This window comes from Glycine soja, chromosome 4, assembly GCF_004193775.1.
Source record: "Glycine soja cultivar W05 chromosome 4, ASM419377v2, whole genome shotgun sequence".
In the NCBI taxonomy this organism is placed as follows: Eukaryota; Viridiplantae; Streptophyta; class Magnoliopsida; order Fabales; family Fabaceae; genus Glycine; species Glycine soja.
The window spans coordinates 29,060,259-29,132,347 of record NC_041005.1 but is presented as its reverse complement, the minus strand read 5'-3'; the positions used below and the strand labels follow the sequence as shown (position 1 = coordinate 29,132,347).

The 72,089-nt window shown below is 37.5% G+C and overlaps 2 protein-coding genes across 2 annotated transcripts; one reads left to right on the top strand and one right to left on the bottom strand.

Moving 5' to 3' along the window:
• The first annotated feature begins 34,479 nt into the window (after positions 1 to 34,479).
• Positions 34,480 to 43,517, top strand: LOC114409579 (beta-glucuronosyltransferase GlcAT14B-like). The gene is made up of 4 exons (XM_028373082.1): positions 34,480 to 35,187; positions 35,964 to 36,039; positions 36,165 to 36,280; positions 42,595 to 43,517. Exons 1-4 carry the CDS (start codon positions 34,620 to 34,622, stop codon positions 43,107 to 43,109), a joined length of 1,275 nt encoding a protein of 424 aa, XP_028228883.1. The 5' UTR covers positions 34,480 to 34,619; the 3' UTR covers positions 43,110 to 43,517.
• LOC114409580 (pentatricopeptide repeat-containing protein At2g03880, mitochondrial-like) lies at positions 42,412 to 45,629 on the bottom strand. Its single transcript, XM_028373083.1, has 2 exons — positions 44,088 to 45,629; positions 42,412 to 43,164 (listed from the first exon to the last, which is right to left on the bottom strand). The coding sequence occupies exon 1, from the start codon at positions 44,820 to 44,822 to the stop codon at positions 44,091 to 44,093; it is 732 nt and encodes a 243-aa protein (XP_028228884.1). The 5' UTR covers positions 44,823 to 45,629; the 3' UTR covers positions 42,412 to 43,164; positions 44,088 to 44,090.
• Between the last annotated feature and the right edge of the window lie 26,460 nt (positions 45,630 to 72,089).

Here is a 72,089-nt window from a genome sequence, read left to right as displayed (position 1 = left end):
GGCGGGCCCGATGACAAGCAGAGACCAAGTTTGGTCATTCTGCACCCATGATACGCGGAGATACCTTATGGTTATTCGCACCCTTTTGTCATCCAGAGGCGGCGGGCCCGATGACAAGCAGAGACCAAGTTTGGTCATTCTGCACCCATGATACGCGGAGATACCTTATGGTTATTCGCACCCTTTTGTCATCCAGAGGCGGCGGGCCCGATGACAAGCAGAGACCAAGTTTGGTCATTCTGCACCCATGATACGCGGAGATACCTTATGGTTATTCGCACCCTTTTGTCATCCAGAGGCGGCGGGCCCGATGACAAGCAGAGACCAAGTTTGGTCATTCTGCACCCATGATACGCGGAGATACCTTATGGTTATTCGCACCCTTTTGTCATCCAGAGGCGGCGGGCCCGATGACAAGCAGAGACCAAGTTTGGTCATTCTGCACCCATGATACGCGGAGATACCTTATGGTTATTCGCACCCTTTTGTCATCCAGAGGCGGCGGGCCCGATGACAAGCAGAGACCAAGTTTGGTCATTCTGCACCCATGATACGCGGAGATACCTTACGGTTATCCGCACCTTTTTGTCATCCAGAGGCGGCGGGCCCGATGACAAGCAGAGACCAAGTTTGGTCATTCTGCACCCATGATACGCGGAGATACCTTATGGTTATTCGCACCCTTTTGTCATCCAGAGGCGGCGGGCCCGATGACAAGCAGAGACCAAGTTTGGTCATTCTGCACCCATGATACGCGGAGATACCCGAGTGGTTATCCGTATAAACATTCTTTTGCTATCTGTAAGACAGAACGCTTGATAGCATGCAGGGGCTGACACAGTCTTCTGCACCTTTTGTTCCTCCGGGAACAACAAAGTCATTTACATGCGGAAATTTCATGGTCGCCCGCGAGTCTCGTCAACCGAGAGGGGCGAAATTAGTGTCATACACTGATTTTCGGGGACCTTTGCTTGATGACATGCGACCATTCTTTGGTCCTTGTGAGATGCTTGGCATCCATCATTAGGCAATTTGTGAAATCCTAGGAACGACAAGTCACGGTCACCCGCGACTCTCGTCAACCGAGAGGAGCGAAATTAGTGTCATACACTGATTTTCGGGGATCTTTGCTTGATGACATGCGACCATTCTTTGGTCCTTGTGAGGTGCTTGGCACCCATCATTAGGCAATTTGTGAAATTTTGGGAACAACAAGTCATTTGCATGTGGAGATTTTATGGTCACCCGCGACTCTCGCCAAATCGAGAGGAACGAAATTAGTGTCTTATCTTTACTTTCCTTTTATCTCCAATAAAAGACAAGTAAAGAGGGGCAACTGTCATACCCTAATTTCGTCCGGGGACCTTTGCTCGATGACGTGCGACCATTCTTTGGTCCTCGTGAGGTGCTTGGCACCCATCATTAGGCAATTTGTGAAATTCCAGGACATGCCGAGAAAACCAAAAAATATTGATGCACAATCCGTAAGTTTCCGTGACACACCGGAAATCAAATGGAAGCATCGTTGCATAATTAAGTGAGGTTCCGTAACATTCCGTAAGTCAAAAAGGGGATGATTATGTAATCCGCAAGGTTCCGTAACATTACGGAAAGAAAACAAGTATCGTTACGAAATTCGTAAGTTTCCGTAACTTTACGAAAAAAGAATCACCAAAAAACAGCAGAGGGGGGTGTACTTAGTAAAAATGGGGGTGCAAATAGCACCCAGGCCCATTTGGGCCCTCCAGAAGATTCCTCCAGAAGGCGGTTGCTTCTGGAGGAAGCAACCCTGCTCGCCTGGGCGAGCTGAGCTCGCCTGGGCGAGCTGGGCGGCAACCACCTCCCCTATTTTGCTATAAATAGGGGAGGAAATGAAGAAGGAAGGGGTCCAGCCCCTTAGGCACTTCTCTCTCTTTCGAATTTGCTTGGAAAAATTATTTCCGTGAAGAAAATCTAAGCCGAGGCGCTTCCGAAACGTTTCCGTAACGTTTTCCGTGAGGAATCTCACAAAGGTTTGAACCGTTCTTCGACGTTCTTCATTCGTTCTTCATCGTTCTTCGATCTTCAACGGGTAAGTACCTCGAACCAAGCTTTTCGATTCATTCTATGTACCCGTAGTGGTCCACATTGTGTTTCGTGCATTTTTATTCTCGTTTTGTTTACTTTTTATACCCCTTGTTGACGTGCTTAAGCCATTTTACTTAAGTCGTTTCTCGCTTAACTTAAAAATAAAATAAATTTCCACCGAACGTTTGAATTGTATTATCCATTAACTTCGGTTAAAATAAATTCCGACCGTTCGGTCATGCCGTAACCACGTTGGAAATCAAAAAAGAGGTAAAAAATAATATAAATAATAAAAAAAACATCTTTTAGTAAAATAAAGCGGAAAATCGATCGGACGTTTTCTCTTTGGGATTTCTCATTCTTAATCGAATTGATTAATAACTAAAGTGAAACTAAGGCTAAAATCAACTCGCCTAGTCAAGCTCGTCCACAAAAATAGGCTTTTGAAGTTCGTCATTTCAATTTCCCACTAAGTAAAATGGATCATTTTTTAAGGTCCAACGCCTTAAAATGATCACCTCTTAAAGTAAAAAGAATCACTTGATAAAAAAGAACTACGTAGGTCTGATTTTCTCATCCCAAATTGAGGAATACGTAGGAGCAAAGGGAAACACCCTTGTCGACCACAAAAAAGGAAAAAATATAAAAAGGGTATAAAGGATATAAGAACATAAAAGGGAACATAAAAATCAAAGTCATGTTTGCACATTCGATTAAAGGCTGCCGTCCCTTGGGACGGGCGTGTGGGGTGCTAATACCTTCCCCGTGCGTAAATACAACTCCCGAACCTTTCACTAAAAAGTTCGTAGATCTCGTCTTTTCCGGTTTTTCCGACGTTTTCCTCAAATAAACGTTGGTGGCGACTCCGCGCGTATTCCTTTCGTGGAACACGCATCCCGCGAGTCACGCGTCGCCCTCCCGCCGAAGGGTAGGTTGCGACAATGTCAAAAACCCAATGAAGGAGGCATCAGAGGATGATGAGAGATACAATATTGGCAATGCAACATAAAGGTGATGTCAGACCTTCAGTCTTTGACAAAATTAGTGAAGGTCCCCCCCCCCTGGGTTCAAAAAAAAAATGTCAATCAAGGATCAGGAGAAGAGAGAAACGATAACGGACTCTTTCGAGTCTAGGTTTGAGGACTCATTCGAAGCCATATGTGGAGTCATTTCAATCTTACCCGTGGAATATGCAGAAGATTATTAGAATAGGAATATTTTGAGTGATTATGCAAGAGAGGATTTTTTATGATACTTCTCTAAGTTTCAATGTTGTTTGGGTTACACAATTTTCCTGTTTCACACCACATCGAAATATTACAGTCTTCAATCCACCCATTGATGATATGAGATGCCATATAAAGCCACTCCATCTGGCTGCTATGGTGGAAGACCAACTTATTAACAAGATCTTGATCGATGGAGAGGTTGTATTTAATATCCTGCCAAGGTCTATGCTGCACAAGTTTGGAAGGATTGTTAAGGATTTGATTCCTCACAATATAGTGGTATCGGACTTTTGCGGAAAACCTTCAGATTCTGAGGGAATGATTTGTTTGGATGTTTCAGTAGGTAGTAAGAGGAGGCCTATGATGTTTTTAGTAATTTCTTCACAAGCCAATTTTTCAATATGTTATTGGGAAAGGAAGGGATTCACGGAGTTGGAGTTGTTCCTTTGACAGTCCATCAAAAGCTATTCTTTTGGAACGAGTATGGAAAACTCGAGATGGTCTAAGCAGATCAATCATTGCAAGTGAAGCCAATCAAGCAATGGCGAGGACTACTCCGTTCAAAATCGAAGATTCTTCTATATGAATAAAAAAATCAGGTGACATAAAGGATAAGTTCTTTTGTTGGGATGAAAATAGAGGTTTTCTTTTGATTAACAAAGTCATTGAGAAAATGGCCAAAGTTGAAGAACCATGACTTTGACAGAAACATATGCGAGCTTCATGGCTTGCTTATCGACTTACATAGCCAAAAATAAAAAGCAAACAAACACTGTGGTCATTGAAAAAAATGGATACTACAATCGTCGAAAAAGAAAACACAACTACTATGGTCGTCGAAAAAGAATACATTGCTACTGCCATCATCGAAAATGAAAAAACGGCTAATGTGGCCGTCGGAAAAGAAAACAAAGCTACTATGGCCATGAAAATTAGAGAAGCAAATATTGTGGTCGTCAGAATCGAAACAATGACTACTGCGACCATAGAAAAGAACATGATGGGTACTAATGCCATCAAAGAAGAAAAGAGAATGATGGATACTGATGCCAGCAGAGTAAAAGAGAAATCAAATGATGTTTCTCAGCAAAAAGGTCAAAGTTTGAACTTGGATTATATTTATGATAATTCACCTTTAAGCTTTGAGACCAATGTCCTCAGTGTCATACCCTAATTTCGTCCGGGGACCTTTGCTCGATGACGTGTGACCATTCTTTGGTCCTCGTGAGGTGCTTGGCACCCATCATTAGGCAATTTGTGAAATTCCAGGACATGCCGAAAAAACCAAAAAAATATTGATGCACAATCCGTAAGTTTCCGTGACACACCGGAAATTAAATGGAAGCATCGTTGCATAATTAAGTGAGGTTCCGTAACATTCCGTAAGTCAAAAAGGGGATGATTATGTAATCCGCAAGGTTCCGTAACATTACGGAAAGAAAACAAGTATCGTTACGAAATTCGTAAGTTTCCGTAACTTTACGAAAAAAGAATCACCAAAAAACAGCAGAGGGGGGGTGTACTTAGTAAAAATGGGGGTGCAAATAGCACCCAGGCCCATTTGGGCCCTCCAGAAGATTCCTCCAGAAGGCGGTTGCTTCTGGAGGAAGCAACCCTGCTCGCCTGGGCGAGCTGAGCTCGCCTGGGCGAGCTGGGCGGCAACCACCTCCCCTATTTTGCTATAAATAGGGGAGGAAATGAAGAAGGAAGGGAGCCAGCCCCTTAGGCACTTTTCTCTCTTTCGAATTTGCTTGGAAAAATTGTTTCCGTGAAGAAAATCTAAGCCGAGGCGCTTCCGAAATGTTTCCGTAACGTTTTCCGTGAAGAATTTCGCAAAGGTTTCAACCGTTCTTCGACGTTCTTCATTTGTTCTTCATCGTTCTTCGATCTTCAACGGGTAAGTACCTCGAACCAAGCTTTTCGATTCATTCTATGTACCCGTAGTGGTCCACATTGTGTTTCGTGCATTTTTATTCTCGTTTTGTTTACTTTTTATACCCCCTGTTGACGTGCTTAAGCCGTTTTACTTAAGTCATTTCTCGCTTAACTTAAAAATAAAATAAATTTCCACCGAACGTTTGAATTGTATTATCCATTAACTTCGGTTAAAATAAATTCCGACCGTTCGGTCATGCCGTAACCACGTTGGAAATCAAAAAGAGGTAAAAAATAATATAATAATCAAAAAGACATCTTTTAGTAAAATAAAGCGGAAAATCAATCGGACGTTTTCTCTTTGGGATTTCTCATTCTTAATCGAATTGATTAATAACTAAAGTGAAATTAAGGCTAAAATCAACTCGCCTAGTCAAGCTCGTCCACAAAAATAGGCTTTTGAAGTTCGTCATTTCAATTTCTCACTAAGTAAAAATGGATCATTTTTAAGGTCCAACGCCTTAAAATGATCACCTCTTAAAGTAAAAAAAGAATCACTTGATAAGAAAGAACTACGTAGGTCTGAGTTCCTCATTGAGGATACGTAGGAGCAAAAGCCCCGCTTTTGTCGACCACCCCAAGAGATCGTTAATGGTCCAATGCCTTAAACGTTTCTCTCCTTTCAAAAACAAGAGATCGTTAATGGTCCAATGCCTTAACGTTTCTCTCCCTTCAAAAACAAGAGATCGTTAATGGTCCAACGCCTTAACGTTTCTCCCCTTTCAAAATCAAAAGACCGTTTAATGGTTCAACACCTTAAATGACCTTTTGTTCAATAAAAACATATTTTGCAAAAAAAGACAAAAAACAACTTAACCAAACACTTTGTTCCAAAAGAACTACGTAGGTCTGATTTCCTCATCGCAATTGAGGAATACGTAGGAGCAAAGGGAAACACCCTTGTCGACCACAAAAAGGAAAAAATATAAAAGGGGTATAAAGGATATAAGAACATAAAAGGGAACATAAAAATCAAAGTCATGTTTGCACATTCGATTAAAGGCTGCCGTCCCTTGGGACGGGCGTGTGGGGTGCTAATACCTTCCCCGTGCGTAAATACAACTCCCGAACCTTTCACTAAAAAGTTCGTAGATCGCGTCTTTTCCGGTTTTTCCGACGTTTTCCTCAAATAAACGTTGGTGGCGACTCCGCGCGTATTCCTTTCGTGGAACATGCATCCCGCGAGTCACGCGTCGCCCTCCCGCCGAAGGGTAGGTTGCGACAGTTGGCGACTCCACTGGGGACTGTTTTTTAGAGAGTTAGGCCATTTAAATCTTGTGCAATGTCTTACCGTGACTTACCCCTTTGTTGGTTTCCTTTCATTATGTTCTTGTGTATATAAACTCGTTGTTGCTTTTAGTGCGTTTTAAATGTATGCATGAAGTAAATATTTATTCATTTGATGCACCCAAACACCAACACTATTTGCACACACTGTGAGTGAAAAAGGGCCCTATACCCGGGTTCATGGGAGCATAAGGAGTGGAGGTGAATCTGTGATCATGCTAGGTCTCCGACTTGCTTGATTACAGTGAACCCTCATCTAGAGCTTTTCTCTTTGAAAACCTATTGTTGCTAGTAGTCCCTACTGCTACAATATGTTCTTCAAAGGGGATGATACCTCTAGAAACCATCAAGAGAGATATAACTACCTTGGGGATTATTGCTAAAAGCCTAGTTAGTTCTCTCCCTTATAGGTCCTTTAAATAGGGGCACGAAGCAAACACGCTGCGTGCCATTTTTCACACTGCCATGCATGAGTATCATATACCCTTTTGCTTATGTTCGGTAAATATTGTCATACTGTGCACATTCCCGCATTGTGTCTTTTGCATAGGCATTGCATATGGGTTCTGTCTTGATCCCTACTGTAAACAAACCAACGGAGGGTCCGTGTCGCCTTCTTAAAAACGTGCGTTGGGGCATTTCGCTACCCCTAGACGTCGTATCTAAGAAGGGGACAAATTCCCCGGACCCCCGCATTCCTAGATTGCATCTGTGTCATATGCATTCCATCATGCATTCATCCATCCCACCCATGAGATATCGGAGTTTTGATTTGCACCAGCTTTTGTCTCACTTTAGTAAGCATGGGAACAAATCAAACCGGCAAGAGGTTCTACCAAGTCAAGGTCAAAAGCCTAGATACCACCAGCATCAAGGAATTAGGGCGGTTGATGGAACCCCTCCAAATGCAAGCCTTCCGCAAGACTTACGGAAAGATCTTAGAGTTGACCATAGCAGAGGTGTCCATAGAAGCCATTGCATCACTTACCCAATACTACGACCAGCCTTTGAGGTGCTTCACATTCGCAGACTTCCAATTAGTACCAACCATTGAAGAATTTGAGGAAATTCTAGGATGTCCTCTCGGGGGAAGAAAACCATATCTTTCCTCCGGGTGTCTCCCCTCTTTGAGCAGAATTGCAACTGTGGTCAAGGATTCAGCAAGAGGTTTGGACCGCATAAAACAGACTCGGAATGGCATAGCGGGCCTACCACAGAAGTACCTAGAAGACAAGGCGAGGGGTATGGCCAATCAAGGAGACTGGGTCCCGTTTATGGATGTGTTAGCTTTGCTAATTTTTGGGGTCGTCCTCTTTCCAAACGTGGATGGTTTGGTAGACCTAGTAGCAATCGACGCTTTCCTTGCCTACCACCATAGCAAGGAAAGTCCGGTGGTAGCCATCTTGGCAGATCTATTTGATACATTTGACCGAAGATGCGAGAAGAGTAGCGCACGGATCATCTGTTGCTTACCCGCCCTCTGTGTTTGGTTGGTTTCACACTTGTTCCAACAAGACACAAGACATCCATGTCCGCTCCTGAGCCATCGCTCGTGTACTGAAAAGAGGAGAATGGATTGGGATCAGCTCTTGGCCGGGATAGGAGGTAGAACAATCAGTTGGTTCCCCCGATGGAAGGAAGGAAAAGAAGGAGTCCTTTTCTCATGTGGAAAGTACCCAAACATTCCGCTGGTAGGAACGAGGGGTTGTATTAATTACAATCCCACGCTCGCTATAAGGCAACTAGGGTACCCCATGAGGGGAGCACCGACGGAAGAAAGCATGTCTCCTTTCCTTGTAAGGGATCTCGGCGCACAGAATTCCAAGACTATACAAAGAATCCATAAGGCATGGGAAACCCCGTTAAGGAAAGATCAAGAGCTTAGAGGCATTCGTAATGGCATCATTGGTGGTTACCATGAATGGCTGAAAGTTCATATACGAGGTTTAGATTGGCTCGCCAAGTTAAAAGTCGTCAGCGAAGAGAGTTTTGAAGCACCGGAAGAGGACGAAGAAGTCCAAGCTCTCAAAAGCGAGTTAGGAAAGGCAAAACTTGCCAAGGAGAAGTTCAAGTTGGCCGCTACACACGTTCGGAAGGAGTGTGCCGGGTTACGGGAAGAGAATGCAATTACTGCAAGAGCCCTTGAACAAGAGACCAAGAGGGCTCGCAAGGAAGAGTATGGCCGGAACAAATTTCGCGGAGCTCTATGGGGTAGCAATAGTGAACTCAGGTTGCGAAGGGAAGAAAGAGACCAGTCGCGAGCACATAGCATGGTTCTGAAAGAGGAGTTAATTGCTTGTTCAAGGTCCAAAAGAAGCTTGTCTCAGCATTTATGCGAGACGGAGACCAACATGCTAGCTATCATCGCCAAGTACCAAGAAGAGTTAGGTCTAGCCATGGCCCACGAGCATAGAATCGCGGATGAGTATGCTCAAGTATATGCGGAAAAAGAGGCTAGAGGAAGGGTGATCGACTCTTTACACCAAGAGGCAACCATGTGGATGGATCGGTTTGCTCTTACCTTGAACAGGAGTCAAGAACTTCCCCGATTGTTAGCCAAGGCCAAGGCGATGGCAGACACCTACTCCGCCCCCGAAGAGATTCATGGGCTTCTCGGCTATTGTCAGCATATGATAGACTTAATGGCCCACATAATTAGAAATCGTTAGGAAACTTGTATGGTCTCTCAGACCTTGACTAGATACGACTTCCTTTTTGAAATAAAATGAGTTGGTCCCATGTTTCTACTCCAAAAAGCTTGTGCAAATCAAGTCACTCCCGCATTTTATCTCTAGCATGCATTGTATGTTGGTCTCGTCCTTTGTCACGGGAAGCCGGAAGGTCCATATCACCTTCTTAATTGTACACAGGGGGCACTGCGCCCCCAAATGCGCAAGTAAGAAGAGATAATTTTCCGGGCTCTCGTGTCCGTAAAATGCATTCATATCATGCATCGCATAAGCATCTCTTCATAACATCATAATGGACATATCCTGCATTTGTCCGTTATCATATTCCGGCCTCACATTTTTCATGAGTCATGGCATCATCATGCATATGCGTTCAACAAACTTTTTGATCTGCAAAATTGCATACCATTTGTTTTCATGTTTGCTCATCCTTGCGTTTTCCTCTACAAAACAAAAACAAAGAAGGGGGAAGCGTGAAACTTCACACTACATTCTTAGTTTCATGTGTTAGGAGCCAACCATGTTGGGATCATAAACCCGTTTCACTTAAAAACAAAATAATGGAACATGGTACCTAATGCATGGTTAACTAGGAAATGGTGTTTCTTCGGGCATCTCAATTTCATAATTACATTTTCCGTGCATAAGCTTAAAGTATGCCCGAGTCATTCATCCCTATGAAGTGTTGTTGAAGTATTGGCGATCAAAATTGCCATTCCCTGGGTTATGGGGTTGAACCAAGCTCATGCTTTTTCGAAAAAGGTTCATCAAGTCAAGTTGAAATATGGAAGTAACCGTCTTGCAAAATTGGGGCAAAAGATGAATCGAGTCACATCACTGCTTCGTCTACTGCCAAACATATTTAGGATTATTGATGTCCTTGTTACTTCCAGTTTCACCTTGACAAAGATGTCATGGACCATGTTGAAAATCTAAATTGATTCAACCCCATATCTTGCGTAAAAATTCGCAATACTTCAACTGTACATCATTCGCATGCATCCATGCTTTTCATTGGTTGCATTGCTCATTGCATTCTTTCCTTGAAAAATAAAATAAAATAAAATAAAATGAGTTATCAAAAAAAAAAAAAAAAAAACATGCTTTACGGCGTCCTCACCGAACTTGTGCTAGAGCTAGAGTAATGGGTGAAGTAGAGGAGATACAAGAGAAGATGAAGGTCGACATGGAGGCCATTAAAGAGAAAATGGCCACAATGATGGAGGCCATGATGAGCGTGAAGAAGATAATGGAAGCCAATGCGGTTGCAATTGCCGCTACCAGCGTTGTTGCTAAGGTGAACCTGATGTCCCCATCCGGCATCAACCAAATGAATCATCCAACCTCAAATATGGTAGGCAAAGATTTGGGAAGTACGGATGACCCCATGATGTGCAAATTCAAAACGAGCACGCCTTCCCATCATATGGCTTGCCTCCCAACTATACACCACCCAATGTGGCATACACTCTCAATGAAAATCTCAATAAAAGCCAACAACCTCAATCTGATCATGCACATGTCTCTCGACCCATGGAGGAGACACATGAAATTCCCCACCACGATCTAGCCAACTTCGAGCCTTGCCTCGGATATGCTGCTGAAGGACAAGCAGTTGGTGGTATACCCCTGCAAAACACTTTGGAGGGCCCTCAATATCTTCCACAACCACAACCCTCACGTTCCACAGCGGTTAAAAACCCTCATGACTATGGCAGGAATGGGAAAGTTGGATCATCTAGAGGAAAGGCTCAGGGCCATTGAAGGAGGTGAAGATTATGCCTTTGCTAACCTACAAGAGTTGTTCCTAGTACCCAATATCATCACCCCTCCCAAGTTCAAGGTGTTGGACTTTGACAAGTACAAGGGGACTACTTGTCCCAAGAACCATCTAAAGATGTATTGTCAGAAGATGGGGGAATACGCAAAAGATGAGGAATTGTTGATACATTCCTTCCATGAAAGTCTTACTGGGGTAGCTGTTACCTGGTACACTAACTTGGAACCTTCCCGAGTCCATTCTTGGAAGGACCTAATGGTTGCCTTTGTTAGGCAGTATTAGTACAATTTCGATATGGTTCTGGATAGGATGCAACTACAGAACATTTGCAAAAAGAGGGACGGATCTTTCAAAGAACATGCCCAAAGATGGAGAGACTTGGCAACTCAAGTAGCACCCCCAAAAACAGAGAAAGAGATTATCACAATGATAGTAGACACGTGACCGGTGTTCTACTATGAAAGAAATGGTGGGCTGCGCACCCTCAAAGCTTTGCAGATTTGGTCTTCGCCAGTGAAAGGATCAATGTGGGTCCGAAAAGAGGCAAATTTGATCATCCTACTAGGACGACTGAGAAAACTGGGGCAAATAAAGAGGGTGAGGATAAGGGAGAAACCCATGTTGTGACTGCCATTCCTGTACGACCAAGTTTCCCACCAACCCAACAATATCTTTACTCAGCCAATAACAAACCTTCTCCTTACCCACCACCCAGGTATCCACAAAGGCCATCCCTAAATCTACCACAAAGTCTGTCTACCGCACTTCCAATGACGAACACCACCTTTAGCACAAACCAAAAACACCAACCAAGAAGTGAATTTTGCAGCGAGAAAGCCTGTAGAATTCACCCCAATTCCAGTGTCCTATGCTGACTTGCTCCCATATCTACTTGATAATTCAATGGTAGCCATAACCCTAGCCAAGGTTCATCAACCTCCATTTCTCCGGGAATACGACTCAAACGCAACGTGTGCTTGTCACGGAGAAGCCCCAGGGCGTTCCATTGAGCATGGTAGGGCTCTAAAGCGTAAGGTGCAATGTCTAATTGATGCGGGCTGGCTGAAATTTGAGGAGAATTGCGTGTAAATCCTGACATTGACAAGGGATGCCACACATGGGGCAATTTTGAAAGCTGTTGTTAGGTGTCCCTAATGACTCATCAGGGTTTCCAAGTTTATGCCATTATTGTAAACCACAGCTACAATGTTAAATGAAATGGATAAAGTTGATATCTTTGTCCCTCATCCTCTCACAAACGCATGTTTGCTTATTCAACTTTCACCGGAATGTGGGTGTAAGTCATTGGTCTGTTTGCTCAAGCAACCTGCGCTCCTGAGTGTTGACTTCCAAGACCGTTCAATCAGAGATTACTCATCTTGCACGTTGGTGGGGGTGCCGTAAAACAACGAGCAAAGTTCAAAACAAACAAGTTTCAAAATAAAATAAAATAAAAGTGTTCAAAAAGAAAAAAAAACATTTGATTGACTGTGCTTTCAAGACGTTCATGTGACCTCATTTTATCATCCTGGAAAGTTTGTCTTTTTAGAGAGAAGTGAGTTATCAAGAATAGGATGTTGGACAAATGGCCTCAGTTACCTTAAGAAAAAGGGGGGTTGAATTAAGATGCAAAGACTATTCCCCAATTGAACTATCAATCTCTCTTTTCGGATTAACAATGCACATAGGGACAACCCTTCCCTTGTGTTCAAGAATCCCCTACAACAAGAGACCCACGGTCTCTTAATCCCTTTTCAGAAATAAGAAGAAGAGAAGAAGAGGTCTCTCATAAAAGAGGTAGATTGTACAATGAAGATCAATCAAAATTCCTTATTGAATAAGCAAGTGGTTGACCAAGGAATCTTTTCGAGAGGATAAGACATTTCAGTTCAGAAAAACTCTTGATCTTTCGAGAGGATAAAACTGTTTGGGCAATGAAAACTCTCTTTAAAACATTTGAATGGCCATTCATAAAACATTTGAATAGATATGTCTCTTGGAAATTATTTTCTGAAAATCCCCTCTAGTAATCAAATTACAAGACTTATGTAATCGATTACAGGTTTTAAAAATTTGAATTAAAACATTTTCAAACTGCTGGTAATCGATTACCAGAGAGCAAATCTCAAATGATAGAATTCTTTGGTCAAACCTTTTGTTTTTTCAATTTGGAAACTTCTTCCAAAAGATTCTAGAAATCAACTTGATCATATATCTTGACTTTCTTGGATTCTTGTCTTGAATAAAACTTAGAAGCACTTGATCCTTTAGCATCATCAAGACATCAAAACATCTTGCTTCTACATAGGAGTCATTTGACTTAATCCATCAGCTGAAAAATCCTTCAACTATTTCTCGTCCTTGGAAAATTCTTTTTGCAAGAATCAATTGCGTCTTTCATTCTTCCTCACTACGAGGTTGTGAAAACAAGACAACAATTGGTACCTCTAAGCCCTACACTGGGGCAATGAAAGGCACCATGCATAAACCTCAAGCGAACCTAAGGGCAGATTAGAAGTTCTCACCCAGTAGGTTCCCAGCTACAAGGTCATCACGAAAGGTAACGATTGGTACTTCAAAGCCTTACACTGGGGCAATAAGGGGCACCGTGCATGAGCCTCAAGTGAACATAGGGGCCGATCAAAAGTTCTCACCCATCGACGTTTTTAAAAAAGGGAGGACAAACCCTAGGATTTCAATGGATTGATTAAACATCAAACAACTCCATTGCCGTCACTCCAAAATGGTCAAGTGACTAAATCAAACAGAACACACACTCTGAGGGAGTTCCCGGAGAGATTTGCAAAAAGATGGGATGAGGTTGCATGAATTATCACCTCTTTCAAAAGGACAGTCAATCTGTGTTTTCCAAAAAAATCAAATCAAAATCAAAATCACAAAATAGGGAAAGAATGCCATGAACATTGTACAACTTTCCATTACATTGCATTGTTTCATATAAAGTCCGCATTTACCCAAATTTCACAACAAAGGTTGCATGCATCTGCATCCCTCAAAATCATGTAAACTACATAGATTCCCTACATCTAAATGTCCAAATCTTTTGAATTTGGGATGACCGGCTCTCTCGATGAGTCGATCTCTTGCTTTCTCCTAAGGATGGACCCTCGGGTACTAGTACCCTGGTCTTCAGAGGACTACACGTCCTCGCCAACCGAGGGCTGCACACCCTCACCTTAAGAGGACTGTGTGTCCTCACTTTCAGAGGACTGCATGTCCTCACCTTCAGAGGGCTACACGCCCTCGCCGTCAGAGGACTGCATGTCCTCACCTTCAGAGGGTTACACGCCCTCGCCATCAGAGGACTGCATGTCCTCACCTACGTAGGGCTACACGCCCTCACCTTTAGAGGACTACCCGTCCTCGCCAACAGAGGGCTGCACGCCCTCACCTTGAGAGGACTACACGTCCTCGCCAACGTAGGGCTACACGCCCTCACCTTTAGAGGACTACACGTCCTCGCCTTCAGAGGACTCCATGTCCTCACCATCAGAGGGCTGCACGCCCTCACCTCCAGAGGACTACACGTCCTCGCCTTGAAAGGACTACATGTTCCCCAATTTTCAAAGGGGGGCATACCCTCACCGTTGAGAGGACTGCACGCCCTCACCTTTAGAGGACTACACGTCCTCGCCTTGAGAGGGCTACACGCCCTCACCTTGGGTACTAGTTACCCTCACCGTTGAGAGGACTACACGTCCTCGCCTTGAGAGGACTACACGTCCTCACCATCAGAGGGCTGCACGCCCTCACCTTTAGAGGACTACATGTCCTCGCCTTGAGAGGGCTACACGCCCTCACCTTGGGTACTAGTTACCCTCACCGTTGAGAGGACTACACGTCCTCGCCTTGAGAGGACTACACGTCCTCGCCTTGAGAGGGCTACACGCCCTCACCTTGGGTACTAGTTACCCTCACCGTTGAGAGGACTACACGTCCTCGCCTTGAGAGGACTACATGTCCTCACCTTCAGAGGGTTACATGTCCTCGCCATCAGAGGACTTCATGTCCTCGCCATCAGAGGGCTGCACGCCCTCACCTCCAGAGGACTACCTGTCCTCGCCTTGAGAGGGCTACACGCCCTCACCTTGGGTACTAGTTACCCTCACCGTTGAGAGGACTACACGTCCTCACCATCAGAGGGCTGCACGCCCTCACCTCTAGAGGACTACATGTCCTCGCCTTGAGAGGGCTACACGCCCTCACCTTGGGTACTAGTTACCCTTACCGTCAGAGGACTACACGTCCTCGCCTTGAGAGGACTACACGTCCTCACCATCAGAGGGCTGCACGCCCTCACCTCCAGAGGACTACATGTCCTCGCCTTGAGAGGGCTACACGCCCTCACCTTGGGTACTAGTTACCCTCACCGTTGAGAGGACTACACGTCCTCGCCTTGAGAGGACTACACGTCCTCACCATCAGAGGGCTGCACGCCCTCACCATCAGAGGACTACATGTCCTCGCCTTGAGAGGGCTACACGTCCTCACCTTGGGTACTAGTTACCCTCACCATCAGAGGGCTGCACGCCCTCACCATCAGAGGACTACACGTCCTCGCCTTGAGAGGGCTACACGCCCTCACCTTGGGTACTAGTTACCCTCACCGTTGAGAGGACTACACGTCCTCGCCTTGAGAGGACTACACGTCCTCACCATCAGAGGGCTGCACGCCCTCACCTCCAGAGGACTATAAGTCCTCACCTTGAGAGGGCTACACGCCCTCACCTTGGGTACTAGTTACCTTCACCTTCAGAGGACTACACGTCCTCGCCTTCAAAGGGTCATGTGCCTTCACCTTTGTAGGGCTACACGCCCTTACCTTCAGAGGACTACACGTCCTCACCTTTAGAGGACTACACGTCCTCGCCATCAAAGGACTACATGTTCCCCATTTTCAAAGGGGGGCATGCCCTCACCTTTAGAGGATTGCACGTCCTTGCCATCATAGGACTACACTCCCTCGCCTTCGAAAGGCGACACGTCCTGAACTCCAGAGGGCTACACGCCCTCGCCTTTAGAAGACTACGCGTCCTCACTTTCAGTGGGCTCCATATCCACACCTTAAGATAATTTAAGGTCCTCTGTCCTTAAATGCTTAACCGAGACTTGCACTCCCGGTTAAGGGACTAGTAGTTTCCTTTTAACGGTTCCTGGGCCACCCCCTGGTATTGGTGGAGGGCCAACTGTGCGAGCGCAACCAGAGAGGGAGGCTATCACACAACTACTATGCATACCGGGGCAAGATTTCACCCGTGCCGCTGCAAAGAGACGAGTGTGGATCATGCGCACCAACATGACCACTCTTACACAGATATAGATGACATTGCTACTTAGCAACATTCTGCCCAGCGACCGCAACGCCAATCTCCCCTGCAAAAGTATCAGTTGGTCTGTGTCGTCCCGACATGGGTAAGTATGCATATAGTTCAACTGATTTCTGATACCATCTATTGTTTGCAGGGATCGCACCCACAAGACACCCAGTGGACCCGGAAAAGTCCAACAGGGCCCTGGGGTTTCCAGCTCTGGTTACGGGCCTCTATCAGTCCTACAGGGTGCCCGTACCCCCCCGGCGAGGTTATGTCATCATAGGTAAGTATGCACATCGCTCAACTGATTTCTGATTTCATCAATTGTTTGCAGGGATCGCACCTGCAAGACACCCAGTGGACCCGAAGAAGTCCAACAGGGTCTTGGAGTTGTCAAGCTCTAATTACGGGTCTCTGTCAGTTCTACAGAGTGCCTGTAACCTCCAGCAAGGGCATCAGGCCCCCTACTAATCGAGCTTTCATCAAGAAATACTGCGCCCCAGACAGGCGCAGGGCGAAACACCACAGCAGCATTGGGATGGTCGGCAGCGGGAAACAGACGCACCGCCATCACCTTTAGAGTTCACCTCTGCTCATCCACAAAAAGGTTTGAGTGTTGCCTACGGCACATGGCCGACCAATAGGCAACCAAGTCCAATGCCAAAGGTAAGGAAAGTACTAGGTCAGTGACCGACAAGTCATAAGGCGTCCAGCTAAAGACGTTAAAGAAGCGCTACTAGGAGGCAACCTAGTACCTTTTGAATCTATGCTTGTTATTTGATCACTTTTTATAGTAGGACGCACCTAGTTGCTCATGATCCTGGGGATTTAAATAAAACAAGCGCAAGCTCGGAAGGTAGTCATACCTCACAAAATATATATATGTATGTTTAGGTAGTGAAAATACCTTAGATATGCATGTATGTGACAAAAAAAATACTTCACAAAATATATATATGTATGTTTAGGTAGAAAGATACCTTAGATATGCATGTATGTAAACAAAAATACACTTCAGAAAATATATATATGTATGTTTAGCTGGCAAGATACCTTGGATATGCATGTATATAGCAAAAATACCTCACAAAAATATACACATGTTTAGGTAGCAAAATACCTCATGAAAAAAAAAAAGAAAAAAAAACACAAACAAGAAAAAGAAATAAACAAATGATAATGATAAAAAAAAGAAGGAAAAAAGAAAATAAGTTGTCTAGCTGAAAAACCAACATGCTTTTGAAAAGAGATGACTTCCAACTTTTCTTTGAAAAAAATTCACTGATCATAACTAGTTTTTGGAAAAAATGTGTACACCGGAAGGGTGAATGCTGTAAAGATTTTCCCAGACGCCCAAAATGGACTCGGATGAATGCACAAATTGATAAAAGAACATATTTTGGAAACGTTGGGTTGACTAAAATAGAGGAAATGAATCCTGAGCCCTAGCATCACATGACCATAAAAATTTGACACTTGAGTGTCCGCATAGGTGCATGCATGACCAGTTTTGCATAAAGTTTCCAAATCATCATTTTTGCATTTTGTGTCATGGAAATAATGTAAGGCATCCCTTTTTATCCTTGAACCAAACCAAACCCCGACATGTATCATGTCTAGCCATTCTACAAACCTTGAGCCAAAATCCTGACTCACCATGAACCTTGACCTAGGGTGAGAATGTCAATCCTTACCCTCGGGAGCAAAAAAGAAAAGAAGGAAAATTCCCCAATCAAAGAGTGGGAGAAAGCAAAAAAAGAAAAGAAGGAAAATTTCCAATCAAAGAGAAAGTCAAAAAGGAAAGAAAGGAAATTCCCAACCAAAGAATAGGAGAAAGTAAAAAAGGAAGGAAAGAAAGTTCTTGATCAAAGAACTAGAAGAAATGTGCAAAAAGGTCTTTTGACCAGACAATATCTGAACAATACAGAATTGTCACCAAATGAACGAAAAAAGAAGGAAAGAGAACCACAACCTAAAATAGTCTTCTCCCTTTGATTACCAACCAGAATCCCGTGCGCTAGCGACTTTTTTTCTCGCCCCGCACTAAACAAAAAAACAGAAAAAGAAAAAGCCAGAAAAATCAAAAGCCAAAAACACACAAAAGCCGAAAGAAGAAACCACCAAAAGAACCCATTCCCAAGGGAAGCCTTATTGATCCATGATCACGCGTGTAATTTTTGATTTGATAGGAAATAATTTGCAAAGTCAAGTCATGACATATCTATGGTTCGGAATTAGGATGAAACACTTACCTGTGCGAGATTGATACACTTTGAGTGGATTTCGTCTATTTTTGTCGAACCCAGTGTTTCCTCTAAATGATCATTTAGAAACGAAATGCTAACATCCAAAATCTCATTTATGGTTATGGGAGATTTCATCAGCAGACTCTCCTTCCCCGGTAGACGCATTGTTTTTCACTCAAAAAAAGCATATGCTGCTCTAAATCAGTTGGAATATTTGTCTCCTTGCTAAAGCATGTTTGCATTTTAGTGGAGAAAACACCGATACTTTTTCAAATCTCACAAGTTATCCAGAACTACGTAGGTCTGAGTTCCTCATTGGAGGATACGTAGGAGCAAGAGCCTCGCTTTTGTCGACCACACCGCCTTTTGTTGCCATAACTCAAGAGCTGGTAGCCCGCGGAGACACCTTACGGTTATCCGCACCTCGTCATTCAGTGACCCCAAGTGTGATTCACGAGCAGAGACCAATATGGTCATCTGCGCCCTTTCCGGAGATGTCAGCATTTTCCGATGGAGACTTTTTAAGTCTCACAAGTTATCCAGAACTACGTAGGTCTGAGTTCCTCATTGGAGGATACGTAGGAGCAAGAGCTTTGCTTTTGTCGGCCGCCCCATAATCTTTGTCATACTGACCCTGAGGTCATGTGACGCGCACCCTTTTGTCATCCAGAGGCGGCGGGCCCGATGACAAGCAGAGACCAAGTTTGGTCATTCTGCACCCATGATACGCGGAGATACCTTACGGTTATCCGCACCTTTTTGTCATCCAGAGGCGGCGGGCCCGATGACAAGCAGAGACCAAGTTTGGTCATTCTGCACCCATGATACGCGGAGATACCTTATGGTTATTCGCACCCTTTTGTCATCCAGAGGCGGCGGGCCCGATGACAAGCAGAGACCAAGTTTGGTCATTCTGCACCCATGATACGCGGAGATACCTTATGGTTATTCGCACCCTTTTGTCATCCAGAGGCGGCGGGCCCGATGACAAGCAGAGACCAAGTTTGGTCATTCTGCACCCATGATACGCGGAGATACCTTATGGTTATTCGCACCCTTTTGTCATCCAGAGGCGGCGGGCCCGATGACAAGCAGAGACCAAGTTTGGTCATTCTGCACCCATGATACACGGAGATACCTTATGGTTATTCGCACCCTTTTGTCATCCAGAGGCGGCGGGCCCGATGACAAGCAGAGACCAAGTTTGGTCATTCTGCACCCATGATACGCGGAGATACCTTATGGTTATTCGCACCCTTTTGTCATCCAGAGGCGGCGGGCCCGATGACAAGCAGAGACCAAGTTTGGTCATTCTGCACCCATGATACGCGGAGATACCTTATGGTTATTCGCACCCTTTTGTCATCCAGAGGCGGCGGGCCCGATGACAAGCAGAGACCAAGTTTGGTCATTCTGCACCCATGATACGCGGAGATACCTTATGGTTATTCGCACCCTTTTGTCATCCAGAGGCGGCGGGCCCGATGACAAGCAGAGACCAAGTTTGGTCATTCTGCACCCTTGTATCATCCAGAGGCGGCGGGCCCGATGATACGTGGAGATACCTTACGGTTATTCGCACCCTTTTGTCATCCAGAGGCGGCGGGCCCGATGACAAGCAGAGACCAAGTTTGGTCATTCTGCACCCTTGTATCATCCAGAGGCGGCGGGCCCGATGATACGCGGAGATACCCGAGTGGTTATCCGTATAAACATTCTTTTGCTATCTGTAAGACAGAACGCTTGATAGCATGCAGAGGCTGACATAGTTTTCTGCACCTTTTGTTCCTCCGGGAACAACAAGTCATTTACATGTGGAGATTTCATGGTCACCTGCGACTCTCGTCAAACCGAGAGGAGCGAAATTAGTGTCATACACTGATTTTCGGGGACCTTTGCTTGATGACATGGACCATTCTTTGGTCCTTGTGAGGTGCTTGGCATCCATCATTAGGCAATTTGTGAAATTCTAGGAGCGACAAGTCATGGTCACCCGCGACTCTCGTCAACCGAGAGGAACGAAATTAGTGTCATACACTGATTTTTGGGACCTTTGCTTGATGACAAGCGACCATTCTTTGGTCCTTGTGAGGTGCTTGGCACCCATCATTAGGCAATTTGTGAAATTTTGGGAACAACAAGTCATTTGCATGTGGAGATTTTATGGTCACCCGCGACTCTCGCCAAATCGAGAGGAACGAAATTAGTGTCTTATCTTTACTTTCCTTTTATCTCCAATAAAAGACAAGTAAAGAGGGGCAACTGTCATACCCTAATTTCGTCCGGGGACCTTTGCTCGATGACGTGTGACCATTCTTTGGTCCTCGTGAGGTGCTTGGCACCCATCATTAGGCAATTTGTGAAATTCCAGGACATGCCGAAAAAACCAAAAAAATATTGATGCACAATCCGTAAGTTTCCGTGACACACCGGAAATTAAATGGAAGCATCGTTGCATAATTAAGTGAGGTTCCGTAACATTCCGTAAGTCAAAAAGGGGATGATTATGTAATCCGCAAGGTTCCGTAACATTACGGAAAGAAAACAAGTATCGTTACGAAATTCGTAAGTTTCCGTAACTTTACGAAAAAAGAATCACCAAAAAACAGCAGAGGGGGGTGTACTTAGTAAAAATGGGGGTGCAAATAGCACCCAGGCCCATTTGGGCCCTCCAGAAGATTCCTCCAGAAGGCGGTTGCTTCTGGAGGAAGCAACCCTGCTCGCCTGGGCGAGCTGGGCGGCAACCACCTCCCCTATTTTGCTATAAATAGGGGAGGAAATGAAGAAGGAAGGGAGCCAGCCCCTTAGGCACTTTTCTCTCTTTCGAATTTGCTTGGAAAAATTGTTTCCGTGAAGAAAATCTAAGCCGAGGCGCTTCCGAAACGTTTCCGTAACGTTTTCCGTGAAGAATTTCGCAAAGGTTTCAACCGTTCTTCGACGTTCTTCATTCGTTCTTCATCGTTCTTCGATCTTCAACGGGTAAGTACCTCGAACCAAGCTTTTCGATTCATTCTATGTACCTGTAGTGGTCCACATTGTGTTTCGTGCATTTTTATTCTCGTTTTGTTTACTTTTTATACCCCCTGTTGACGTGCTTAAGCCGTTTTACTTAAGTCATTTCTCGCTTAACTTAAAAATAAAATAAATTTCCACCGAACGTTTGAATTGTATTATCCATTAACTTTGGTTAAAATAAATTCCGACCGTTCGGTCATGCCGTAACCACGTTGGAAATCAAAAAGAGGTAAAAAATAATATAATAATCAAAAAGACATCTTTTAGTAAAATAAAGCGGAAAATCAATCGGACGTTTTCTCTTTGGGATTTCTCATTCTTAATCGAATTGATTAATAACTAAAGTGAAATTAAGGCTAAAATCAACTCGCCTAGTCAAGCTCGTCCACAAAAATAGGCTTTTGAAGTTCGTCATTTCAATTTCTCACTAAGTAAAAATGGATCATTTTTAAGGTCCAACGCCTTAAAATGATCACCTCTTAAAGTAAAAAAAGAATCACTTGATAAGAAAGAACTACGTAGGTCTGAGTTCCTCATTGAGGATACGTAGGAGCAAAAGCCCCGCTTTTGTCGACCACCCCAAGAGATCGTTAATGGTCCAATGCCTTAAACGTTTCTCTCCTTTCAAAAACAAGAGATCGTTAATGGTCCAATGCCTTAACGTTTCTCTCCCTTCAAAAACAAGAGATCGTTAATGGTCCAACGCCTTAACGTTTCTCCCCTTTCAAAATCAAAAGACCGTTTAATGGTTCAACACCTTAAATGACCTTTTGTTCAATAAAAACATATTTTGCAAAAAAAGACAAAAAACAACTTAACCAAACACTTTGTTCCAAAAGAACTACGTAGGTCTGATTTCCTCATCGCAATTGAGGAATACGTAGGAGCAAAGGGAAACACCCTTGTCGACCACAAAAAGGAAAAAATATAAAAGGGGTATAAAGGATATAAGAACATAAAAGGGAACATAAAAATCAAAGTCATGTTTGCACATTCGATTAAAGGCTGCCGTCCCTTGGGACGGGCGTGTGGGGTGCTAATACCTTCCCCGTGCGTAAATACAACTCCCGAACCTTTCACTAAAAAGTTCGTAGATCGCGTCTTTTCCGGTTTTTCCGACGTTTTCCTCAAATAAACGTTGGTGGCGACTCCGCGCGTATTCCTTTCGTGGAACATGCATCCCGCGAGTCACGCGTCGCCCTCCCGCCGAAGGGTAGGTTGCGACACTCAGGATTAAAAAAGATGGAGTTTCAAGATCCTTTATAAGAGATTAACCTAAGGACTGAAGGAAATCAAAAGCCTACTTATGTAAGTAAGTTGTTATATGTTGGGCTTTGAGAAAAAATAATTTCTCTATTACATGAGTTTAAGGACTGTTTTGCATGGAAATATGAAGATATGCTTGGACTTAGTAGAGAATTGGTGGAACACAAATTGTCTATCTGTGAAGGTAAAAAATTAGTGAAGCAAGCACCAAGAAGATTTGCTCTTAATGTCTCAAAGGCTATCAAAGCAGAGATCAAAAGGCTACTGAAGGCCAAGTTTATTCGAACTACAAGGTATGTTGATTAGATCTCTAACATGAAGTTGGAGATCAAAAATTTGGGACCATGGTTTTCAGAGAGCAATATTGTGGTGGGGAAAATTGGTGAAGAATGTTAGCTTTATAAATTAGTTGAAAAAAAACATGATCGAGGAATGCAATGGAAGATCATGGCATCACAAATTAGGAAGGTCTTGGTTGAAGAACAAAACTATACTAATTGCTACTCTTTTAACCATGATTAATAGTTATATACGTTATTCTTTTTCTCAAGAAAAGTGAAGGAAAAGAAAAGAAAAGGAAGAAAAATTCTCTTAAATGATACAAAATTGCTAGGACAATGATCGAGGCCGTACCCGAATCAAATAAACATGAAAATGCAGTAACTAGGAAGTGATCCTAGGTCGTTTCCCAACGAGCAGTGACAAACCAAATGTTCATAATATACTTGCAGTAACAGTAACGATTGGGGGGGTTTGGTTGTTTGGTAATTAAAGAGCAGAACAAGTAAACTGGAATACGAAACTACTAATATTAAAAGCGGGTTGTTTCCTCTTATTCAGAAGCCATTCTCTTATCCTGGGTTATGGAGAATTCGTCCCTAACAGTCAACCACTTAATCCAACCCTATTTCAATTTACTAAGCGAAAATCAACTTAGGGTTTTTAATACGTGATTAGGCACCACATACACCAGTTAGCCCTTCGTCCATTAAGCATGAACGCAAGTTAGGCTCAGAGGCAATTAATCGAACACGAAGCGTGCACTGATTAATGTTCACGAAATTGGGATAACTGGTGAAGGGAAAACTGGCAGGAAACCACATTACAAGCGAAACCTCAAAGAGAGTTGGGCTTCGTCCTCAAAAGGAAACAACACCAGAAAATCTAGCCTTCCATGGATTCAAACAGAAAACGCAAATGAAACATTAAACAGAAACGTAAATGAAAATAGAAGAAGAAGCAAGAACGAAACTGTAATTAGAAGCAGAAAACGTAAAATTGCATTACGTGAACAGTAGCATCAAGCAGAAAAACGAAAACCCTAAAACAAAAGCTCTGAATAATGAATAGCATAACAGAATGCCCTGCACGAATCCCAAGGCATCTATTTAAAAAGAGTCACTCAAAGTCACTGGGCCCTATTACAATACTCCGGCCCAAAACGAAATAAACACTGAACAACATAAAATAAAATTGCGAAATTTCCTAATTAGAAATTAACTAAGGTAAGCGCTGCTTTATTTGCCCTCTTCAAGTCCACAACCAAAATCCGGATTAAGCCCAATGTTTCATTAATTCTTGAAATTAGATTAAAAACATCAAATTAGCTAAATGAGCCCAAATAATAAAACTGCCTAATTAATTGACAATTAAGACCAATCAATAATTAAAATGGTGCAAAAAGGGTTTAGAAAATAGAAGAAAATGATGGCACATCAGACAACATAATAATTTTGTATATATACATAAAGTATATTTTATATATCATAGATTGATAATGAGCTTTTAGCATTTATTGGTATTTTTTATTCCCTATAGATTTTAAAGAAACATATTACTATATTTTTTTTCGTTGTGCATGAATACCACAATTAGATAAGGAGAATACAATCCTGATGTTTTCTATTTCTATTTTGTGGACTTAAATCTTTATTCCATTGGACAAGTATCAGGCTAGAAGGCGCTAATCTAAACAATACTTAGAGCTACATTGACGAGAATCATGAAACTGGCCAAATACAGGCTAAAGGTCCAAGTGGAGAAGGATGAAGGCCCTGAGGCAGAGACACTATCAAGACTATTAATTGTTGCTGAAGGCCCAAACTAATTTGAAGGCCCAAGTTAAATATGTTTTTTAGTTATAATTTTTATTTATTGTAATTTTGGCTCAAACTGTTTAGAAGGCGCATGCCTATTTTTATCTTTTGTTCAAATACACTATAAGTATTGGTTTTTGTTTTCAATAAAGAAACTTTTGGCATTTGATAAAATTTGGTGAGAGTTTCTCTTTGGGTTCCTTGTTGAACCAATTATCAAACTTATCAAGGTAATCCTTGTGGCGTCTACCCTGACTTATCTTCCTTCATTGGAAGTGGCATCTACCCTGACTTATCTTCCCTCTTTGGAAGTGGCGTCATCCAGAACTCCATAGCCTGTATCAAACGTTCCGCTCCTAGTCAGGTTCACATCATCTGGTACCAGAGCTTCGGCTCTTGATACAGGTTCTATCCTATCCTATTCTTTTTCTTTGTAATTTGTCTAGGTTCGTGTTTTGTCCTTGTTATGTTATTTGCGTTCTTGTTTGCATCTTGTTTTGTTCTTGTTTACATCTTGTTTCGTACTTGTTTGCGTCTTGTTGCTTTTTGGTTTTTGTTCTTGTTCTGTTATTTGTTTTCTTGTTTACGTCTTGTTGCGTTCTTGTTTGTGTCTTTGCTTCATTCTTGTTCTTGTTCTTGTCACGTTTTTGTTCTTGTTCTTGTTCTTGTTTCTTTCAGACTTTGTATACAAAAAAAAACTCTGTTTCAAGTTTAAAAAAAAGTTGCAGAAATTTTGAAAAAAAAAAGAGAAGAAAATGAGAAAAAAAGAAAAAGAAAGAAAGTGGGTGTTTGATCTTTGAACACGAAATTGAGGCATTTAGAGGCTTTTTTTGGCAGAAAATCGTATACCAAATCCCCTTATCTGGATTCTCCTCTGAATTCTGAGCATTTTGATATATAGTGGGCCTCAAATGGACAACCATAGCAAAAGTTATGAGCATTTGAAGTTTACTGGTCATATCTGTTATCCTATTTGTTATCTTATTTGTTATCATATCTGTTATCCAAATTAAATCTAATTTGTTATCCAAATCCAATCTAATCTGTTATCCAAATCAAATCTAATATATTATCCAAATCAAATCCAATCTACTATCCAAATCAAGTCCAAGTTGTTATCCCAAATCAAATCTATTACTTAGTCTGTGATAATTATATTGTCTTTCCTTTTATTTTATATTATCTTGTGTGTCTAATTTGGTCCATCTAGGAACTTAAGAGGGAACACGAGTGGTAAAAGGTAAGAGGGAATACATTACACAAAAGTCTATATTGAGAGCATCAAACACGAGTGAACTACCATCAAAGAGAGAAACACGTGAGTAGAGTGTGGTGAGGTCCTGAATCTTTTTTTTAATTACTGCAAAATTCTTTGTTCCTTAATCATGGCAGGAGATGGTAACAATGGTGGTGTATATTATCAACTGGACGGATCTCAGCGCTTATTATAGGACGCAATGACTACACAAATGCAACGTTTGTTGAACCGTAACAATGAAGAGCTCTACAGGCGAATAGCCAAATCTTCCTTGTTTATTCTTAAACCTCTATCCCCTAGAGAAGTGTGTGATGACCAAATCAGAATGAGAGAAAAGAGAGAACAAGAGAAAGAAAATAGTGAGGCACCACAGAGGAATAGGAAAAAGAAGAGTGATACACCCGAGGGAAAGAGTGATACACATAAGAGAGAGAGTGATACACATGAGAGAAAATTTAATTATTTTGCAGAGGCGAGTGAAGTGAGGAAAGTGTTACCTGCTCATGAACCACTCTGTCTACAGTATTGCAAAGACAGTAAAATTTCTACTGGTAATTCTAATGAGTTTACTATTTCTATTTCTCCTAGTGTTCAACCCTTATTGCAGGAATTTAAAAATGTCTTTCCTAAGGAGATTCCTCATGGACTGCCACCTTCAAGAGGCATAGAACATCAAGTTAATCTCCTTCCCGGAGCTTCATTGCCTAACAGGCCAACTTACAACAGCAAGCCCCAAGAGACTCAGCATAAGGATGCACAGGCCAAAGTTGAGTATGTGAAAAAATTGTATGACCAAGTGAAGGTGCAAATTGCAAAGAAGAATGAAAGCTATGCCAAGCAAGCCCACAAGAAAAGGAAGGAAGTGGTACTTGAACCCGGTGATGATCCTGGACATTTGAGGACAAATGTTTTCCAAGAAAGAGGGAATGACGAGAATCATGAAACTGACCAAATACATGCTAAAGGCCCAAGTGGAGAAGGACGAAGGCCCAAATGGAGAAGGACAAAGCTCCCGAGTGGAGAAGGATGAAGGCCCAGAGCCAGAGACACTATCAAGACTATTAATTGTTGCTGAAGGCCCAAACTAATTTGAAGGCCCAAGTTAAATATGTTTTTTAGTTATAATTTTTATTTATTGTAATTTTGGCCCAAACTATTTAGAAGGCCCATGTCTATTTTTATCTTTTGTTCAGATACACTATAAGTATTGGTTTTTGTTTTCAATAAAGAAACTTTTGGCATTTGATAAAATTTGGTGAGAGTTTCTCTCTGGGTTCCTTGTTGAACCAATTATCAGACTTATCAAGGTAATCCTTGTGGCGTCTACCCTGACTTATCTTCCTTCACCAGAAGTGGCATCTACCATGACTTATCTTCCCTCTTTGGAAGTGGCGTCATCCAGAACTCCATAGCCTGTATCAAACATTCCGCTCCTAATCAGGTTCACATCATACATTGATAAACTCTCTCCAAATTCATGTTAAAGAAGTTTTAGCGTGCTTATTGACCTGCATCAAGATTATGTGGAAAAACTTTTAATAGATAGCAAGTTGATGCAGGTACCATATCTTGCCATTATTACATTGTAGACTTATTGTTAACTTTTTCCTGTAGTCCCTGTTAGAGATAGAGGGAGCAACATGGATAACATGAAGGCTAAAGCTTGAAGCTTGGGGAAAAGCTTGAAGATGTTTTGTCTTTTATATGCCTAACTCGCTTGAGTGGCATTTATATTGGTTGTTATCTTGTATGTTGCATCTTAGTACATATCATATATGTTATGCATCTTTCATCATCATAGTAAGTGTGAAGAAAAGTTTCAAAGTTAGAAAGCTTTCTTCAAGAGGCAAAACCCTCTGTTTTAATCGATTACAGGATTGTCGTAATCGATTACAACAAATTGTTTGAAGCTTGGAGAGTTGAGTCTCGTATCAGTTTAATCGATTATAGTAGTCTCGTAATCGATTACACTGTTGTTTGAGACAATGACTGATTTATTCAAGAGTCTTTATTTTAATCGATTACCAAGTGGTTTAATTAATTAATTCTCTTTTGTTTAGTAGTTCAAAAGTGAACAAGAACACTTTAATTGATTACTTTGAGTATCTTATTGATTAAAATGTTCTTGAGTTATTTTCAGATGTTGGGAAGAACACTTTAATCGATTAAAAAGATAATCTAATTGATTACTTTGTAGATTTAATCGATTACAAGCGGTTATAACTATTTTCTCTATAAATAACCAGCTTGAGTTCCCTTCAAAATACATCAAGTGAATACTCAATATCTCGAAAATAACAAACAAGACTCTAAATAAGTTAAAGACCTCGAGCTATTACTAGTAAAAATAGAAGAGAAGAAAAGAGCTTTGTATAGTAACTCACAATTTCAAAATCATTTGATTGTGAAGTCTTTTTCTTAGAACTGAGTTGTGTCTCTTGAGTTCAAGAAGAACACCTCCTCAGTCAAGCAAGGTTTTATGGAAAAGATTGATAAGGTTGTATCTCTCTTTACTCTCGATTTTCGTGTATGATTTTACACATCTTTTTGTTTGTCCATGAATCGCTTAAAGCATGCTAGAATAAGTGTTCCTAGTTTGGGCTAAGAGTAGGGTTCTCTTAGGCTTATATTCACAAAGGACCCTAGTGTTGGGTGCCTAAGTCTCTTTCTTCGGGGTGAGAATTATAGATTAGCTGTGATTGTTTGTAAGGATTCTTGATGCATAGTAGAAATCTAATTCTGGTTTTGGATTAGATAACTGGATTAGCTTCTCTAGTAATAGAGAGTGAACCGGTATAAAAAGATTGTGTATTTCTTCTCTTGATCTGATCTTTTTCTCTCATTCAAGTATTAATCAAATTTTTTTAAAAAAGGTTCAAGATTTATCTTTGTAAAAGAAAGGATGTTAATGAAGGATCTTGTATAAGGATGGACTGATTAAGTATTGATTGAGTTTGGTTCATAAAGTTTTGTGATACGATCCATAAAGAAGTTTTTTTTGTAACTCTAGTTTTAAAAGTATGTTTTGTTTTGAAAATCAATTCACTCCCCTCTTGGTTTATTGAGTTCCATCATCTTTTTTCAGTCTCATATTTTTTCCTGATGGAAACTTCTTGATGCAATCCTCCCTAGGAAGGGACCAGTCACTAGAGCCATGAGCAAAAGGCTCCAAGAGGATTGGGCTAGAGCTGCTGAAGAAGGTCCTAGGGTTCACATGAACCTCAGGGTAGATTTCTGAGCTCATGGGCCAAGTTTGGGTCCAATTCTCTTTGTACATATTAGATTAGGATGTCATTATAATTGGTCCTTGTATTTAGGGCTCCATATTGTAGGTAGGGTATCCTAGAAATATAGGATTTTTCAGCCCTTGTATTTTAGGGCACCTAGACTAGTTTTTGTATTAGGGGTAGTTTTGTAATTTCACATGCACTAAGTGAATATTTGATGTGTGTGGTTGGAAATAAATTTAATTGAATTGGTAGAAGCCCAATCCAATTAAATTTTAGAGGGGGAGGTGAGCATTTGCTTACTACACCCCATTGCCACATCATATAGTCACACTTTGTGCATGTCCTTCATGCCTCATGACACCTAAGCACACTTAGTGGAGAATCTTGGAATTGATCTTGGATTAGTGGGCTGAACCATAACTAAAATTCACTAATCATAATTAGTGAAATTTTGGCTCCAAAGTTTGGCTCCACAAATTCAATTTCAAATTCAAGTGAAATTTGAATTGAAATTCAAATTTCCCTCCAATTTTGTGTGACACTTAGGCTATAAATAGAGGTAATGTGTGTGCATTTTTTTAAACTCTGATCATTTGAATATTAACCTCAGATTTCAAAGCTCTTTTGGAGCATAAAATTTCGTGCTCTTCTCTCCCTCTCCCTTCATTCATCTCCTTCTTCCTCCAAGCTCTTATCCATGACCTCCTATGGTGGTGAGCTTTTTCTAGACTCATCTTCTCCTTGAAGTGGCGTCTCCTCTCTCTCTTCCTTCTCCATTCCGTTGTCATTCATCTTCCAAGAAGCAAAGGAATCCATTGATGAAGAAGATCCTAGGCCTACAAGCTCCAATGGAGCTTACGTCACTTCTATACTTAAGTGTCAATTTTGGTAAGGGCCATAGTATGTTATTGTGCAATAGAATAAGTAATTAACAAAACAATGATTCTGGTAAGATGCTTAAAATGCTCCTAAAACAGTACCTAAGTTGTAAGGAAGTGTGCTTTGTTGAAGCAAAGTCATGTATCACATGTCAATTTTTCATTATTGTAAGCACACTTATAGCTCCATCTATTTCTCTTGTATGCCTTTTTTCTGCTAAATACGTCATTTAGTGTCCTTTTCTTCATGACCATAGTTGGTGATATACTAACCCTTAAGTTAAAAATAATTGATAGGCAATTGCAAAGTAATGAATATTAATATGGCCATCTTATATCATTTTTTTTTGTGATTGTCTTCTTTATTAACAATACTCTTTTCTAATTTTCTTGCTTGACTAATGATAAAATATTCTTTGAAAAATTTGTACTCATTCAAGCATAAAGCAATGGACTTTAAAAAGTCAAGGCAAAAGTTGCAGCTTTGCATGTTAGCTCTCAAGCAAGCCATGGAAGGGAGCAACAACATCATACCATACATTGGATATCAGCGGTAGTAGATCAATTATAAATCAAATATGATGCCTTGGTGGTGGGAGGAGTTGGGTTATAATGCGGGATGCAACAGGTGAGGTTATTGTTGTTGCTACAAATTTATGCCTTCCTCTTAGTTCTAAAAAATATTCCATACAACTGTGAAAAACCTACTATTTGTCTAGTTGCTTTTCACTTTTTAAATCTTCTTGGTTCATATATCTTTTGTTATAGGAAATGTTTATTTTCTTGTCTAGAAGAAGTCTGATATACAATTATTGGTTGATACCTTCTATATTTCTATCAATGGATTGTCCTGCATAAGTCATAAATGTGATCATACTTGCAACTTCTATTAAGGGTGTAGTCCATCAAGTGATTGTTGTAATAAGCTCCAAATGGTCAAATGATGTACCAACATTGAATATAACCACAATAGGGGTTACGAAGGGGTTTCATTTTCTCCAACTTTAAAGATCAAGTCATAGATGTTTGTTTTCTCAATCTCTTTTTTTTACAGGTTGAGGCTTTAACACAATTATTAGCATTCTTCTTCATATTTATAGATTTTTTAATGAACCAAAAAAAATTACACAAAAGAGAGACTAGAAAATGGAGATTTTGCTCATCTTATATGTTAAGGTGGGAAATGAATGAAGGTATAAATGCTTTGGGGTTATCTCTAGGGGATTGGACTTTTAAAATAGTCAATAGCTACTTTTGCTTAACATACATTTAGAATGGAATTTGAAAAGTGGAATTGTACATGTAAAGAAAATAGTTAGGAACCTTATTCTACTCTTTTTTCTTACTTTCATCTTAGTTTAATTTGTGTTTTTTTGTCAAATTTCAAAATTTGTTTTGATTGAAAGATGGTTTGAATATGTTTGTTGTTCTATAATGTGCTTTCTTTGTGCTTTGATTTGACTCATGCTTTTTTTGTTATATATGAACAGGAAGATGGTGTTGTCGAAGAGAAAAAGGACCACAAAACATATAAAGGAATGAAGTTGCAATGACTTTCCTAAACAATTTTGCTTTAAGCAATAAGCACAAAAATATATAAATAGAGTAACTATTGGGCATAGTTTCAAATTGAAATGAAGGTTCAACTTAATCCAATCCAAGTTTCAATAAAAAAAAAAAAAGTTGGCTAACTACATTGTCGGTGCAAAAGAGAGGTACTTTTGATTAAACATAAAAGGATATAGTCATTTGATATAGTCAAATGACATAATTATTTCTTGATTGATAAAACGCTTACAAAAGCCAAAGCCGATATGGGTTTTAGATGAAGATATCTCAAGTAAATATAATGTCTAGAAAATTGACATTCAAAGATCCTTTGCCTTGCAACTTTGGAAACAATCAACCTATACATTGGCCTTGACTATCAATAAATACATGATACGGTGAATTTAACTTTAATACCTAAATAAAAAACCAAAAGATAAAAATGAGCTAGTCATGAAAGCAAAGCCATATATCCTTAGATATGGAAAGCCATAATTAAATAGAAACATAATTTTAACATGCATTTGAATCATTTTAATAGGCTATCATTTGAATCAGTATCTCCCAAACAAAAGATAAAAATTAATGAATCATGTTTCTAATTTTAGGTTCTTAGCTATCAATAAAAATGCTACAGTATGTCCTTAGATATGGAAAAAGTAATTTGCAATATATTTTTGAATCTTTTTTATTGGATATATTATAATCATGTTTCTAATTTTAGGTTCTTGGCTATCAAGTAATTATGCTATATTTTAAAAAAAATTATTGAATATGTAAAAAATGAATTTACAAACCTTTGTATTGCACAAGTCCAAATCTAGTTAGAGGAAGAAGATAAAACTATAAAAGAAAATTGTTTACACAAGGATATCTTTCTACCAATAGTGTCATGTCAACAACTATAATTTCTTTGAAACATAGAAATCATTGAAGTAGGTATTATCTTTTAGTTCCTAACAAAGTATTCTTCATAGGCATGACCGAAAATGAAAACCTGAAAATAAATCAATTGAATAACAGTGAAAAGGTATAAAGAGATTAATCAACTAAAATGAAAAAAAAATAAGAAGACTCAATGACATAACATGATGGAGAAAGAAATTGTAATAAGGGCTATTATTCACTAAATAAATTATTTATACTACTAATAAGACATTTTTTTAAAAAAAAAAGAGAAAGTTTGAATATTCTAATCGTAAATATCACTCCTTATAAAAAAAAATCATAGATTATTGATTATTATATTGCATAAAATCAACATAGATATAAGATTTAATGATTTATTTGATTGATTAAAAAATCAGAATAAAAGTTTCCATTATTGAAGAATTGGAATTGCAAGGTCTAAATCATTGTGTATTTATTTATTATTTATAATCATTTATTATAAAAAATGTTAAAAAATAATTATAAATATAAAACAGTAATAAACTAAAATATTTGTTGAAGTTGTTTAAAATAATAATATAATATTGTACATATTATAGAGTGGATAGTAACTGCACCAAAAAAAATTAGTGAACTACACCAAGAAAAAAAAATAGTATGGATTAAAAGAATGGGGTGTAGAATCACGTAAAAAAACATAATATAATATTGCGTAATTATAAAATGGGTTAAAAGAGTCATGTTTTTAATAAAAAAAAATAATTATCATAATTATAAATCAAAATCCATTTAAGATTTCATGATTTAATTGACAAATTGAAACGAAATCTACTATTTTTTATAATATAATTGAATAGTATCCTAACAAAATGAAAAGCAAATATAATTTATTTACACAATAAAATAATATTTGTTTAATTCAATAATATCATTTAATAATTTTTTAGAAAATAAATATAAATTAGCATGTGACATCATCTCCTAGAATCAAATCTTTTATATATATATATATATATATATATATATATATATATATATATATATATATATATATATATATATAAAAAAACAGTGGATGATATATGATATTTATATGTTTTAGATTATATGACATTTATGATTTTAAAATACGAAGTAGAAAATGTAGTTTGTTGAATTTCTTAGAAAATATAAGGTAACACTCTTTATTTGTATTACTTTAACTAAGTATTAAATAAGAATAGTATTAAAAATATATTTAACGTAATCTTGATTTTATAAAATAACATCAATTTTAAAACATTTTTTTCTTTAAAATATCATATGATCTTAAACTGTGGAACAATAAAGTAGATAGATTGTATATTCAATATTCCATTTCAAGACTGCAACGCACTTGATCAGAAGCAGGGGTTGAGAAGGTCTCCTCATAGGTGAATCAAATCGTTTTGTATGATGTAGCCATTTTTTTCTCATCATTAATAAAATCAGCATCTTACCATAAAAAATGATAAAAGATTAAAAGGTCATTTAATTTAATTCTTTAAAAATGACTAAATTAGTTTTTAGTTTATACTTTATTTTTAAAAGATTAATGTCATTTATTACTACTATAAAATTTTCAACAGTTAAAATGAGATTTTATTCTTTATAATAATTACTTTTTAAAAAGAGGGAAAACTTTTTTATTTATTATTATCGGCCACTCACTGACTCGCATCATAATCATAGTGACAGCAACACCCACTAAGAATTTAAGTGGCATGTTTCTCCAATCTTGATTCGCCCACACACACCCCACTGCGAGTTTCACGCCAACATAGATAGATCCTTGCGCCGTTACACCACGCTTTCTTTTCCCTCTTCTCACTCCCACACTACCACCAACACGATGGAACCCAACAAGCACCACCAACAACACCAGAACAAGACCAAGAAAAAATGGTTCCTCCCACTCATCCTCTCTCTCCTCATCTCCACCTTCCTCATCCTCCTCTCCGTCTTCGTTTCCTCTAACTCACCCTCCCAGCGGCACCGCCGCGCCCCAGTTCCAAAAGAAGTGCCACATTTCGTTGAGTCCAAGCTGAAGGTAAGTCCCACATCGGCCAACCTGGTTCCGAGAATCGCGTATTTAATCTCTGGCTCAATGGGAGACGGTGAAAGCCTGAAAAGGACGCTGAAGGCTCTGTACCATCCGTGGAACCACTACGCGGTGCACTTGGACCTCGAGGCCTCTTCCAAGGAGAGGTTGGACCTCGCCGATTTCGTGAAGAACGAGCCTCTGTTTGAGAAATTCGGGAACGTTAGAACGGTGGTTAAGGCCAACTTGGTTACTTACAGAGGACCCACTATGGTCACTAATACCCTTCACGCCGCTGCTATTTTGTTGAACCAAGCTGGGGACTGGGATTGGTTCATTAATTTGAGTGCTTCTGATTATCCTTTGGTAACCCAAGATGGTAGGTGCCTCTCACTGACTCATCCCTCTTCGTGTCAAGTTTGTGTTTTGATGAGTCAGGGGATTTGGGTGCGTGGGTTAGTGGTTAATGATGTTTCCTTAACTTGCTTATTTTGGTCCTTAATGAGGTTGTTAATCATTACTACTTTATCTATCTTCTTTTTGCTAATTTTGCTCACTGCTAAATATAGTTTTTTTTAAGAAAGAAATATAAAATTAGTTTAATTTGTTCCCAATCCGTGTTTTACTAGTTTAATTAGTTTACTTGCTTGGTTGTCAAATAGTAGTTATTTTTGTCGGCAGACTCTCTGTCTCTCCCTCCCTCTCTGTGTAACGAAATAGGGGTTTTGGAGGGAACGGCTGAAAAAAGTTTAATAGAGATATGAACTAATCAGAAATCATTCGGCTTTCGGTTTTTAAAGTAGCTTTCATCATTGTCAATAAATTTATGATGTATAATCATCTGTGATTGAATAGATATATTTTTTTGTAAATAAATGGCAGTGTACTTTTTTTATACTGTGAATTTATTTTATTTGAATTCTTTTTTTCTTCCCTGATCGGAAGCATAACCATTTTATATTGTGCATTGCAGAATGCTAAATAATATTCGTCAAGAAATGTAAACTATGGAAGAATTTGATGGTTTGCTAATTATTGAAATTTCAAAATAGAGAGAGAGAAAAAAAAAAAAAAAAAACAAGAGAACCACGAACTATGTTGCCTAGTTTTCATTGTCGTTGACTAACTTTTTGCTACATTTCTTTTGCACAACAGATCTGCTGCATACGCTTTCGTCTATTCCCAGACACCTGAACTTCATTGAACACACCAGTGATATTGGTTGGAAGGTGTAAGTTGCCAACTCTTTTCTCCATTCTGTGCATTGCATGATTTTATGCATTTTAATGATATACGATTGTGTAAAGATATCAATGTACCCCTTCTTTACAAGCGATTCTTTACTCATTTGAATAGGTATCATAGAGCCAAGCCAGTTATAATTGATCCTGGCCTATATAGCGTGAATAAATCTGATGTATTTTGGGTATCACAGAAAAGAAATGTACCCACTGCTTATAAACTTTTTACAGGTGAGAAACACTATTTTACTTTCCTCCTACCTGTTCAAATTTTTAGCTCTTTCAAATTCAATAATGTTTAAGTACTATACAAGAATTCTAGCCCTTGAATAGATTAAAGACAATTTCAAAAACTCAGGAGTAAAGGAAATTTCTTGAACAAAGTCCAACACTGATAATGAAAAGTATGAAAGAGAAGACATTGACACTGATAGAATTGTAAATTCAGTAGTATATGTTGTTACAATAGTTTATGGCAAACCGAAAAAATTACTGGCTAAGTCACAGATAATGTCACTTTCTTTAAGACGTTTCGTGGCACTGCCAAAAATTGTGCAAGCAGACTATCAACCACGACGTCCCCAGGATAAAACAGCCCAGATCACTGTATAAGATTCCCACTGCACTGAGGGAACCTTTTCTAGAATTACACCCTCTTGTATGACTTGAAAAGTCACTCTAAAAGGCAACCGAGAAATGTGACTTAAAAAGTCACTCTTAAAACCAACCGAAAAATATGACTTACAAAGTCACTCTTAAAGGCAACCGAAAAATATGACTTACAAAGTCACTCTTAAAGGCAACCAAAATTTTAGAGCGACAGAAAGAAAGAGGGAGAAGTTTGCCGAAAATGCATCGACTGAAATATGAGAAGGAGAAAGAAAAGTTAAGGAAATGCTTCTCAACTGGGGCAAGGAAAAAAGAAGAAATGAGCTCTCTATATATATGGAGTGAAACACTATTCAAGTGTTTATCCTGAGCGATGTGGGACTTGAAGCTTTTTTTTCCTTTCTTTTTTTTCAAACTTTCATTTGTTCTAACAATCCCCCACTTGAAATTTGAAAAGAATATTTTCGAGGATTTCATAAAATTGTGCATAAACAAAGGTGTTATACAACTTGAACCTTTGCATAGTGAGTAAGATTCAGATTTTACTAGAGTGACTCGAAGTCTTGAACTCTATCTCCGACATCAAACCACACACAACCTTTTCATAGGTGTATTCTATAAAGCCCGTGCGTTAAAGGCCATGCATGTCTATCCCAGTATAGTGAACGCTCTAGAAATTTTTGCCCAAAATTTCATATGAAGCGGCCCCCACTTCAACATTCACATAGGTGAGTCGATCAAGAGTACTCCTGTAGCCTAGGTACTCCACTCAATGTAGAGCATAGATCTCATTAAGAATTATGAATTTTTTTCATAACTCATCCTCTTGTTACTTCAGGAATCATGCTGCTTTCACTTATAACAACATGTTCATCTCATATCATTTCATAACTTGTTATTACCCATTGAACCTAGTTCTTGGGATCTCCAGTCATATAGGTCGGGTTACCATCATGAATGATCATTGCAGTAAGGGCAATAGTCCCATTCTTTTAGAAGTGTTATGAACTTTCTCTCTAGCTAATCCTTTCGTCAAAGGATCTGCTAAATTATCATCAGTGCGTACGTGATCCACTCTAACAGCTCCTGTTGAGAGTAATTCTCTAACAGTGTTGTGCTTACGACGTATCTGTCGTTTCTTACCATTGTAATAACGGTTCTCAATTTTTGCAATAGCCGCGGTACTATCACAATGGATCAACACAGCTGGTATCGGTCTTTCCCATAAAGGAATCTCTGCAAGTAAGCTTCTTAGCCAACTTGTTTCCTCACTAGCAATTGCTAGTGCTATCATCTCAGATTCCATAGTGCACTGAGCTAAGATAGTTTGTTTCTTTGACTTCCAAGAAACAGCCCCAACAGCTATGCTATATATATAGCCGCTGGTTGCTTTGGAATCATCTGAGAGAGTGTTCCAATCTGCATCGCTGTATCCTTCAAGTACAGCGGGAAACCTTTTATAATGTAATCCAAGATTTATGGTTCTTTTAAGGTACCTCATTACCCTTTCAATAGCGTGCCAGTGCTCCATACTAGGTCTACTAGTAAACCTGCATAATAATCCCACAACATAGGCTATGTCGGGTCTAGTACAATCAGTGGCATACCTAAGGCTGCCAATGATACTTGCGTACTCAGTTTTTCGTATACCTTCACCAGTGTTCCTAAACAGTTTTACACTTGGATCATATGGTGTACTAGCAGGTTTACAGTCAAAGTAGTCATATTTCTTTAAGATCTTCTCAATGTAGTGAGATTGATCCAGAGAAATTCCCTCTTTTGACCTAATAATCTTAATACCAAGGATTATACTTGCTTCTCCAAGGTCTTTCATATCAAAGTTGTTACACAACAATGATTTCACATTGTTCACTACATGAATATTTGAACCTAATATGAGAAGGTCATCGACATATACACATATGATAGTGCAAATATTATTTACAGATTTGTAGTAAATGCATTTGTCACTTTCATTCACCTTAAACCCATTCGAGAATATTAAGTTATCAACTTTTCATGCCACTGCTTAGGTGCTTGTTTTAGGCCATACTAAGATTTATCTAACTTGCAGACTTTATCTTCTTGTCCATGAATCACAAACCCTTCAGGTTGTTCCATATAGATTTCCTCTTCCAATTCACCATTAGAAAAAGCAGTTTTAACATCCATTTGGTGTACCATTAGACTGTGAATAGCAGCAAGAGATATTAGCACCCAAATAGATGTTATTCTAGTGACTGGTGAAAAGGTGTCGAAGAAATCCACATTCTCTCTTTGCCTAAAACCCTTGGCTACAAGGCGAGCCTTGTATTTATCCACAGTACCATCAGGTTTTAGTTTCTTTTTCAAGATCCATTTACAACCAATTGGTTTGCAACCAGGATGCAAGTCTACTAAATGCCATGTCTTGTTAGATTCTAAAGAATCCATCTCATCATTAATGGCTTCTTGCCACAAGTCAGCATCCAAAGAAGACAAAGCTTCTTGGAGGTTTGATGGATCCTCCTCTAATGTATAAGCCATATAATCGGACCCATAATCTTTAGCAATTCTTGCTCTCTTACCTCTTCGAGGCTCTATATCTGGTTTTGGTTGTGCAAGATTTTCTACTAATAGTAGGAAGATAATTGGATGAAGTACCCCCACTATTCCTTAATTTAAAAGGAAATTTATTTTCATAAAAATCAGCATCATTTGACTCTATGATCACTTTTGCGTTTAGGTCATAAAACCTATACGCTTTGCTATTAATAGCATAACCAATGAACACACATTCATAGGCTCTACTTGCAAGTTTAACCCTCTTAGGATCTGGGATCCTTACATAGGCCAGACATCCCCAAGTTCTCAAATAAGACAAATTTGGTTGTCTTTTCTTTAATATCTCATAGGGAGATGTCTTGCTTTTTGATTTGAGGATTCTATTTAGCACATAACAAACAGTTAACAAAATTTCGCCCCACAAAAAAGATGTTGCACTAGAACTCAACATAGTAGCTACAACTAATTCTGTAAAAGTTTTGTTCTTTCTTTCAGCTTTACCGTTCATTTCAGGTGAATATGGAGCAGTCGTTTCATGTATGATTCCATGCAAATTATAAAACTCATTAAACAAACTGGAATCATACTCTGTGCCTCTATCACTTCGAAGTTTCTTAATTTTCTTATTGAATTGATTTTCAATTTCTGTTACAAATAACTTAAACATGTCAAGCGCTTCACTTTTATTTTTCATAAGATATACATATGTATAATCAGAGCAGTCATCAATAAAAGTGATAAAATATCGTTTTCCATTTCTGGTCAACGTTCCATCAAATTCACATATATCATAATGTATTAAATCCAATGGCTAAGATTCTTTAACTACTGATTTATGTGATTTCTTAGTTATTTTAGATTGACTGCAAAAAACACATTTTTCAAAGTGATTTGAAGATAGCTTTTGAATAAAACCTAAGTTACTCATATTAGATATGCAACGACTATTTATATGACAAAGTCTAGAATGCCAGATATTAAAATCACACAGCATGTAAGCAGAAGGAGAAACTTTATTAATATCAAGATTCAATTTGAACATGCCATCAGTGGTGTACTCTTTCCCTACAAATACCTCATTCTTGGTCAAAGTAAATAAATCAGCACCTATGGTCTGAGTAAACCCAGCCTTGTTTAAAAGAAAACCAGAAACCAGATTCTTTCTCATCTATGGAGTATGCATCACATCTTTGAGAATCAAAGTCTTTCCAGAGGTAAACTTCAGTTCAACATCTCCAGTTCTAGCAACAGTAGTGGTGTGGGAATCACCCAGCAACATTTTCTTATTTTCAACATTCGTGTATGTTTTAAACATAGCACGATCATAGCAGACATGGCGGGAGGCGCCAGTGTCTATCCACCATCCATTTGATCCTCCAATCATATTGATTTCTGTTATCACAGCTATGTATGGCTCTTGAGTCATGTTAGCTTGGGGAGCACCTGTCATTGAAGGATTTCTGCATTTACGTGCCATATGTCCCGGTTTGCCACAATTGTAGCAGAGGAATGGCTCACCGGGATTATTCTTGGCAGGTGGATGTTGTCTAGCATGTTGGACCCTTGGGGGGTTCTTGTTGCGGTTGGAGGTATTGCTCACATTGCGGTTCTGATTCTTAAAGTTTTTGCCAATGGGCTTCAGAACTGCACCTGTGTTCTTCCTTTTAGTGTTGTTGTGAGACACAACCAACACTTCATCTTTCTGATCTTGTCTGCGTGCCTCTTCCTCAATGCGCAGACGTGTGATCAGAGACTCCAAAGAGAATTCTTTGGTCTTGTGTCTGAGAAGGTTTTTGAAATCCTTCCAGCCAGGAGGCAATTTGTCTATGATAACAACAACCTGAAATTGCTCATCCAATGTCATACCCTCTGATATGATATCATGAGCAATTTTTTGTATCTTATGGGATTGAGACTCTACTGATTTATCATCAGTCATTTGATACTTGAGGTAGCGGCTAACAACATTCTTTTTAGTCCCAGCTTCCTCAGTATCATACTTCTTTTCCAAAGCCAGCCAAACTAATTTGGCAGACTTATATGGGCTATAATAATCATAAAGATCATCAGTTAACCCATTCAGAATGAAATTCTTGCATAGATAATCATTTTCATTCTAGAGAACTAATTCCATAGTCATTTTATCCTTCACTTCCTTCTCAACATTCTCAAGTACCACCGGAATATCAGTGTTCAAAACATAGGCAACTTTTCTCATAGTTAAATAAAACATCATCTTTTGTTGCCAACGTTTGAAATGATACCCTTCAAACCTAAAAGGTTTGTTGAGGTCATTCCTGTTCGAGCCAGTAATATCTACGATAGCCATAGTAGAACCGAAAACGTCTTAAAATTGTTGTTACAATAGTTTATGGCAAACCGAAAAAATTACTGGCTAAGTCACGAACAATGTCGCTTTCTTTAAGACGTTTCGTGGCACTGCCAAAAATTGTGCAAGCAGACTATCAACCACGACGTCCCCAGGATAAAACAGCCCAGATCACTATATAAGATTCTCACTGCACTGAGGGAACCTTTTCTAGAATTACACCCTCTTGTATGACTTGAAAATTCACTCTAAAAGGCAACCGAGAAATGTGACTTAAAAAATCACTCTTAAAACCAACCGAAAAATATGACTTACAAAGTCACTCTTAAAGGCAACCGAAAAATATGACTTACAAAGTCACTCTTAAAGGCAACCAAAATTTTAGAGCGACGGAAAGAAAGAGGGAGAAGTTTGCCGGAAATGCATCGGCTGAAATATGGGAGGGAGAAAGAAAAGTTAATGAAATGTTTCTCAACTGGGGCAAGGAAAAAAGAAGAAATGAGCTCTCTATATATAGGGAGTGAAATACTATTCAAGTGTTTATCCTGAACGATGTGGAACTTGAAGCTTTTTTTTTTTTTTTTTTTTCTTTTCTTTTTTTTCAAACTTTCATTTGTTCTAACAGTATATAATATGTTTCCATTGCTGGTTGGTAATCTTACTACAGCCTTTGGCAAGCTTCCCTTATTAACTGTGTATTCAATCCTCATAAATTCCTTTTATTCACATTTCTTAATTAGGTTAATTGCATATGTTCAAACTCGTGTAATTTCTCAGTTTCACTTCACTTAACTTTATATATATATATATATATATATATATATATATATATATATATATATATATATATATATATATGAAGGCGTTTACAACTAACTAGTTGCAAGGTATCACAGTTTATGCCGATAAAAAAACAAATCACATACAGTTTATGGAATATGACACAAATAACTGTCCATAACTAAATGACTTTGACTTAAAATGAAAGAAAATAACTTTAAATTGGTACGTCCCAGTTTCATGTTATCAGAGTTGTTAAATATTGATTCTTGATTTTGCTTAGGTTCTGCCTGGATGATGCTCTCTCGCCCATTTATTGAATACTGTATATGGGGTTGGGACAACTTACCCAGAATAGTCTTGATGTATTACGCCAACTTTCTGTCTTCCCCCGAAGGGTATTTTCACACAGTCATCTGCAATGCCGAGGAGTTTCGTAACACTACCGTTAATCATGACCTCCACTTCATATCATGGGACAACCCTCCTAAACAACACCCACATTTTCTTACAGTTAATGACTACCAGAGAATGGTGGACAGCAATGCTCCATTTGCTAGGAAATTTGGCAGGAATGAACCAGTCTTGGACAAGATTGATACTGAACTCTTGGGACAAAATGCAGATGGTTATGTTCCTGGCAGGTGGTTCAGTCAGGCAAATTCAAGCATCACTAAACAGTACTCCGGCATAAGAAATATCACTGACCTAAGGCCTGGCCCAGGAGCTGAAAGGCTTGGACACCTTATAAATGGTTTATTATCAGCAGAAAATTTTCAGGCAAATCGGTGTTTTTGACACCTGAGTTTGGAATGCCAATTATGCTCATTGCTGCCCTTCCATCATCCAACAGCTGAAAGGCAAAGAATGCATTTTATCAGTTGATGCCCAAGGTTGCTATGAGATCAAACATGAAATATGAGTAACAGAAGGGAAAACAGAAATGGCTACCTATGACTTGATGTTCTACATGAAATTTATAACAGGATCACAAGTATCAAAATCTATCGGCTGGTTCACACAAATAATTAAACTATACCGGATGACAAGTCATCGATGCAACTGTTGTTCTCTGTATGAGATTTATAACAAATATGGAATTCAATTACGTAACACACGGGCAAGATGCTTATTAGGATGGAACTGAAATAAGCCATGATAAAATATTCTCAACAATCTTTATGCAATGCCATGTTAGCTTCAGCATATCCTGTGTATTCTTTCATTCCTTTCCTTTTTTTGTTTTTTTTTTCCTCGTGGAGCTACTGCCCTCATAAATTCACCACTAAAGTAGCAACAATTTATATATTCTTTTCTTTTCTGTTTTCCATAGGTTCTTTGATAGCGACAGCGCTGTTTCTATCATTCTTGCAGATACGTATTAAGCGACTTTAAGGAGGGAAAATCACGCTGTCACAGTAACTTTCCCTCATTTTAAGCCATTAGATCAATCTCACCATTCAGACTTTGCCACCTGTTGTAAAAGAAACTTTTGTAGGGATGTAAAACCACTAGAAATTTCTGACGACTACCTAACCATCAGAAATTTTCTATGGTGGAAACAACACAGAAAAGAGAAGGCAATTTTAAAATACCTGTTTTTTATTTTAAAAAAAATCTTCTCAAACAAGTGGCAAATTCTTAGTTATTTGTTAAATTGATCTAATGGACTAAAATCTGGGAAAGTCACTGAATCCATTTCTAGGTTCTCGTACATAACTATAATTATGCCAAAGCATGTAAGAAAACAATTTAGCAGTAAACAATAACTTATACCCATTAGAAGCGCTCTAAAGTCCCCATCTTGAGAATGGAATTGAGCATTTTGCACATTTCCTGTGCTTGTGAATGAGAATGATCATCTGCAAGAAATTCTTCAACTTCATTATCCACCTCTATTATGCTGCATCCGGGCTTCTTTTTCATCCTACTCCTAACTTTGTTTGCCTCCGCATCCAACCCAGCTTCTCTATTTATATTGTGAGTAAGAACATGAGTACCACAGTCAGTGACCCCCATATCAACCAGCTTTTTCCACTGCCTATTCCCAACACGAATATTCTTATGAATTCTACACGCATTCAGAAGAGCACCCCACACATTAGCATCGCCAGCTGCGAGTCCACCCATCTTCTCCTCCATAAATTTCTCAGCTTCCTCCACCATGCCAGCTCTTGACAAAAGGTTAATTACACAAGCATAATGCTCCATTCGTGGTGCAACTCCATACGTGCCTCTCATTTCTTCAAACAACCAAAGACCCTGCTGAACCATCTTAGCATGAGTACAAGCAGTGAGAACAGCCACAAACATAGTCTCGTTCGGCTTGGTCCCAGAAGCATCCATTTGGTGAAACAACTCAAGCGATTTCCCTGCATCGCCATTCAACACCACGCCAGAAATCATAGCATTCCATGTGCCAGCATCCTTGTCAACATTGCTCTCAAAAACAGATAAAGCAGATTCCACACATCCACATTTCGAATACATGTCCACCAAAGCTGTCGCCATAATCGGATTGGATTCAAGACCGAATCACCTGGCATAGGAATGCACCAAAAGTCGCAGCGTGAGCGCACCAAGGTGCGCACGCGCAGTGAGTACGGAATGTAGACTCGTTCGGCTATGTTCCCTCGTTCTGCATCTCTGCAAACAAAGCCAGCACTTCCTTGAAGTCACTGACCCGAGAATATGCTGCCATCACAGCACTCCACGAGACAGCGTTTCTCAGGCATTTTCTCAAACACCTGTCTAGCACTTTCTACGTTCCCCATTTTCCCAGAACCCTCAACCATCGCAGTCCCCAAAACGACATCTTTATTTGCCGTTTTATCGAACAACACTCTTGCCGTGTCCACCTCACGAGAAACAAAGTAAAACTCAATAAACGCGCTCACCACGTAAGGGTCGTCACGGATCCCGAACTTACGACATGACCGTGCACCAAACGACCAACAACGTTCGAAGAAGAAGAAGAAAGAAGCGCAATGCAGGCTTTGATTAAAGGTGGGAACGTGTAGTGGTTAACGGCGACGCCGTTTTGGACCATGGTCAAGTAGCAGGACACGGCGTGGAGGGGTGACCGGCATTGGAGGTAGCCTCGGATCATGGTGTTGTTAATGAGGTGGCGGAAGACGGAACAAGCGTAGGAGAAGAACGACGCGTCGCTGGAGGTGCAACAAACAAACAACAATAATGAGAATATTAACAATAATGATAATAATAACTATAATAATAATAAAATCGTTGTTCAATATACTTCAGGTAGTAAAAATTTTAAAAAAGAAGTTTAAGTAATGGTGAACCAGTCGGATCCAATTAAGGTTTGAGAGACTAAGTTCATATTCATGAAAGAACTGATAACTTTTAACATTTAATCAGGGGAGACTAACTTTATTATTCTTAATTGAACAAAAATAATTAAATTTGTCCAAATTAAAAATAAAATTTGATTTAATAAATAGTTCAATATATGTTTCATCCAAATTCAAATGAAATTGAGTTTTTTAAAGCAATATAAAAGTTCTTATAGATTCAATACCAATCCAAACAAGATACATACCGCATTATTAATTTTCAATCTTTGGATTGAAAAACACTAATTGTAAACGCATTGATTAAACATTAGTAATAAGTCTTATCAAACAAGATTGTCTTTGAACACTTCATTACTCACATATAAAACTTATATGATGATTAATGTGATCAAATAATGATTATCTTTGAAAATTTCATTATTCACGTGGAAGATCACACTATTCATAATCATCATATGTTTACCATCGCAAGCATGTAATTATTCTATCAAATTGTGTCTTCCTTTGGGTCAAACACAATTCTACCATCGCAAGCATGTAATTATTCTACCAAATTGCATCTTCCTTTGGGTCGAACACAATTCGAAGAAATCATTTCATGCAACATCTATGTAAATTCAATAAAATTAACTTATTCAACAAAGGTTACTATGACAACATGTTATTTTAATCAATTTAACCAAAAAATACAAGACAATTTAATATAATAATTGCGAGATCTTAAAATTACACAACTTTCACATATAACTAAGTTATATAAAAATATACATAACAGATCGTGCAAATATTTTGCACACAACATTAATTCTAGTTTTTGGACAAAGAAATTAATATGTAATTGATACTCTCAACGCAATGATCAAATATTAACAATAAATTCGATCAAATAATAACATTTCTTTGGACCGACTATTATTCACATGAAAATACCTTATAATTGTCACACATTTATCATCACAGATACAATATTATTTGACCAAATTGTGTCTTCCTTTATGCCGAACACAATTTGTATAAATAATTTTATTAAAAAATCTATGTAATTTTAATCAAATCAATTTTTGCAATAGGGATTGCTTTGACAATATATATCGTATCAATCAATTTAATTAAAAAATACTATATATGCAAATAAACGAGAAGGATATATTACTGCTAAAGGAAGACACCATGCAACTTACCTCAGACACTCTTTCTTCATGGGTCGACTTCTTGTAGGAGTAGCAAGTAAATTCTCCATCTTTCTTTTGCTAAGAGCACCCTTAGTTTTCTTTTTTTTTTCTTATTCTGAGATGTCAAACTTAAATGAGCACTTTCATATCTATCTTTCTGCATCCTCTCTTTCTCTTGCTCACAATGAGATATAAACTCATTAAGAGACCAGGTGCTATAGCTCACTTTAAATTACCCAAAGTGTGCAAGAAGTGAGATCAAAACTAAATGAACGACCAGGTCTTCACCAAACTCTAGCTTAAGTGCACTTAGTTTTGATGGCAAATTAGACATTTTCATTATGTACTCCCTTATATCACTTTTTCTCTTTTTATTTAACAAAAATAAATAAATAAAACAAAAAACTGCATGCACATAAAACTTCCTCAAATATATATATATATATATATATATATATATATATATATATATATATATATAAGAAGCGATATGAACTGTAGCAATGGAGAGAAGTCATTTACAAAACCAAATAATGATTCCAAAAAACAAAATACACTTGAATTCAAATCAAATATTCAATATGGCAATATCTGAATTTATCGAAAATTAATGTGTTGTTTTAAAAAAAATTTGGGTTCATATAATCAAAGCAATCTAGGTATATTTAGAATCAAATAATTTTAAATTCCAATAATCTAACAGTAATGGTGGTTATGATTCCACTTTTTGGAATTTTAGGGGATTCTTATAAAATACTAGTAACCATCAGGAATGTAACGATCCGCCTCGTGCTACGATATCACCACTCTAAAACACGAGGATTTCAAATTTTAAATGAAAACTCCGTTAATTTGCTTATGAAAAATAAAAGTAATTTTTGTCTCAACATACATTCACCAAACAACACACCATTACTTAAGTGAATTTATATATATATATATATATATATATATATATATATATATATATATATATATATATGAATAGTAACTCAATACATGTCATACATATAATGGAAATTAAATTTGTTCATACATATAATTAAATCAGTGATTTACATCTTTAATCCAACAAAAGAATCATGGAGCCAACTATGGAGGAGTTGATTAACAAAACACAACTCTCTCCCCAAAATAATCCCAACGTCATCACGTCGGCTTAGAGGCTCCACACAGAGTCTCACTTCATGCACCCTATTGCTGTCATTCTGCTCCCACGAATAAAGTTCACGATCATCACAAGTATCAACCACACGATACAAAATTGCAAGGGTGAGTTCATTATAAAAAGAATTAATACAAATACCAAATAATCACAATTAGAAGAAAAACATTAACAATTATCATAAGCATACACAAACATTTATTAGTCCAACACACATACAACAAACAATCATCATCAATCCATCGTTCCAATCAATCATGTTCAGTATGATGTAGGCACCTGACCTCAACTCTCAAATGCAATGTGGTACCATCTCGAAGGAAATAGCCTAAGCGTGTCCACACGACACCTCACTTAGGGAAACAATGTAGTAAGTGTCGAGGTCACCCTGTCGTACACCATAACTCCCCCCCCCCCCCAATGGTGATCAGCCTGGGCCACAAGGGGGTTCCCAAACCGAGTGACACATCCCCTAGTACAAGTAGTCCTCCTCACAAGGAACTACAAGTACTTACTAGTAAATTTTATACTATTTCCCATGTTATATGAGGCATGAAACATGGGCACCATCAAGTACAATGATCATGGATGAATTAAAGATCCTAAGCATCCCCTCAGAGATGCTTAAACTCTTTAACCACTCTATTTTCCCCCACCTAAGACATCCAACAAGGTTAACGCACCCCCCATGAACATACACAACATACAACATATGAACGTGGGCACTATCAAGTACAATGACCATGGATGAATCAAAGATCCTAAGCCATCCCCTCAGAGATGCTTAAACTCTTTAACCACTCTATTTTCCCCCACCAAGGACATCCGACAAGGTCAATGCACCCCCCAACGAACATACACAACATCCAATGTATGAAACATGGGCACCATCAAGTACGCTGATCATGGTTGAATTAAAGATCCTAAGACATCCCCTCAGAGATGCTTAAACTCTTTAACCACTCTATTTTCCCACACCAGGGACATCCGATAAGGTCAATGCACCCCCTATAAACATACACAACATGCATCATCTCAATGCATTTCCAATATCATCAACAGTTCATTTCAATATCACTCTCAACATCAACATCTTCTCATCTCAATGACATTATCAACAACAGCAACATCATTTCATATTAACATAATCATCAATAATAACATCAATTCATGTTGACATGATCATCATTAACAATGTCATCTCAAATCAATATCATAATAAGTATCAACATCACCACATATCAATTAAAGTCATCAATAGCAACATCAACAATAAGTCGCATTCCGCATATACATGTATCTTTCATGCCTGAGATTCACACTTCTCAAGTCTTTAGACAACACAAGTTTAATAAAGACAATAATGTTATTCATCACAATAGATATATCGCATCCCATTTGTCAAAAACATTGTTTTCTAAGAAAAATCAGCATGCAACAGGGACAAACATATATTCCCATAGTTAGGTTCCCTGACCCCAACTATGGTATCAAAAACGCTAAATTATAATAAACTCCCCTCGCCTATCGTGATCTCTCCTTCAGTTCCTCTTTGCGTCGCTCTAAGGTCTCTCTCTTGTTCACGTTCGTAAGTCCAAACGCAAGGTTTTATATGCCAAATTGAAGGAAATTCAAGATAGATTTCAGAAACAAGGTCAATGACGACATTCGGGGTCAAATACCCCTGTCAAAACATAAAGGGTTGAGGGGTGTTTCAGATTCTATAAAATGGAAACATCATTTTGAAATTCCGATCATGCCAATTTGACCGGGGTTCAATGAAGGCCACAAAAATAACATCAATGTTATAAAAAGATAATTTTTACAATGTCTCATTCTCTAGGGTTTTTGAAAGGAAGTGTAAAAACACCCAATTACAGTACTAAACACATAAGAGACACTAACAAGAACTCAAACTAATTAGGAGAAAGGCTTAGAAGTCAATATTACCTCAGAGAAGCTTCAAAATGGAGGATTGAGGGATTTTCTCCACCGAATCCTTGAGGAGGATTATGAGAATTCCGCTCTGATTAAAGTGTTCCTCTTGGTGTGGGGGTTCTGCGGTAAGCAATGGTGGCTCGCGGCAGCCACCAGTGGTCGTGGGTGGTGGAAAATGAGGTGTTAGGGTTTGGGTGGCATTTTGGAGAAGAGGAGAGTGAAAAATCATGTTTTTCTCGTTGAGATATGTATTTATAAACTGCAGATTTCGCTTAGCGAGCCCGTCTCGCTAAGTCGAAGTCCACTTCTTGCGTTTAGCGCGAAAATTTAGGCTTAGCGCAGCCCCCTCTGCACTAGGGCTCACTTAGCGCGCTCTTCTTGCTTAGCTAGATATCAAACGTTCAAATTTTCCAAATCCCAATGGTCAGACTATAGAAACATGCCTTAGGAAGTTTTAGACGAAATTCGAAGATGATCCAATGGTTAACGAATCCGGTATCGCGATTTTACGTAACTAGGTTTAGGTAAAATCTAAAATCTCATAATTTCAACTTACCTCAACAAAACTCCACATAACTCAACATCCACATCAAGAAATTCACACATGACTAATTGAAGGCATACTTCAACTCATTCAAGTCAATCATATAGTCAAATAACACAATAAATACAATTAAACATCGATTTATAACTAGTAATATTTCAGGGTGTTACAAAGAACACATTACGTTAGATTATCAATAAGAGATTTAGGAATACTAGGATCCATAATGATTGATCAAACAAATGCAGTAGAATTGGAATCTGTAGGTGATTTATGATTTATGTTTTATTCTTAGGATCTGTTACAAAATGTTGTAGAGACAACGGATAATCGATTAACAGCGTAGCCGGTGACTTCATAGTTCTTCCTCAATCAAAACTTCTTTATTCCTTGATAGGACCTTCGTAACTCTTTAGATGGGGAGAAGAGAAACTATGTGTAATAACTTGGTATATTGGGGACCATAGCCTTCTTATAGCGTGTTAACATAATAGGATTCCCATTATCCCCTAATGGGCTAACACTAATATCTACACATTTAAGTCCATATCATCTAATTTAGTTGTCTAATGGACTCACTTAATTTAATCACATAAAATAAATCCCACTAATGATAAATAGCTAATATAATTGTCTTATAATTAACCCACAATAATTATTGGAATAGAAAATTCTAACTGTATATTGGGGCATTCCTTCATCACTCTTATGTTAAATTTATAATTTTCTTTCCAATGTTATCCCTTTTGAAGAGTCCAACAAAAGAAGAAGGGATGTTTTCCAGGCCCGATGAAATGTCTTCAATCTCCTTTAACTTTCATGAGAATGGAGACATCTTGCGAAACAACTTAAAACTTTTGTGAAGGCAGCGCCATCAAGGGATTTCATAGAAGAAATTCAAATTATTTTATTGTGGTCTCCCCCTTTGGGAGACTTAGTGGTGGTCAATTGAGATGGAGCTCAGTGGCAGCTTGGGTTGGCCTTATGAGGAATAATGTTGTTGATTTTATGGGAGGATTAGCTTGTAACTTGGGTGGTAGTTCAGTCCTTCAACGTGAGTTATGGGCCCATGTTCTATAACATTCAACTGGCTAAGAAGCGTGTGCTTTACAAGGTGGAGATTCAATCAGACTACAGAGAAGCAACATATTTAGTGATTGAAGATTGTGATGAACTAAATGACAACTTCTTCATCGTTCGAGCTATCAAGGAGGCTATTGGTCCTCAAATGCACATATCTTTTAAACACATTTTTAGAGAAGGGAATGTAGTAGCTAATGTTATGGCCAAATTTGGCCTTTCCATGAGCCAGGGGATTTTGTTCTTTGTTGATCCCTCGAGTTTGTAATGCCTTTACTTCATGTAGATATTGCAAATTTTTAGCTAGTGTTCCTGTGTAGTTTCTTTGTTAGGGGCTTTTAGCCACTTGTAGTAAGAAATAGGCATGGTAATGAGGCTCAGGTTCAGGTTTTCTCCGACAACTAAAGTCGGGTTCGAGGATGGGATTATTAATACCCGTCCCGAACCCGTCCCACTAATAATTAATTTAAAAAATGTCCCTACATATATATAACATACTAAAACTTGAAACTATTGGATTGAATTTTATGCTATTGTAGGATTAGATTTTATGTTGTCATGTACAATCTAAAAATATGTTGTGGTTGCTATTCAAAATTCTATTTTTCATTCTATGAAAAAAAAATTATAAGATTTTAAAAGCATGTCGAGAGTGAGGTGGGACGGGGAAAACTCGACCCCGTCGGGGGCGGGGATGAGGGGTAAATCTACAGCCCCATTGGATTTCGGGGGCGGGGGCGGGGAGAAATGGCGAATCGGGGACAAGGTAAGCAAAATCCAACCCCAACCCACCTCGTTGCCATGCCTAATCAGGAAAAAAAATATAATTTAATTTTTAACTTGGAATGAAACATGCATTAGAAAAAACATAGAATGAAACATGTTTCATATTAGACTAATAGTTAAAAATAGATTTTGAGTTAAATGTATTAAATTACATACTTTTTAGAATTATTTTTTTAAAAAAATCTTTTTATTTAATTTATTTGTTATTTTAATGTTTATCAAATTAATTGAGATCATATCACGGACTTGAATTAAACAAAATTCAATTTAAATCAAATCGATTAAAATTGATTGAAAGAAATAAAAGAATGTCACCAATCCTATCCAAATCGACCAATGCCCATCCCTTTATAGTAAGGCTATTGGTACCCAAAAACTCTAATTTGCATTTATTAGAATAATAAAATGAAATAAATGCGACATTAATATTTTTTTGTTAAATAATTATTTAAATACATAAATTCTAGTAAATAATTATTTAATAAATAATAAACTTAAAAATACTTATTATTAATTTTATGGATAAAATTAGATATATGATCTATTACTAAATTTTTTTAAGCAAATATTAACACAATTATACTTTTCTTACCTATTTTCTTTTATTAATATTTTAATTTTTAATTTTTTTTATATATACACAAAGTTTCTAAGGAGGTGGCTTGCTCCCCTTGTTCCGTCCGTGAATGAGACATGCTAATAATCTGATTTTTTTATATAAAAAAAGCCAAAAGAAATATATTAATCATAAAATATCAATACTGGTACAAGGTGGACCGGTAACAACAACAAAAGAGCACAATAACGGGTTCCCATCAGCTATTTCCATTACCCACCTCACCCTCCTAAAAACTGAAAACACCAAGCCCCTGAAACAAAAAAACGAAAACGAAAACTTGCAGCAAATAGAACATGTTGCTGCCACATTCAGCCCCCCAAAAATTATACAGCAACATATAACCAAACAAACACGTAACTAGAGTGCTGCAGAAGAAGCACCAATGCGCTCCATCGGATTTGTTATCCAATCCAAAATTATTTATGATTTTTTTTATGATTTATATAATAAATATTTTCAATTCCTTAATCATTTAGCTAAGACACTGGTTAGCCAGATTCATAAAAATAAAATGGAACTTACACCTAATAACTTAACTACTTTACGAGCAACGCAAGGACAATGATTCAATGTCCTTTTCCCTTGCGGTGGCATTTCAGTGATGTATGGCTATCTTTTCACATATCAGATGTACTTAGCACAAGTATTTTTCGTTAATTTTATTTTTTTTTATTGAATAATAAATTTTCTTTCAATTCATGAAATACAACAATTAAGAAGGAAAAATATATGTGGACACTCCAAATACAATTTAACACCTAGAGAGAGGAAAAAAAAAGAAAAAAAAATAAAAATATAATTAGTGATACAATGTGATAAAAAAAATTAACATAAATTGAGTCATATTAATAGGATGTTTAAATTAATAGTGTGTTTAAATATGGTGCTCATGTTGGAAATGAAATATTCACAATTCTAGAAATTTATCAAACAAACATATGTAAAATATGATGCAAGTGACAAGTGTCAAAATGGAACATAACAACACTATATATTGTGTGAGGACTTGGTAAAAATAAGTCAGACCTATTTAATTTGAAATATTCACAATTCTAGAAATTTATCAAACAAACATAAATGTAAAATATGATGCAAGTGACAAGTGTCAAAATGGAACATAACAACACTATATATTGTGTGAGGACTTGGGTAAAAATAAGTCAGACCTATTTAATTGTTACAAAGTTTTTTTAAGCTTTAATTTGATTTGTTTAAAAGTTTAATCTAACTTAAAAGTGTATTTCTGTGACCTATTTTTATAGAAAAACCAATAAACAAGCCAATAGACATATAGGTTAATTAGACCAACAAGACTAAAAAGACCAACTAGCCTTGCTCATTACATACATTATTTTTATTATAAAAGTTATTATTAATATTAATACTTATATAAATTAAAATAATATTATATTTATGTAATATGTAATATATAAAAAAATATAAAATATTATATAAATAGGTTACCCTATGAGGCTCAATAGTCTTTTATAAAGCTTGGTCTTTTTAAAAAGCATAAGCTTAACTTTTTTAATAAATTGGTCGGACCATAGGTTAGGCCTTTTGCGAGTCAAGCCAGAGGATCCTGGCAGGTCACCTGGCCTATTTTCAACCCTATACGGGATGGAGCATCGCAAGATTCACATCCTTCGCCTTATTTAGAAAAAATGGGAAAAAATTGAACCACCTTATTTGCCCTATATCAAATTTGATGGATCTTATATAGGTTAAAATTTGTTTTTCAATCATGTAAAATTTTTAAAGTTTGGTTTTAGTTCCTACAAATTTTTTATTTTTCATTCTCACAAAATTATAATGTGTTATTTTTTTTTTATCTAAAGTCAAATTCGGTTATATTAAAACTCGTGGGACATTTTTATTTTAAAATTAAAAATACAATTTATGGGGGTTAAGAATCAGATTCAAAAACCTAATTAGCCATAACCACCCCATCACCAAACAAACATCACCTCCAACCCGAAATTTGAAATTCCTAACCCCAACCCAAATCAATTATAAACACAACTAAGCAACAACGAAAATGTTGTTGGAATTTTAGGGGATCCTTATAAATGTCAATAACTACCAGAAACACATTATGTTAGATTATCAAGAGGGATTATGAAGAATACTTGGATCCATAATACGTAGCAAAATTAAGAATTATAAGGAGTAATTAGTTTGGTGATCTTCCCCAACCAAATCACTATTTTCCTTTGTTGGGACCTTCATTTTCTTGTTAGATGAAGAGAAGATAATACAGTTTCTTGATTTGGTGTATTGGGGACCACAACCGTGATTTAGGTTTCTAACTTGTTAGAGTTCCCATTATTTCATAACGGGCAAAACCAGTTTTTGCTTATTAAGCCCATGTTAATTTTTTGGTGATAATATATTACCTTTCTAGTGATAATTTAATCGGTTCACCAAATTAGATCACTTATATTGAGCCCATAAAAAATGTAAATAAATATTATAAATGTTATAATATAATATGTAGCCCACATTAATTAATTAATTGGGAATTATAAAATTCCTAACAATTTTCCACTTGGGCTTCATATTAACTTTAGCCATTTATACTAGAAAAGTCTTTAGGCATGCAATCGTATGCTATTTACTTTCAGACTTCCCTTAAACAATCTAGTCTATCTTATATAGTAACACAGAACCGTTGTAGTTTTCATCACAATCCAACGTGATTGAGCTACAATGATCACCAATGTCACAAATACTTGATGACATAGATCAAATATGCATAAGCGACATGGAAATAACATGTAATGTGACCTTGTTCATGTTCATTTCCAGCCAGTCCAAACTTTATTCTTTATAGAGATCAATCCAAACACAACCAACATTGGAGAAAAAAATCTCATGCAATTGCAATGCAAAAACATGAACACGTGAGGATGACCATTTTACTGTGATTGATAAAAAAACCGTTCAAACTCACAATCACAATTTTAATAAATTTAGTGATAAAAAAATCCCAAATAAAATTAGGGTTCACATAATATAGCAACATAGGTATAACACGAACCAACCAACTTTAACTCCCAATAATCTTATAGTAATGATAACTCTAATACCACTTGTTGGAATTTTAGGGGATTCTTATAAAATACTAATAACCATTGGTAACACATTATGTTATATTATCACGAAGAGTTATGAAAAATACTTGAATCCATAATACGCAGTGGGATGAACAATTATAAGGAGCAATTGGTTTGGTGATCTGCCTCAACCAAATCATCGTTTTCTGTTGGGACATTCGTTTGTCAGATGGGAGAAGAGAATACTTTGATGGACTAGACTGGGGACAACAATGTGCTTTAGGTCTTTAACCTGCTAGAGTTTTTATTATTCTCTAACGAATCAATCTGGTTTCTGTTTATTAAACTTATTAATTTTCTAATAATAGTATACTAAACTTACCAAATTAGATCACTCGTATTAAACCCATAAAAAATATAAATAACTATTATAAATATTATAATATAATATGTAAACAAATAATTTACATGAACGTGTAGTGCAAAGGTGATATCAATCTTAGATGTCGTGGATCACTGACCCAAACTCTCTCCAAATTCAATTAGCTTTCAGTCCCTACAATTCAACCAAATTCCTTATCCTTCTCCACTCATGCCTCCCTCACTTTCGATCTTCCTTGAGTTCGCCTCCTCTGCATTGCAAACAATGGGAATGGGTTTGACTCTATTCCCACTTTAGTCGGGTCGAGCGGATCGTCCAACTTGAAGGTTAAGAAGAAGTCCCACAAGGCCGCACAAACATCGTTGTTGCTGGACACTTTGATGGAAGCTTGCTTGTGGGGCTTCTATGGAGGCTGGATCTTTGAGCTTCAATGAGGTCCTTTAATGGTAATTTTCCACCATGGAGATGCAGCGGAAGACAAAGGAGAAGAGGTGAGAGGAGGCGCCATCCACTAGGGAATACGCCATGGAAGAAGGAGCTTCATCACCAAGATGAGCCTTGGATAAGAAGCTTGGAGAGGATGCTTCAATGGTGGAAAAGAAAGAGGGAGAGAAAGAGAGAGGGGGGAGCACGAAATTGAAGGAAGAAAAAGGGAGAGAAGTTGAACTTTGAGTTGTGTCTCACAAGACTCTCATTCATCAAAGTTACAACAAGTGTTACACATGCTTCTATTTATAGACTAGGTAGCTTCCTTGAGAAGCTTTCTTGAGAAAACTTCCTTGAGAAGCTTCTTTGAGAAAACTTCCTTGAGAAGTTAGAGCTTAGCTACACACACCCCTCTCATAACTAAGCTCACCTCCTTGAGAAGCTTTCTTAAGAAGATTCCTATAGAAGCTAGAGCTTAGCTACATATACCTCTCTAAACTCACCTCCTTGAGATGAGAAGCTAGAGCTTAGCTACACACCCCCTATAATATCTAAGCTCACCCCCATGAAAAAATACATGAAAATACAAAAAAAATCTCTACTACAAAGACTACTCAAAATGCCTCGAAAAACAAGGCTAAAACCCTATACTACTAGAATGGCCAAAATACAAGGCCCAAACGAAGGAAAAACCTATTCTAATATTTACAAAGATAAGTGGGCTCATACTTAGCCCATGGGCTCAAAATCTACCCTAAGGCTCATGAGAACCCTAGGGCCTTCCCTTGGATCTATGGCCCAATCTACTTGGAGTCTTCTATCCAATGCCCTTGCGGGGTAGGATTGCATCACACTTGGGGCAGCCGTAAGTGGCAAATTACGGGAAGGGAGGGGGATTTGGGGTTCAAGCTCATGGATTGGAGAGAGAGGGTTTTTACACGTACCAGCATTTGGTTGATCACTGTATAGGCTTATGTGCTGAGTAAATTTAGACATACCGAAACTAATTCCAAATAAAAAATAACATGTTATAATTTTATGAAAATAAAAAAATTTGCATCAAGGAAAAACATATGTTTAAGTCTCTTAACCTCTTATTATATATTGTATTTTTTTCGTATGCGCTCCTAATTATATTATGGTAGTCCCTAAAGAATCTCAAATCTTATCTATGACAAAAAGACTACCCAAAATAGCAAAAACTACATTTCATAATCTAGGGGGCATGTTTCTCACAAGGTTTTTGTTTCCCATATTTAGAAGGAAAAAATAAAATCATGAACTACATTTTTCAACAACCATACACTTATGTATGTACTGTAGATTTAGATTTGAGGTTGAGGAAGAGAGGAACAACTATAGCAAAGGTGAAAAGAAAAATGAAGGTAACTAACAAATACATAGTGATAAAGCATCACTTTGAAGGAGCACCCAAAGTGTCCTATTTTGACTTCATAACTGAGACTTTTGCTCTCTCAGTTTAGCCAGGATCGGATATGATGATATTCAAACATTTTGAAGAGTCAGTATTTCTCTGTTGACCTATATCAGATTAACCGCATGAAGAGCAAAATGTTAGACTTAACCTTTTAACCTGTGATGTTACAAACTACAAAAGAAACACAGGTCATTAACAAAATGCAGAAAATAAAAATCAAATCATACCTCCAGCCATTGCCATGAAAGAGTTTGATGCAATCCTACCCCGCAAGGGCATTGGATAGAAAACTCCAAGTAGATTGGGCCAGAGATGCAAGAGAAGGCTCCAAAGTTTGGCTCCACAAATTCAAGTGAAATTTGAATTGAAATTCAAAATTCCCTCCAATTTTGTGTAACACTTAGGCTATAAATAGAGGTCATGTGTGTGCATTTTTTTTTAACTTTGATCATTTGAATATTAAACTTCAGATTTCAAAGCTCATTTAGAGCACAAAATTTCGTGCTCTTCTCTCCCTCTCCCTTCATTCATCTCCTTCTTCCTCCAAGCTCTTATCCATGGCCTCCTATGGTGATAAACTTCTTCTAGACTCATCTTCTCCTTGAAGTGGCGTCTCCTATCTCTCTTCCTTTCTCCATTCCGCTGCCATTCATCTTCCAAGAAGTAAAGGAATCCATTGATGAAGAAGATCCTAGGCCTACAAGCTCCAATGGAGCTTACATCATGTGGTATCAGGGCATCTTCATCTAGGTGATGTTCTTTTGCTTCCTCTATCTTTTTGTTCGGTGAATTCTCTTTAATTCCTTGTTCTTCATCTTATTCTCCATGTATATCCTCCATTGTCTTGTGGTTTGGTGCTGTTTAGAGTAGATTAAAAAAAATAAACCGATTAAATCTTTGATCTACACTTGTTCTTGCATTTCTATGGTTCAAATTTTGTAGATATACTCTTGAATCTTGTTTTTGTGTTGATTTTAGGTTCTAGCATTTTTCATTCATAATATTCTTGTGCTGAACCTTAGATCTAAATGTTCTTCCAAAAATATTGATTAGAAAAAAAAACACAAAAATCTAAGTTTAAATCACTTAATCCATGTTGTCTTAGAGTCATGTTTAGTCATAGTAATTGTCACATTATGCTCTAAGTTTGTGTTGAATTTTTATTTTGTTTATTGAATTCTAGATACATTTGTTCATGTATTATTGTCATTCTTAGCCTATCTTTTGAATTTTGAGTCTAATTCATGCATGTTATTTAGTTCATAACATGTTCTAAATCAATTCCTAGAAGTAGTCTTGTTGTTGAACTCTTTTTTGTTTTCTAAGATTCCTACATGATGCCTATGATGAAGTTGAGTTGTGGTGCTGAGTTGTGGCTGGATTTGTGAATCAAATAAGTCTTAAGCTCTCTTGAATTGTGTTATTCAAGATAATTGAGCATAAGCAAACACAAATTGTAACTATCCAAGCCTTAAGCAACATAAACACTACTCTTGATTTCTAGGTTGAAATCGCTGATGCTGGCAGCTTGAACATACGAATTTGTATAAATTACTGGGAATTGGTCACTACGTTTTTTTAGCTGAAAGTTTTACTGAATTTTCTAGAAATCTGGAACAAAATTATAAAAAAAGAACCAAGCGATTTGGGTTAAAGGAAAAAATAAGAAAAATCACACAATTTGGCAGAAAAATCAGTGTCCAGAAAAAAAAAAGTGAAAGGGAAGTGTGCTTGTTGTTTTGGCTCAAAATTTGTTCAATAATTGGTGCCTATTTTATACCAATCCTAGTTCTGAAATTTCAATTGAAAATTATTGTGAAAACAAGTGCCAAAACTAGAGGTTTCTTGAGTCATTTTTTTTAGTTTTTCTACTCTACTCTAGAGCCATTCTAGGTTTCTCTTTGAGTCATAGCTTGTTTTTTTGTGCTCTTTATTGCTTTAATTGTTGAATAATCCTTGAAAATTTGTCTTGTTAAAACACTATTGGTTTAGCTTTCATTTCATTTTTTTTGGTCTTTGGTTATTGCTTGTCTCTTTGTTTCCTTGCTTGTGAGTTGCCAGATAAGGAATTGGGAAGGAGGATTGGTGCCATATCTTGAAGAATTTGAGTCAATAAGCAAGGGGCCAACCACCTTATGAGCTATTGGAATAAGAAACACTCCAAATTGAGTGAAACACTAAAGAGAGAATAGCCACCACAATTGAGGACTTTTTTTCTTTGTAATTTTGTAATTGGCAATTTGCTTTGCTTTCAAATTTTGTAACAAAAAGACCTTTCATTGGAAGTAAGTTGGGAGCCTTCGCTAGGTCACCCTACTTCCATTTATGTGTAATATTTTAGGCAATTTTCCCTTAGGATAGTGAGTGCTTTGTTGGGAACCTTAAATGAGGTCATCCAAACACTCTTAGGATCCGCCTAGTTTGTATTTCTTGCACTTTAATTTCTTGCTTACTTTCATAGCTTATTTCCTTTACCCTCCATTGTCAAACCGCCTAGATAAATTGCCTTTTACCAATTAGTTTTTACCTTATCTTTCACACCTCTTTTAGTGTTTATTTTGGCTAGTTTCAACCATAGTTTCTTTTACCTTTTGTTTTCAAACCCTCAACAAGAAAGAACCATAACTTAGGAACCAACATGAGTCTTCATTCTTCATCTAGTGTTAATGGTGAGGGTTCTACTCCTAAGGACCCCTTGTATAAGATATTAGATGAGTTGAGATCCCTTAAGTTGTGGAAACAAAAACAAGAGAGAAAAGAAAAAGGAAAAAAAAGAGTGGAAGAAATAAGTCAAGATGAAAGAAAGAAAATAAGAGAGGAAGAAAGAAGAAAAATAATGAAAGAAATGAAAAGAGAAAAACATGCCTCCTATAGTAGTCATAACTCTTGCAAGAGCCTAAGTGAAGAACTTCGTGACTATTACGAAGAAAGGCATAGGTCACATCTTAGACCTCACTCCCATAGAAGAGAAAAGGAAAGAAAACCTCAAGAGGCTAACATTAACCTCCCATACTTCCATGGGAAGGACAATGTAGAGGCTAACTTAGATTGAGAAATAAGGGTAAAGCAACAACTTAAAAAGAAGTCTACTTCAAAATCTTATGGCTCTCACTCTTATCCAAAGAAAGACCAAGGTCTAGGCATCTTAGGGGCAGCACCTTCTAAGCCCAATGATGATAAGGGGAAGACAATAGAAAAGCAACCCCCTAAGGCTAGTATGCAAGAAAAGACTAGCTCCATAAAGTGCTTTAAATGTCTTGGAAGAGGACACATTACTTCTCAATGCTCCACCAAGAAAACCATGATTATGAGGAGTCAAGACATTTATAGTAGCCAAGATGAGGCTACTACTTCACCTTCCTCTAGTGAAAGTGAAGAAGCAAAAGGAGAAGAATCTAGTGAAGAAATCTACCCCCAAGAAGAAGGAAAACCTTTAATGGTTAAGGAGGAGTGTAAGGAGGTAAGTGTCTCCTCCAAGAGGTTAGCTAAGAAGGAAAGACATTTTGAAATAAAGACAAATATTAAAGAAATTTCCCCTCTTAAACAACCTCCACATTTTCTCCTTTGTAAAAAGACACTTGTTAGCATTGCCACACCTCTTAGGCTTGAGTTTATTCCTCAAGTAAAGGAGTTGTTGGATGAGGGTTTGGTTCGCAAGAGCTTAAATCCTTGTGCTTTGTTGGTGCCCAAAATAGGTATTATTAGGCACCAAATCCCTAAAATAGGTGGTATGATGAATGCTTTGGGTGGTGCAACACTCTTTTGTAAAATCACTCGTGCACCCAACATCTTCATGATTTGTGTACATAGGGACTCATTAGGTAGGTTTGTTCTTATTTTTAGTTTCAATACAAACTTAGGTACTCATATGGGACACCTTAGATTTGTCATACTTTTTGGTAGGAATAATCAACATGAAAATACAGAAAAAGGTATGTTCTATTGCTTTACTTTTCTTAATTTTTTAAATTGTGATCAAGGGGTTCCCATGAACCCTAAGAGAATAAAGGTCATTCCTGAGTGGCCCGCTCCACCAAGTGTAAGAAAAATTTGGGGCTTCCATGACTTAACAAACTTTTACAAAAGGTTCTCCCCATATTTTTATATACTTGTAGCACCACTCATTGAGTTGGTGATGAACCATGTTCCTTCATGGGAAGATGCCCAGGAAATGAGTTTTCAAACCTTACCTTACTTCAACATATTAAACACCACTAATACATATGTTTTTGTTCTCTTTACAGGTGTTGAGGAAAAAAGCCCAGAGTTTCAAGAACCTCGGGATTTGAGGTCAAATCCTTTTCAAGGGGGAGGGAATGATGCAATCCTACCCCGCAAGGGCATTGGATAGAAAACTCCAAGTAGATTGGGCCAGAGATGCAAGAGAAGGCCCTAGGGTTCTTATGAGCCTTAGGGTAGATTTCGGACCCATGGGCTAAGTACGAGCCCACTTATTACGAGCCCACTTATCTTTGTAAATATTAGATTAAGGTTTCATTATTTTTGGGCCTTGTATTTAGGGCTCCATAATGTAGGTAGGGTACCCTAGAAATATAGGATTTTTCAGCCCTTGTATTTTAGGGCACCTAGACTAGTTTTTGTATTAGGGGTAGTTTTGTAATTTCACATGCACTAAGTGAATATTTGATGTGTGTTGGGAAATAAATTTAATTGAATTGGTAGAAGCCCAATCCAATTAAATTTTAGAGGGGGAGGTGAGCATTTGCTTACTACACCTCATTGCCACATCATATAGTCACACTTTGTGCATGTCCTTCATGCTTTACATGCCTCATGACACCTAAGCACACTTAGTGGAGAATCTTGGAATTGATCTTGGATTAGTGGGCTGAACCATAACTAAAATTCACTAATCATAATTAGTGAAATTTTGGCTCCAAAGTTTGGCTCCACAAATTCAATTTCAAATTCAAGTGAAATTTGAATTGAAATTCAAATTTCCCTCCAATTTTGTGTGACACTTAGGCTATAAATAGAGGTTATGTGTGTGCATTTTTTTTAACTTTGATCATTTGAATATTAAACTTCAGATTTCAAAGCTCATTTAGAGCACAAAATTTCGTGCTCTTCTCTCCCTCTCCTTTCATTCATCTCCTTTTTCCTCTAAGCTCTTATCCATGGCCTCCTATGGTGGTAAGCTTCTTCTAGACTCATCTTCTCCTTGAAGTGGCGTCTGCTCTCTCTCTTCTTTTCTCCATTCCGCTGCCATTCATTTTCCAAGAAGCAAAGGAATCCATTGATGAAGAAGATCCTAGGCCTACAAGCTCCAATGGAGCTTACATCAGAGTTGCCTTGTTTTGGTTCTTCCAAGCTCTCTCTCTTTCTCTCTCTAGATGGTGTATCAGAATGAATTGAAAGAGATGATCCCAGGGACCAAATACATCTGCTATATATAGGCATTCTACCATCAAGAATGCATTTAGTAGTCATTACCACTCATTATTAGCCATTACAATCCATTAGTGACCATTACCACCTATTAACAACCATTCAATTTGCTTTCAAAACTGATGAGTGTTTCCTTTTTCAAAATGTTAAGACCATAAATTATTACATTCTCCCACTTGGTCCAAACATTTTGACTCAATGCTCAATCTTCTTAAGATATGAATATATGAATCATAGTGATAGTTCCTCTTATAACAAGTAATATCATCTATGTATTACAATATGCTCAATTTCCCAAGCAGTATACTCAAAGTGATAATAAACTTAATGAATAAACCCAATGTTTATTCTTGGTCCAAAACATATTTTTTCTCAAATAAGTCAATGTGCACCTAAATATGAGAAAATATCACAATATAAAAGTTTCAATTTTAACATGTAAGCTTACAATCATAAAGTGGAACCAAGTCCCTTTCTTTCTACATGATCCTTAAATTTAAATGGTGGCATGCCCTTAGTTAAAGGATCAGCGATCATCAACTCAGTGCTTATATGATCAATTACCACTTTCTTGTCTTTTACTCTTTCTCTAATGGCTAAGTACTTAATGTCGATGTGTTTACTTCGACTTCCACTTTTGTTATTTTTAGCCATAAAGACAACAACTGAGTTATCATAGAAAATTCTCAAAGGCCTTGAAATAGTGTCAACTATCTTCAGCCCAGAAATGAAACTCTTAAGCCATACACCATGTGATGTAGCCTCAAAACAAGAGAAAAACTCAACTTTCATGGTAGAAGTAGCAGTCAAAGTCTACTTAACACTCCTCCATGAAATAGCTCCACCAGCCATCATGAAAATGTACCCAGATGTTAATTTGTGAGAGTCAACATAGCCAACAAAGTCTGAGTCTAAATAACCAATCACATCTAAATTTTCTATTTGTCTATACATAAGCATGTAATATTTAGTCCCCTGAAGGTACCTCGTCACTTTCTTAACAGCTCTCCAATGGTCAATACCTGGATTACTCTAATATCTTCCTAACATTCCAACTGCAAAAGCAATGTCAGGCCTTGTGCATACATGAGGCTTCCAACAACTGAAGCATAAGGAATGTTTTTCATTTGTTCCCTCTCAACGTCATTCTTCGAACATTGGTTCAAATTAAAGCTATCACCCTTCACAATGGGAGCAACACTTGGTGAACAATCTTTCATCCGAAATCTTTCTAGAATTTTGTTAATATAGGTTTCCTGTGATAGACCCAAAATACCTCGAGGTCTATCTCTATGAATCTTAATGCCGATAACATAAGATGCATCACCCATATCCTTCATGTCAAAATTCTTAGAGAGAAATTGTTTCACCTCATGTAGCAAACCCCGATCATTGGCTACAAGTAAAATACCATCTACATATAAAACAAGAAAACATATTTTACTCCCATTGACCTTGTGGTATATGCATTGATCCAAGGGATTTTCATCAAAACCAAATGAAGAAATTATCCCATGAAACTTAAGGTACCACTGATGGGAGGCTTGTTTCAAACCATATATAGATTTATTAAGCTTGCAAACCAAATGCTCACCACTACTAGAGGAGAAGCCTTCAGGTTGTTTTGTATAAACCTCCTTCTCTAAATAACCATTAAGAAAAGTTGTTTTCACATCCATTTGTTACAACTCAAGGTCAAAATGAGAAACTAATGTCAAGATAATATAAAGAGAATCTTTCTTAGATACTAGAGAAAAAGTCTCTGTGTAGTCGATTCCTTCTTTTTGAATAAATCCCTTAGCAACAAGTCTTGCCTTGTATTACTCAATGTAGCCTAATGAATCCCTTTTAGTCTTAAAGACCCATTTACATCCAATGGCCTTTGCCCCATTATGCAACTCTACAAGGTTCCAAACTCTGTTACTCTGCATGGAATTCATCTCATCATTCATGGCATCATACCATAAATTTGACTCTTTATAACTCATGGCTTGATCAAAAGTTTCGGGATCATTTTCAACTCCAATATTATAGTCAAATTCTTGCAAATATACAATATAATCACTAGGAATAGCTGATTTTCTTACTCTAGTAGACCTTAATGTCGTATCAACATTTTCTTGGGGTTCATGTTGTTCAACTGGTTGTTCATCATTTTCAGGATTTTGATGATATACTAGATTATCAACAACAAGTTGTGGAATCCCAATCATGTCTTGTTCATCATCCCTTTGAACTTGAGGGGTATGAATTACAACCAATCTTTCAATTGATGTGGGAGGTTGAGACTCTATATAATCAATTTTAGAACCTAAGTCCCTCAATTGATCACTCCCACTGATCAAGTCATTTTCATAAAACTTGACATTTCTTGATTCCACAATCCTAGTAATATGATATGGACAATAAAACCTATAACCTTTAGACCTTTCAACATATCCAATGAAATACCCACTAATAGTCCATGGGTCAAGTTTCTTCTCTTGTGGGTTATATATTCTCACCTCAGACGGACAACCCCAAAATGCGCATATGTTTCAAACTTGGTTTCCAACCTTTAAACAACTCAAAAGGTGTCTTTGAAACAACCTTGGTTGGAACACGATTTAATATATATATTGTTGTCTTTAGTGCTTCAGTCCACAAGGATTTAAGAAGAATGGAGTTGCTAAGCATACTTCGCACCATGTTCAATAATGTTCGATTCCTTCTTTCTGCCACACCATTCTGATTTGGAGAACTAGGCATAGTGTATTGGACAACAATCTCATGTTCTTGAAGAAACTTTGCAAAAGGACTAGGTGCTTGTCCATTCTCGATATATTTGTCATAGTATTCTCCACCTCTATCTGATCTCAGTATTTTTATTTGCTTGCCACATTGGTTCTCAACCTCAGCCTTAAAGACTTTGAAGGCATCCAATGCTTGACTTTTGTTATGAAGCAAATAAACATTCATATATCGTGAATAATCATCTATAAAGGTGATAAAATATTTCTGACCATGTGCATCCATATCTGCACAACAAATATCCGTATGAATTATTTCTAATATGCTTGAACTCCTGTTAGCACCTTTCTTAGACGTGTTGGTTTGCTTACTCTTAATGCAATCCACACAAGTCTTAAAGTCAGCAAAATCTAGAGTATTGAGTACCCCATCTTTCACTAACCTTTTAATCCTCTTAATAGAGATATGTCCTAATCTTCGGTGCCATAACATAGAGGAATTCTCATTAATATTACACATTTTAATACCAGTTTGAACATGCATTGAACTATAAGTGACATAATTTTGTAAACCTAAAAGATAAAGACCATCAGACAGGATACCATTCCCAACAAATTCAAAATTATAAAATAACTCAAATGATGTGTCTTTAAAATAAAGGAATATCCAAAAGGTATAAGTCTAGAAACAGAAATCAAGTTTCGAGAAAAACTTGGTACATAAAAGGTCTTTTCTAATTTTAAAATAAAGCCACTACTTAAAGTTAAAATGCAAGTTCCAATGACCTCCACAGGTGAGCCTAGCTTATTGCCTGATAAAATGTTTTGCTCACTTCCCACTGGTTTCCTTAGGTTTTGCATACCCTGTAAAGAATTTGCAATATGGATAGTAGATCCATAATCAATCCACTAGGTGTTAATATTAATACTAACCATATTAGATTCATAACATAATAATGAGATTGATTTACCTTTCTTCTCAAGCCATTTCTGGAACCCGGGGCAATTATTCTTCATATGTCCTTTCTTCTTGCAAAAGAAACACTTTGCCACCTTTTTAATATCAGCTTGAGGTGGTATTTTACCATTCCACTTCTAATTAGCATGAGACTTAGTTGCTTTGTTCTTCCCATAAGCAGTTGTCAGCAATGCACTCCCACCCATCTCCATTACAAGCCTTTCTTCTTCCTGAACAAACATGGCCATTAATTCATTGATAAACCATTTATCCTTATGTGTGTTGTAGGAAATCTTAAACGGCCCATATTCATGTAGAAGGGTGTTCAAAATGAAGTGCACCATGAAGGACTCAGACATATCAACTTCCAGTTTCTTAAGTTGAGCTCAAATATCTCGCATTTTCATTATGTACTCACACACACCTTTCACACTAGTGAGCCGAAGAGAGGAGAACTTCATGATCAGGGTGCTTGCTAAAGTCTTATCTGAAGTGATGAATTGGTCATCAATGGCCTTAAGCAAGTCTCGGACCTTTTCATGCAGGTCAACAGAATCATGTATCCTAGCCGAGCTTTTGGTCTTAATGAACATCACGCTGAGCCGGTTGGATCGCTCCCATTGCTCATATAGCGCAACATCAGCTGGGTTACTTTCATCAATGATTGCAGGTGGTTCGTCTTTCCTTATATCAAAGTCTATGTCCATCCACCCCAATTGCAGAAGAATTCTCTCCTTCCATATCTTATAGTTATCTCCTTTGTGTTCAGGAACATCACATTGAATATCAGAAAAACTAACAGTTTGAAAAGCTACAAAGTTCAAAGGCTTATGTCAAAATTTGAGGCATACTAATCTTAATTGTATCTTTTACCAATGTAAACATACCAAAAATTGAATTTTGTGACATAAAAATTGTCTGTGGGCTAAATTTTTAATTCAATAAGAAACAATTAAACCTTATGATAGAATAATCAAATTACATACTCAAATTCATGCTTTATGGGTACAACATAAAAATAATTTAATTTCTATCCCAAATATTCACTTTATGATAAAATTGACAAATTATACATACCTCATGATGCCTGTGGTAAACCATGAAAAATAATGTCATTTTATCCCAATTAATTATACAAATATAATAAAAATTCTTGTGGGATAAAATTCTTTATATAAGTACAATTAATCACAATATTATGTCTAATTCCTCATATGATCTTTAAACAACTTAATATATAATTTAATCAAAATATAGATGTTGTGGCTAATCCATAATTAATCAAAATTATAAAGATCACTTAGACATAAAACTTAATTATATGAGAATAAATCATATCATGCATTTCAAGATCAAGATATAATATAATTATGAATAAGATTGTCATATAATTTCATAATTGAAACATAATATTATGCATTTGATTTCATATATATATGCATAGAATAAAATTTTCCAGAATATATTCATGCATAAAATAAATCAAAATTCCATAAATTGTAAAGGTAAATAGAATAAGGATATAAGATATGAAAAACAATTACATATAAAAAACCTTTAATGATTTAGTGGCTTGCACATATTATAACATCATGATAGTCATGGGTTCGATAGTCATGGGTTCAATGCCCAGTTAGCGCTTAAATCGGAAAAATATCAAAAATCGAAAATGGACAAGGTAGAGGCAACTGAAGCTCTGATACCAAATGTTAGACTAAAAATTTTAACCTGTGGTGTTACAAACTACAAAAAGAAATACAGGTCATTAACAAAATGCGGAAAAACAAAAATCAAATTATACCTCCAGCCATTGCCATGAAAAAGTTGCCTTATTTTGGTTCTTCTAAGCTCTCTCTCTCTCTCTCTCTCGATGGTGTATCAGATGAATTGGAAGAGATAAGCTCAAGGACCAAATGCATGTGCTATATATAGGCATTCTACCATCAAGAATGCGTTTAGTAGCCATTACCACTCATTCATGGTCATTACCACCCATTAGTGGTCATTACCAGCCATTCAATTTAGCTTCTCAATTTCAAAACTGATGGAGCCTTTCATTTTCCAAAAATGTTAAGACCAAAATTATTACAAATACTACTAAAAAAATATAACCAAACTATTTAAGACACTTAACCCTTTTTCTAAGTACATTCATATATAATTCTATAATGGAAAGGCTTACTTTCTAGGAATAAGTGCAGAAAATTAGAAGTTGTTAAGCTCATAACTTGAACACTAAAGGCATGTTCAGAACCCACTACGCTTGTACTTAATTATTATCATCTAGTGATAATTGATCTCATTTTACTCTTTTTACCATATCTACACATATGAGATCTAGTTCCCCCGAAGTGAACAACTTATTTTAGAGTACAAAATAAGCCAGGAAGTGATCACTCTTTTAAGAGTTTTTGGACAAACTCTAAACTCATGTCAAAATTGCACGTGGACAGAAAATTATATAATAATTTCTCATATACATGGAAATAATTAGGTGTATCCAAATATACATGGATCTCTTTTACTATTTTGTTGAATCAAAAACTGATCCAGCTTCAAAGCCTCTTATTCTCTGGCTCAATGGAGGTCTGCATTTTCTCACTTGCTACAACTATATTTATGTAACACTGCCTCAAAAATTAGAATAAGTTCAAGACTTTGTATTAAAAAAATGTAAAATCAGTATATAATATAGACCATTTATTTTTAGAACATGGTTTTAAAATTTCCTAGAAAAATGTTATATAAGTGAATTCCTGTTTATAGGACCAGGTTGTTCTTCTCTTGGAATGGGTGCATTCTCTAAAAATGGACCTTTTAGACCAAATGGAGAAGTTTTGATTAAAAATGAGTACAGTTGGAACAAAGGTACTTCATTGAGGTATTGACCATTCCATTATATTTGCAAGAATTGCTCCAATATGATAAGAGTTACTTTGTGATGGAGAAACAAACATGTTGTATTTGGAGACACCAGTTAGAGTGGGATTCTCTTATGCTAAAGGTGGCTCCTCCTATGACACTGTGAATGATGAGACAACAGGTAAACTATGATCCATCTTCCATTATCAATTTCTTTAAAAATTTGTTTTTATTATGATTTTTTTAATCTTTTAAGACAAATAAGCTCTTCCTCATAAATTATTGGACCTTTCTTGATTCCTAATCTCTCTCTCTGATACACCATGAGTGCATCAACCAAAGCTTGGATAGTGGCATCAAGCATAGGCACAGTGGTGGCCTTGAAAGACAAATTAGGTGTATGCAGATGGAACTATGCCTTAAGGTCACTACAACATCATGCAAAGAACAACATCGGATCTTATAGCCAAGCTAGGAAATTGTCCTCTACATCCTCTACTGCGGTTTTCAATAGAATACTCAACAAAAGAAAGGAGATGTGATAAAAAATTGTCCTTTATTTTTACTTATTTATTTAAGGATTTTGGATTGTATAATGTATCTGTTACTTAGATGCAACATCAGATCTTATCATCAGACAAACTCAAATCCAAATCCAACATAGTTCGGTAGAAATGCAACCTACAAACCCTAGATTATAGACACGAAATGCAAATTAATGAAATCAAATAGTAAAAATAGGATTGAAACAAAGATGAACAAGAAAAAACCCTATAATACTTAGATGAGAGAGCGAGAGAGACTAACCAGAGACAAAGAAGCTGTGTCTCAGAGAAGAACATGTTGAGATTGAGTGTTGTTGCAAAAGAGAAATTGAGCACAAAGAGATTCGAGAGTGAAATGAGGGAGAAAACATGTTGAGAGAGAGAGAGAGAGAAAAGTGAGAAACTGTTGGAGGAAGAAGAACATGTCATCCTAAGTTCACAAAAGAATTTCAAATTCTTTAATTTTTGAAAGAATTTGAAATTCTAATATTTAAGTTAATTAAAATACCTGAACAAAATACTGAAATTTCAATTTCTTTTCAAATTTTTTATCCAAACACCTTATTTAACTGAAAACTAATTAAAATCCTTTAATAAATTGAACTACCCTATTAAATTTCTCCATCCAAACAAACTCTTAAGTTTTCAGGTGGTAATTGAGCATCACAGTAAGCAGACCTACAATAGAAATTATTAAAATAAAGAGAAAGATGTTAAATAGTCAGGATATAAAAAAGACAAAGTTTAAGTACAATTTAAAACTTTAAATACACTTAACAAGATATATATCATCATTGTGTAATAGAAACATCAAACTCCTATTTGCATCAGCATGATGATTGTAGAAATGGGAAATTCATTATGCATATACCATCTTCTTAGTAACCAACGACAAACCAAATGAACCCCGTTTATCAATCCCAGACAGAAGTATAAAATGAATATACATAGCTAGACAATAGTATGGCTTGGAACTTGGGAGTAGAATAATTCATCAGGCTGGCTATACCAGAGCAAATTTAAGGATAGGAGTGATTTGGAACAAGTACTCGATCAAGTTTAAAAACAAAATGAACTTGACACAATGGTCTAAAATTCTAAAATTATACAACCTGGGGAGAGATACTTCTTGAATGGGAATATATTACAACAACCTGAATCCCTTCCCTCCTTAACAAAAAGTTAACACAATAAAACAAAATACACATAACTAAGTTCATTATTTTCCTTGTGATTCATATCAATATCTAGAAGCTAAATGATGAACTCCGGCTAGTAGTTGTAACATTAAGAAAATAACATCCCAAAAAAATAGTACCAAAATTCACAGGCTTCAAGGGCAACTTCATCAT

Bases quoted from the DNA above. Each gene is read 5' to 3' on its own strand.
- LOC114409579 (XM_028373082.1), top strand. From the start codon at position 34,620: ATGGAACCCAACAAGCACCACCAACAACACCAGAACAAGACCAAGAAA. The intron at 35,188-35,963 runs GTAGGTGCCTCT...TTTGCACAACAG, and splicing joins TCCTTTGGTAACCCAAGATG to ATCTGCTGCATACGCTTTCG. The intron at 36,040-36,164 runs GTAAGTTGCCAA...TCATTTGAATAG, and splicing joins AGTGATATTGGTTGGAAGGT to GTATCATAGAGCCAAGCCAG.
- LOC114409580 (XM_028373083.1), bottom strand. From the start codon at position 44,822: ATGGCGACAGCTTTGGTGGACATGTATTCGAAATGTGGATGTGTGGAA.